Raw genomic sequence first — 71,379 nt, forward strand, 5'->3', positions numbered from 1 at the left:
TGTCAAACCAACCAAAAATGCTTTTGTTCCTTATATTCCAGTGCCTAATTCCCAAGAACATGAAGAGGGCCACACACCTGGTATCAGGGCTTCTTCCCACTCACTGGAGTGTCACAACCACCCTCCAGTGCAGCTTCCCAACAGCTCTAGGTCACTCCTGGCTCCCCAGCCCACTCTGACCTCATTGCTAACCCACATCATCCTTCCCACTTCACAGGTCCCCCCTCTGCTCCATCCAGCCTGGCCAGGTAAGGATGTCTTGCATTCTACTCATGTTACCCTGCAGGAGAGTGAGGATGGCCCAGGTGAGAAGTGGAGTATCCTTGGTCTTGCTAACAATTCTCTGGCCTCAGAGCAGGCTCCTGGGGCAAGGAAAGGGTTCAGCTGATGGCCAGGTGAGCCAGCATGAGGGAACAAGGACTGGACACTGCTGGGAGGAGGTTCTGGCTTGGGCACAGCTGAGAGGAGACCCCAGTGGTGTGAGGACAAGGGACTGGGCAGCAGCGTAGAGACCACAGCACACGGCTGCTACCCCAGCAAAGGGCTAACACAAGTTTGGATGTGTCTTAAGCCCAGAGCATGGCTGGAAGGCTCCAGGTAGGCTGGGAGAGCTGGGGGTGTTCAGCTGCACAAGAGAAGGCTCCAGGGAGAGCTCAGAGCCCCTGGCAGGGCCTCAAGGGGCTCCAGGAGAGCTGCACAGGGACTGGGGACAAGGCATGGAGGGACAGGACACAGGGAATGGCTTCCCAGTGCCAGAGGGCAGGGATGGATGGGATATTGGGAAGGAATTGCTGTCTGTGAGGGTGGGCAGGCCCTGGCCCAGGGTGCCCAGAGCAGCTGTGGCTGCCCCTGGATCCGTGGCAGTGTCCAAGGCCAGGCTGGATGGGGCTTGGAGCAATCTGGTCTTGTGGAAGGTGTCCCTTGTCCATGGCAGGGGATGGCACTTGGATGAGGTTTGAATGATGAGGTGCCTCCCAACCCAAACCATTCCATGGTTCTGTGATGCCACGTTAAACTAACAATGGATCATCCACCCAAGGGAAAGGCCAGGGATGGGGTCTGTGCTGACACTGTGAAACAGAAATCTTCCCCTCCCTCTGCACCCCAGTTTGTAAAGGAGCAGAAGCAGCTGCCACACCAAAGCTGATGAGCTCAGCCAAGTGTGCAGGGAAGGTATGGAAACAGCAAACAGCCCAGCTCAGGTGTGACAGGGCCTGATTCTTGGGCTGGCATCCACAGCATGCTCCCACAAATCCCTGGCATTTCCCATTACCCAGCACAACACTGATCTTGGACACTCCTGACAGATAGGGTGGCCAAACTACTGGGATGGGAAAAAATAAATTAAAAAAAATTCCCACCAGAAACAACCCTTGATCTAATGGTACAGAAGATGTATCTGAGGTCAAGGATAATTACATCTGCATGGGGCTGCCCCCTTTCAATCTGAGTAGTTTCATTTCTTTGTGATACCGCCCTCCTGAGTTACCCCTACATGTCTCCTTCCCTGACCTTACCCAAGAACAATGGCCATGGCCATCCCAGCAGGACAGTCAAGCATACAGGGCACAGCCAAAGAAACAAGGAATTTAATCCTACAGTCAAACTTGTAACTACTTGTAAAAAGGCATAAAAAAGCATAGTTTTGTGGATTTATCAGGGTAAACCACACTGCACCCTGGGTGATATTTGCATAGATACTTACATAGATAAGAAGGCTTAAAGCCAACACTTACATGAGAAGATCCTTCACAGGAGAGGTTTGTGACAACCTCCCAAGGCTCTGAGCAGGACAGTAGCACAGCTAAGGGTGCAGGAGATGGCTCTGCATACTTTAAGATGTAAAAGCTTTTAAGGTGTAAAACAGCAGTTGCAACTCAGACCCTTAAAAACTACTGTGAAGTAGAAGAGGATCTGTCTCAGAGTGTCACAGATGCTCTGACGTTCACTGGAGCCACTCGCAAAACCCACAGCAGCCTGAAACGTGCCCTCACCTTTCCCACATCTCCTCCTGCCAGGCCACAGCTGCCAGAGTGCACCTACGAGAACTTTGACCGCAGACACGGCGGCAGCCAGACCCTGCCCACAGGAGGGGCCGTGCCGAGGCGCAGCTGAGGAGGGGACGTGGACCCATCCCCACCCGCTCCCCCCACGGGTGTCCTTCCCCAGGGAACACAGAGCTGGCCTTGGCTGAGGCACAGAAGGTCAGACCAGCCTCGGGGAGGTTGGAACTGGATGATCTCGATGGTCCCTTCCATGATGCTCTGAGTCCCAGCCCTGCTGCTCCTCACAAGTGAGAGCAGCCTTTAAGGGGGAACAAGAAAAAAAAAAAGGGATGGAGCTGGAAGAGGTTAAAACTGACATCCTGTGCTTCGCTATCTGTGTGTTTTTAGCCCGTATCAGATATTTAGCAAGCAGGTGACGGTATAAAATTATCTCACAGCTTTTTGCTTTGGTATTTTTCAAACATCGCTCCGAAAAGCCGTTTTCACCACTCCACTTGTCCAACCACATCCAAGTGGGCTACTGACATGTTTCAAATACTAGCTGTGGCAAAACACTACTGGAGTTTCTGATGGGGTTTGTTTCCTTTTTTAAAATTATTATTATTATTCTTAAATGTCCAGAAGAGTTTATTTAAGAGTTTAAAGGAAACCTTAACTTTAAAGAGGCATCCAAGCAAAAAAGGAAGATGGTTTCTAAAAACTGGTAGAGCTGAAGGCAGGACATAAGCCATCTAAACTAGTCTGTGTTCTAACTTTACTGCAGCTCTGAGTGCCCAGAAACTCAGAGCTTTGTGATAAATGTGCTGTGAAAATGTTCCAATACACCGAATTTTTGGGGGAATTTTTTAAGGCTAAAGAAATTATTTCTAAACCATTTCCATCCCTGTGTTACACAGAGAAGTTTAAGGCCTGACTACTCATCTCTTAAATCTCTCTCTTCTGAGATGAAGTCACTAGTACAAAGTCACAAAGGCCAAGCACAGACAAATCTCTAACCCAACTGTAAACATCCTCCAAGGTGAGGTGAACAGGCCCAGCTTATGGTATAGGGCAATGTGGGTCAACCTGGAGTCCTGCAGAGGCAGACAGATGCCCAGGATAAGGCTGGAAAGAGCAACACGTTGGCTTATTTGAGGAGGAGGATAAAGAATTAAGAGCAAGTGGCTTGAACCTACTTTCACGTTTCTACTGCTGGATTTGATGCTCTGTGCAGCCATCCCAGTGCAGCAGCTCCAAAACTGTTCCCTGCACAATCCTGCCCCTGGTAACAACCACCAAACTGCTACTGAAATACCATCAAGCCTGCAAGCTCAACCCCAGGCTGGGAATCATAATTTTAAAGTTCACCCCTTCGTAATATCTGCACTGGGAAAGCAAAGCAGAATTTTAAATTACTTGGCCAGGATGATAAGGGGAGAAAAGAAAAAAATAGATGCAAGGATATACTTGAACCTGATCTTTTAAATCCCAGCTTAAAATCCCAGCAGTACAAAGCCAGATTTAATAAAAGTAAGAAGAGATGCAAAGAGAAAAGGGAAGTTAGAGCAGACAGTGTAGTCACAGATCTGTGAGCTCGGTTTCACAGGTGTCACAGAGGAAAGAGACCTCAGAGATATTAGCTGGACAAATTGAATTGGATTTCTGAGCCCTTATGATTTACAGACAGAGTAATGAGAACCCACTTATACCTGTGCATGAGATTGAGGCTTGCCTTTCTGAATTTTTCTTTCAAAAATTACTTCTTTTAACTCAACTAGTTTGGGTCCAGACAGAAGCATCAGACCTCGTGTCCCAAAACCAACTCATTCCCCCTGGTCCTCATGGGAGACTCAAACACCCATTCAAACCAGTATAAACTGGAGGGACAGTGCACACACCAGGAGGCTTCGGGTACTGAACTCATCTGGGAGGTGCAGGGAATGCAAAGTCTTTCCAGTAAAACTAGAAAGAATAAAAAGTCAATTTATTGGTCACCATTTGGAGAATAAGGCCTCAAGCTCTGGAGTTCACACTTGCACAGAGAACTACAATTCAGGTTCAGACTTCAGCCACTGCCACACTGATCATGAAGCCAGAAGACTGGTCTGTGGTGACAGATACAGCAATTATGTGTTACCTGATGTGGATCCTTCTACCAAGTTGAAAATACCACAGTGTCTGTTGCAAATTGCTTGATTTTCCTTTTTTATTTTGCATGGTCTTTGCAGACAGAGCATGTTATAAATACAACATTTGTAAAAACTCAACAGCTGAAACAATTCCTCATTTTGAAAGTGCATGTCAAACACATATTTCTGACTTCTTCACATTTATATGCAACTGATCAATAACATTGAGCCTAATAAACCCAGTGGTTTTAAGTCTTTGGGGGCAAAAGCAGCAGAATGTATTCCTCCAGACATGAATTTTCCAAAAGTCTGTTAAAAACCATGCTGCATTGGTATCTGGTTACTATATAGGGGGATGTACATATATATATTTATTTATAGGCTCGCAGATAGAGCAAAGAACTCTAAGACCACATTAAAATGACGGTGATCTAATGACCCAGCTGGCATAATTAGCAGAATCTGCCAAGAAGGAAAAGGTGATCTGTCCTCTAGCACCAAACCATGGTTTAAGAGCAACAGTTCAAAGCATCATTGACCAGACAGCAGGTAGCACATTTCTATCCCCTATTGACCAGAACTCATGTTTTAACGTGCAACCGTGTCATAAACACAAAGGCACAATTAATGGAGGAAGAGAAAAAGCGATCAGTTCCTTCACAGAGCTGTAGGGAGTGGGACTGCAGGACCTTGGGACAGCTCAAACAGATCAGTGATTAAAGGGACATCAAACAAGTACCGGGAAAATTCTCCTTCTGCTTTTCCTAAACAAAAGTGCATCCTATGATCAGACAAGGCAACAAAAGCAGTGATCATTCAGATGAAACAACAGATTTACAGGCTCATGGTTCATGCTTTGGCAACAGAATTGTAACAAGTGATCACCAAATTTAATACAACAAAAATGCCTCTTCACAGTGTCATCTAAAATCCTGTCATGTCATGCCCAGCTAGGCAGAAGAGAATAAGCTTAAGTGGTGGTTGTTAAATATTTCCTAAACAACCAGACTTTAGTAATTAAGGAATCCTATTTAACGTGATCATAACTGACTGTTCCCCTCTCAGACACTGGAGATCCAGAAAATATGTCTCTGGATTTAAATCCCCTTGAACTTGTCTAGAAGTTACTTGCATTTAATCAAGCAATATAGATGCAGACACACTAATATTTAGAAAACAGGAAAAAAAAAAGTTCTTTAGTTCCTATTTTTGTTGGTATTTACAGAAGTGGTCAAAGATTGTAGGCATGCCTCTAAACTACAGATTTCTGTGGGATAGCAAAAAAGTCAAGATTTAAAATACCATCTTTTCAAATACAGGGATTTCACAAAAATCACTGGACACACACTCAGGTAAGACTCAGAGGTATCCTGGTTAAGAAAGTCAAACCTCTTTTACACACAGTCCTCCATTCACTTTGAACTGGTCTGAGTGATGACACACTGGAAAATAAAAAAAGGCATCAAGCAAAAATTTCAGACACTACAGGATGAGCTGTGCTGACTAGTGATTTGTACACCTATCCCCAGGCACCCTTCTCTTCAAAGGGCACCATGCACAGAAGATACTCAAGTGCTTTCAGTCAGAAAAAAAAAAAAAAAAAAAAAACACACCAAAAAAAGCCCCAAGAAACCCAAACCATTAAGCAATTCCACAGGCCTAAAATTCAAAAGGAAAGCAAGAAAACCTTGAAGTGGAGAAAACTTGACAGTGTGCAGTTCCTATTCACAGGTCTGACTTAATTAAAGTGGAACTCTGAAGGTAAAAATCATTTGTGCAATAAGGACGCTGTTTGTAAACCAGAGCCGCCGCCGGCCCCGCGCGCCCAGCGCCGCTACCGAATGCTGTCCAAATAATGCACTTCTGGGTACAGCGTGTTCACGAGCAGGGACAGGAGGTTATTGCCATCCCGAAGGCAGTGCTCGGGGTGCTTGATGAACAGAGAGGCCTGGGAGAGCTGCTCTTGGAAATCCATGTATTGTTTGTTGGATGACATGGCTTCGAGAGCATTCAGTGCCTACAGGGAGAAGGGAAGATGCTGTTAGCTGTGTGTACCTTGGTCCGTAACACACCACCATCTGCACAATTCCCCTAAAGGATCCTCACCTCCACAGAGTACTCAGAACAAAACAACTGTAAACTACAATCCCATAACAGTGTTTCAAGTCAACTTGTATTTGTCAAGCTGTTCTCTCCCCAAGATCAATACAAAAACTGTCCTATTAAGGCTTCCTAGGATTCTGTAACCCAAATGTTGTAAAATATTTACTTCATGAACTCAAGACATGGTTTCACAGAAATTATGTAAAACTACAAGCTGCAACACACTTAGATCTTCACTTTAGGTTGTTCTGAATATATTGACTTTCATAAAAGTATTGTTTTGTTCCCATTAATAGTATTAAAGTTAGATATTAACTGTCAAGTTAAAAATTTTGTGTAGAGAAGTCTACGTTGGCAAGTCTAGCAAGGGAAAATGTAGAAAATATTTCTGAACAGGTTTTGTTCTTTTCTTAGAGAAACAAGTTGTACTGAGCTACTTTGCTTTGGTTTCCAACCAACTGCTCCTTCCTCTTCTCAAGAGCTTACTGAAAGAACACCACGGTCAGTGCACATGCTAAAGGAGGAATGTTTATTTGTCACAGGACTTTTAAGCCCTGACTGCACATAAACAAATGTCAGTGTGAATGTAGCCCTGCTTTATCACTGAAAAGCAGTGCAAACCACAGCAGCACTGTTTTTTCCTGTTTGTTTTAAATTCCTTCTACCTGCTATGTTCCAAACTTTCTGAAGTCGGATTTTACAGAGATATGTTCATCTGCCCCTTTTAATTGTGTAAGATTAGAAAATGGTGCCTTCATATTAATGCAAAACACTGTAAGTTTTACCCAGGATCACTTTAGGACAGAGTCAAACACACAGTCCTGCTGCCGAAGTTCAACAACAAGGTGAGAGGAGGATTTACCTTGAAGAAATGCTTGCAGTGACTCTTACAAAGTTCACCCCAAAAGCTAAACAAGCACGCAGAGAGGGCACACCTCACCTGCTGAGCCTTCTGAGACAGCCTGGGCTCCGACCCAGCCTTGAGGCGCACCTGGCTCTCTGCAGGGATCTGCACCAGGAGGAAGGTGGACAAACTGCGGGCAACCACCCGAAACCTGCACGGGGAGAGCACAGAGGGACACCAGATTTTCACATCTCAGCAGCAGATAAATTTTAAGATCTAGCCATGAGGTATCTATTGCATGAGGAACGAAGTAAAGGCTTGAGAGGATCTATTCCAGTGCCACTTCAGCATCACAGAATCCCAGAATGGCTGGGGTTGGAAGGGACCTTAAACCTCATCTCATTCCACCCCTCTGCCATGGGCAGCAACACCTTCCACAAGAACAGGCTGCTCCAAGCCCCGTCCAACCTGTCCTTGGACACTTCCAGGACTGGAAGGGGATCCCAGCTTCTCTGGGTATACACACAACAGGACACAACACATACTAGAAGATAACAAAATACCCTTCACATGAAAAGTTGCATCAGTTTCAAGCCTAGCTGAAATACTCCTCATCTCACATCTGAAATACTTCTCAGGTGACAGAATATAAAACATTATTACGGCCCAAATCAAGGGATGAGTTGACTGACACCAAAAATTCAGGGCAATGTGAACAGCACTGCATCCCAGAAGGTCTTTATAAACACAAAGTTACGTTTAGGTGCAGGGTTGAATTGGTGTTCCACAAACAATTACGGGATTTTTTCTCAGCATTCTTTCCACAGTGAACTTGATTTTGACACCTAACAAACTTAGTGTCTCTCTTTAGAAGGTAGACTGAATCACAAGCAAGCACATGCTCCTTTGAGCTTCTCTTAACATTTCCAATACCTCAAGGTTAGGACAGAAAATGCAATGTGTCTGCTTTTAAACAAAATCTTGTGAAGTCTGTGTAGAAAGCTGAAGCAGTTTTCTACAGACCAGCTGGAAGTATCTCCCTCTAACTAACAGTTCAAATACAAAGTTTGTATCTGCCTACAAACTTTGCTGGAGGTGGACAGTATCAGAACTGCATTTTCTTTCCTTTTTCACCACCTTTACAGAGGTTCATATTCGCTTCTTAACCTGATGAACACACTCTCTTGTGCTTTTTCTGTGATAGGTCCAAACAACTTTACAGGTCTGAAGGCAGCCTGGATTCTGATCACCTTCTGACACTGCACTGGGCATTCTGACCCAGGCTGCAGTTTCTTCAACACCATGCCTCAAACCAATTGACTCACCACAGTCTCAGCCCTCACCTGGGTGACAAAGGAGACCTCCTTCCTAACCCAATAGCACCAAGCAATCCAGAAGTGAGTCTCTCCTCAGCCAGCTGGCTCTGCCGGCCCTGGATGGACAGCAGGGTTCGGATGACAGATTCAATCAGAACAGGGTCATCTTGCTCTAGCTGCACCAAGGATAACTGCATGGCTTTATGCCACCAGAGAAACAGCTTTGCCTCTTCCTTTGCTGAGCTTTAGGGAAGATGTAAGGAGAAAAATTAGAGAAAATAAAAAGTCTGACGCATAGGTTAAGAAGTTTACTTCTCTCCCCATTAGATCCATGAAGAATTCAGATTGTTAATTAGTGACAGCTAATTTTATTACATGAGGACAGCATAAACTATACTACCCCACCAGTTATTATACTACTGTAACTGCTACTGTTAGGGATTTGATCCACCAGCTAGCTGGTTTTAAGGGCCTGTAAGAGGACAAAGAACAGTGCTTCCTTTTAAGCTTTACAACTGGAAATAAATGATACTGCGGTCGTAAGTGGATTTAAACTTGCCTAAGACTTGGCACAAAAGGAATTAAGCTGTATCTTTATTTGTTTGTTCTTTTTTTTACTTACCAATAAAACACTTTAGGAAGCACTGGATGTTGTTACCACAACAATTTAGACTTTTATATGATCCTTGAGATTAGGAAACATTGAAGATTTTTGTTGAGTAAAGCCCAAAATGAAGTTCCCCCTATGCTATTTTTAATCTTTCCCCAAACAGCTGGCAGTTCAAGTTAACAAGCTCAGATTTTCCACATAAAGCACCAGCATGAGTTTCCTGCATCAGACTATCCTCAAATTACTCCTCCCAGTCATTTCCTATCCCAGGCAATCTCAGATCTGATGTTTAGAGCAAGGTTTAATCTGCTTTATATGGTGGCTTTGCTGTCTCCTTCACACCTTGGCAATCAAATTACTACAGTACCTACCACAGTGAAAGTGTTTTTTGAATTTCAAGAAACAGTGGGAACATACCTTTTCCCAAATTGTTCTTTTACAGAAAATATGAACATTATCAATGCTAACACAGAAAAATGATAATCAGGATTGCTAAATCCTGGCAACTTCAGCAGCAACTCTTAACTACAGTTGTTACATACGTTAAGTATTTTTATTTTGACCCCAAGGCTATGCATCCCTTCCCCACAGAACCCAGTTATCTGAGAAGTTTTACAGCAATACAGGCCACCAACCCTAGGCATCCCACCAGATCCACTGGCTCCAGACTTGGTTCAGAGCTTCTGCACAAGCCCCATCCAGCAGCTTTCAGCACCAGGTCTCTCAGAATGCCAGACTGAATATTCAGCACCTAACACATCCCACCTTGTGGACACGCTGGGAAGTGGAACCCAGAGTGATTCAGGGTTTGCTTTTGGTCATTTTAACTGAGCACAAATCCAGGCTGTCATTGAAACCGAGCTCATCTAACTGAAAAATGACTGAAACTCACTAATTTGCTAGCAAATTAAATTTCTTCTTCTCTTAAACCACCACAACTATTTTCTGTTGGCACTGCATATGGGTAGACTCAGTATTAGTAGATAGAGAAGGACAGGCCATTTCATCCAGCAGCCTGTTGAAATTAACTTAATTAACCAGGGCCACCTAATTATACCAGCTACACAACTCTAAATAAACTTTAATATAAATAATAATAATCTAAAAGTTTGGGCACATTCAGAAGCTTCAAGTTTCATACCTGGGGTACACTTGCTCCAGCCATTTGCTGATGGTCAACAGGATTTTCATTTCATTGGTAAGGGTTTGGTCAGTGTTCAGGCATTGCAGCAGGTAGACATAGAGGGTCAAGTAGCTTCCTAAAGACAGGCATTCCTGCAGGAATTCTTCCATGGTTAGCTCAGGAACTTGGAGGGAGGCAAGTATAGGGCCCCAGCCTAACTCCTGGTGATGAGGGGAATCTTTGAAGAAAGCAGAAGAATAAAAAGCGTGTGAGAAAGCAGCACTTGTTAAAACCTAAGAACCAGGGCTACTAATTAAGAGAATCTGGGCTGGTTTAGGTGTTTTTCAGGGAATCAGCATGTCATGCAACTGATGGAGAGGAAAGAAAAATTCCACTATCATAGGGCACCTCCTTGAGGTCAAGGTGAGATTATTTTCTCAGCATTCAGCCAGGACTAAAATTTGAACATTTTAGCAATGGAATTAGAAGTATTTCCCTCAGGTGTACTGAAATCTTCCACAGAGTGAAAGAAACAGAAATGTAGTTCCACAAGGATTATGTAAACAGAAAAATAGAAGGAAAAAAAAAACACAAAAAAGAAAACCACGCACACCACACTTACAGAGTTTTACCAAACCAGAGTATTTTTTTCTTAAATTAGCCTACAGAACACCCTACAGAGAAGGGGAAAAATGTCTTTTGTTCTCCTGGGGTGATTTTTTTTTTATGAGGTCCTCCACTTTAGCTGGAAAAACAGCAACACTACACAGAGCAAATCGGTTTCCACAGAGACAGGTATGGATATTAAGGAAACACACAGTTAGAGCAGCTGTAAAACCCAAACCACAATCACAGAATCACAGAATAGTTTGGGTTGGAAGGGAACTAAAAGACCATCTTATACCACCCCCAGCCATGGGCAGGGACATCTTCCATTAGACCAGGTTGCTCCAAGCCCCGTCCAACCTGTCCTTGGACATTTCCAGGGATGGAGAAGCCACAGGTTCTCTGAGAAACTTGTGCCAGGGCCTCAACACCCTCACAGGGAAGAATTTCTCTCTCATATCCCATCTACCCTGCGTCAGCGTGAAGCCATTTCCCCTTGTCCCTACCCATGGCAGAGGGGCCAGAACAAGGCGATCTTTAACACCCTTTCCAACCTCAAGCACTTCATAATTCCAGACGATTTGTGCACAGTGGCATCCCAGACTGATCAGAGGCTGTGACACAGAGACAGGCTCCTACCCTTGCTGAAGTAGGAAGTGATGCAGGCCTCGGTGGTCTCGGCCATGTGGCGCACGGAGGCCAGGCTGTGGCACGCGGCCGTGAGGAGGGGCATGGCCAGCAGCCCCTGCACTCTGCTGTCGATCCACTTGCGCAGGCTGCCCCGCAGAGACTCGGCTGTGGTGATGCTGGAGTTGTTCAGCATCATCAGCGTTTCCGTGAACAGGCTGCTGAGGGCCAGGTGGCGCGTCTGCAGATCCATGTCTGCAAGTCAGAAAGCAGAGAAGCATTTCAGTGAAGAGACGCTGGAACCCAGGTTCAGCTTCACCACTGGACACTTTGTGTGGACGCTGGTCTTCCTCGTTACACATCTTTGTGGGCCATGGGCAGAAGAGACACAGCCCCTCACAACCATTTCTGCGGACTACAGCGAGACACAGTTTTCACCTGAACTCATAGTTTGACAGAGGAACCTCAAGATGGTACTGGTACTAAAAAGGAGATCTAGATAAATCCTGTGTCTGGACACACCATACCACTAGGGTACACCAATATACCTCTTCTACGTCAATACTGTCAAGTTTTACTAGTTTTACAATTTAGAACCATTTGTGAGAATCCACTCATAGAATCATAAAATGTTAGGGGTTGGAAAAGACCTTAAACATCATCTAGTCCCAACCTTCCTGCCATGGGCAGGGATACTTTCACTAGACCAGGTTGTTCAAGGACTTACCCAACGTGGCCTGGAGCACTACTAGGGTTGGGGCATCCACAACCCCCCTGGGCAGCCTGTGCCAGTGTCTCACCACCCTCAGAGTAAAGACTTTCTTCCTAACATCTAACCTAATTTTCCCCACTTTAAGTTTGTAGCCATTACTTCTAATCGCTCAGGACCAAGAGAATGGATTTGTGTCATTCCTCCCTTTAAAAAAGAGGTGAATGACAAGTAAAATAAAAATTAGAAAAAACCCTAAACCACCAGATGACAAAGAAATTTATCCCTCAAGCTCCTGTGTATCAGCCAGTTTTATTCACAACACAACCCCTGTTTTTAAAGTTGGTTCTGTCACTCTTGACAGCTCTGTGGAATAAGATTCATATTTTTGCTTTGTGCTAATATACCACTTATATATACATCACCAAAGCACCATGCCCTGCTGCCTGTAAGGGACACATGACAGTAATGCAAATAATTAAATCTTCACAGATCAATCTACTCAGCAGAACAAAGCATTGAACAGCTTTAAGGTGATTTGCCATTTCTTCAACACAAACCTGGGGGACTAAAGATGACTACATCATCTAGCAACTTGGCCATTTCTTGTTCCAAAACTGCAAGGGTTATCTTTCCACTTTGTTCTAAGGTGCTGAGGAACTGAACCACCTGGCGAATGTATGCTCGGCACTTCAGTGTTGCATCCTGTCAAACAAAATTTAAAAAAAAAAAGAAAAATCACACCTAGAACTCTTTCCTTATTCTGTAATACACACAAGCAGAATTTTGCAAAAGCCAGTAACAGCATGGAGATGGAGATGCTCCAAAACTAGTTCAACTCACAAGGTGGATGTGACTATCCGAAGATGCCCCAAAGCCTGCTGAGATTTTCAGGAGCTTCACGATCAGTTCAGCTCCAGCATCCTTAGCAAGGATAACAGAGGGAGGGTAGTGACTGTTGCAGTAGCTGATGATGCTTTGGTAAGATGAAATGCCCACAAGCTGCCAAGGAAGGGAGCTGGTCTGTCCAAGAAGATTTATGAGTGGAGATTCCTGAAGATTTAAAGACATCGGTTTAAGCTACACCTTCTTTGCAGTTTTCAATTCATATGCACAGTACTCAATACTGGAAGGAAGATTTGGCTTCAGAATTTGAAGGAGATGGAGCAGAAAAGCCACAGAAATAGATGACCATTGGGAGTCTGTCTGGAAACCAATTCCTTATTCAAGCAGTAAGCTAACACATGTATTTCATCTCTAGCATTTGCAAAACTGTATGCAGACTGTTGCAGTAGCTCTAATCAAGCATGAAAGTCAGTGCAAAAAAATGTTAAAATCTGACATGTAAAAACGTAAAGATGGCTAGAAAGATATGGAGACCCTTCAAGTTAAAGTCACTTCAGTACAGGTTTAAAAGAGGCATTAAAATATTATTTTTAAAAATAGGTTCATCTAAGTTCACAGTAGAAATTGTGTCCCTAATTTTTGATTCAGTGAATCATCCACCAACTTGGGAGACTCCACATGTGCTTTTTCTCATAAACACCACCCTAAACAGCACAGCAGGGATGGAGACACAGCTCACACAGGCAGCGCAAGTCAGCAGATGGAAAGCTGTCTGTTTACAAGCAGCTCTCATCTATTCTTAAATATCTGCAGTAAAAAAAGAGCCTCCTGGACACAGAGAAACACCAGCTGGCATGGAGCTGAGTCAGGAGAGGTGCAGGATGGGTATCAGGGAAAGGTTCTTCCCCCAGAGGGTGCTGGGCACTGCCCAGGCTCCCCAGGGAATGGGCACGGCCCCGAGGCTGCCAGAGCTCCAGGAGCATTTGGACAGCGCTGCCAGGGATGCCCAGGGTGGGATTGCTGGGGTGTCTGGGCAGGGCTGGGAGTTGGACTTCATGACTACTTCCAACTCAGGATATTCTATATCCTACTCTATGTTTCTACAGGTTTTAGAATGAACAAATACTAGAACTGTGCTGACAATCCAGAACTAACACAAATTACACTATTTCTACAGGAATGTGACACTGGTACAACAAGTACTTCTCAAGTTGCTCATGCCCTGGAACACAGGGCTGAGAAAGTTTGAGATTTAGATCAAGGCGTCACAAGAGTGCTCTGGGAGGCAAAAACCTCCTGACAGTGTGTCAGTTTAACACACTGCTGGAGGGAAGGAGGGAATTCCTGAGGCTGACTCACACCATGTGCAAACAGCTATCTTCTGAAGCTTGAGAAGCTTCTGATAAGCAAACACGTTCAGGTCAAAGCACATGAACTCTGGTAATTTTCCTAAACTGAAATACAATGATGGTCAAAGGCTGCTGGTGACATCTTGATGGGGCATCTTGTAATGCCTCGGAGGAAATGGAGAACAGAAGATGCTGCAAGTGGAAGAAAGCTGACAGATGTGAAATGGGACTTCTTGAAGACAATCAAGACCCTCTGCAGAGTCCTCCAGAAGCAATGAACTGGACTTAGTCACACTGCATGTCCCTTCTAGTAAAGGATTATTTTTCTTTTAAGAGATGGGTAGGAACCTTCACAAAAATTACCTCTTTGCCTATAAGCTGTTCCTCCTTTGCCAACAGCACCATCATATACAGCAAACAGACAATCATGTTGTGAGTCTGAGGGTGAGGGTTGGGATTCCAAGCATCAGAGAGGACACTGACCCAGTTTATTTCACATAAAACATAACCCAAGAACAAGAAACAACTCTTGGGGCTGCCTCTTTCGATCTAGAAAGGAGAAAGGGAAAAAGGTGCATAAAACAATGCAAGTACAATGTAAGATGTAAGTACTTTCATACTTTTTAGTTCCTTAGCCAACTGTAAATCTACAGCAGCATTTTAGGTCAGCAGAAGAGTAGACAAATGTCTTTTCTCCATCATTTCATTCCCCCTCTTGCAGCTTTACCTTGTCTCAGATGACTTGGAAGTGAGAACAACATGGCACTAGCAAAATATATTAAATCTAACTAAAAACATTATATACATAAGCAATAAATGAGACATTCAAGCACATCAACGAAAAGGGAGCTGTACAGCTCCCCACAACTTTGTCTAGGACTCAAAAGCACTCCTTTACAAAAATCCATCACAAACTGAGCAGCTGTGAATGCTACAAACAAACTTTAAAAGCCTACTTGCTAAAAGAACTGTCTCTTGCTCTCCAGCTCTTTTCGAGGGCAGCACTGACTACGAACTTAATTCAACAGTTCCCATGAACTCACTTTGAAGAACTCTTCCATAAGCATCTGGTCGGGATGCATTTCCTTCCATGGAAGCCTTCTGAACTCAGTGTGGAAAGCATAGAGAATAAACTCTGGCATTTTGGGGGCTGTGCAACATTCACAGTAATGCATTAGGTGTAACCAGAGAGCCCCATGGTGGCTTGGCAACAGCTTTTCTAGAATCAAAGAAAACTGCTGAATTAACAACAGAAAAAAATTCAGATAAAACTTGCTTTCAGAAGAAAGTCTATTTCTGAAGATGAAAACTTGTGAGTTACACTAAAATACACTCAAAGAAAAAAATGCACACTAAATTTCTGTGGTTTTTTTCTCCAAATCAGAAGTGAGGAGGCTTAGGATTTCATGCTCACCTTTAAAGCTCTCATGCAAAAGCTTGATGCAATCTGCAAACAAACCGACCACGGTGGAGGCTACAGGAGTGTCACTCTCCAGCCAAGGGTAGCAGGGCTGGCTACTGAAAACAGGCACAACACAAATTTCAGTGTTCAGTTACCTGATCATAAACATTTGCAATTTAAATATTCTAAAGCAGTGAAGTACAAGTATCAGCAGTTCTCCCACTTTCAGCTCTTTGGGACTCTCCTCTTCTTCCTTAGAAGAGCCACATAGTTTACTATCCCACTGAAGAGTAACCAGAAATTACTTGTTTGGTATTTCATAATGGAATTAAAACAACAGAGTTTCTCAGCGATATTATTCACCAACTGCAGACAACCTTCTAACTTCAGTGCTGACGGTGCATTCACAACTCCAAAAGCTTTTAATTTTGAAAGAAAGCACAATTTGAATGTATACTAGCATAACTAACTTTCCACATGAAGGCAGAGGTACACAAGGCAATAGATCATCACAGCACTGATTTAGCCTGAAGTTTCTTTACATACCACTGGCATTTGGGGTTATATTTGTTTGGCTTTTTTGTTTTCTTTTAAACAGGTATTATAGATATTATGGAAGCTAAAAAAAGGGAATCTGAAATTCAAGTTTCAGTGTTTTTAAAACTGAGTGAAATCCTTCACATAATCAAGCTCTGCTCACGTTATTATTACAAGATCTTTGTCATATCTAAAATAATTATTCTATCCAAACCTTGGAAAATTTGATGTAGGTCATTAATTAGTTCTGTAATTATTGAGGAAATGACAAAGTGAGACCTATTTAAATGGAAGGCAAGACAGTCACAAATTATTAAAAACCAGGTAATAATGAAAGTCGTTCTTACAGGACTAAAGTCCCTACTTTAGCAAAAATTAATTTAATTTTAAAATGCAATACATACCTTGCATCTTCTTTATCCAAGACCAGTATCCATGGTTTAAAGAGTCCAGCAATGACTGAATACAAGGACTGCAATGCTAAAAGGAAACAAAACAAAGTTGCTTTTTTCTTTCAAATCAACAACAGTGAACATATTATACTTTTCTAAATTTGCATATAATATCCTTTTCTCACTCTAACATTCACAGAATTGTAGAATAATTAAGACTGGAAAAGACCTCTAAGATCATTGAATCCAACCATTCAATCAGTCCTTTCTAGTCAAATAAGAATTTAAAATACAATATGCTTGATAATAACTGCTAACAATATGGCTGTATGAACAACCATCACAAGCATTTTGCATTGTTAAGATGTTTTATTAGTATAATTTTAATAATACACCAGAGATTGTGGGGGTAATGATGATCCACACTTTAAACCTCCACATACTAAAATGTTTTAATTAAAATTTAAATTAAAATTAATTAAAAATTAAAGTAAAAGACAACTTTCTCCAGATCTAAATCATGCATGATGAAATTCAGTAGTGTCTCCTTCCAAACCTCTGCTCAGTGCAAAAAACTATTTTTCTTGAAGAAAGTGCAATCGCCTCATAAAATAATTTTGAAGCAAGCTCAAATATAAAAGAGCTTCCTTCTCAGATTATAAAGCATAAAGTCCTAGATGGCCACGAAGTAGCATCAACATTTCCCATCTGTATTTTAATACAAATGCAAAGTAAAAAATTTTACTGTTTATTTAAATGGCCCTTAACAGGCGGAATTAGAGAAATTAGGTGTCTGTTCTTAAGTAATTTGCTTTTAAGACACATTACCTGCTAAAATTCTGCTACTCCCAATAGGTTCTTGGGCTAAATTGTCAACTTCAGTGTCAATAAGTCGTTTAATGAGATACTCCAGGAATTTGTTCACTTCAGCCACATAAGGAGTCCATTTTGAAAACAGGCCGAAAGTCCTGAAGTCCACCGAGGCCAGTCGGAGTTTGCAGAAGGATGTAGAAAGCCATTCTATTGTCTCTCTGACCTGTAAAAAGAAGGAAGCTATTAATCAGCTGCAGAAAGGCTGCACAGCAGTGCTATCTGTCACTGGAGGGAAGCTGTTTCACCTGAAAAATATCAATCAACCCAAGAGGCACCCACCTGTTCTGTAGAGAGGAGAGTTTTTGCAGCCTCCCTCACCACAGGAGCTTCAGCAGAATCACTTCTCTTGACACTGCCCTGCTCAATCGCCAGTGAATCACACCCCAAAGCTCTAAGGGATGCCTTCCAGCAGTCAGGGCTTAGAAGCTGCTCTGATGAGCCTTAGGAGAAAGAAGGGAATGCACGTGTGAAAACCACAAAGTTAATCCCCTTCTCTCAAAAAAGGTTGAAATTAGAGCTCTCTGCTACACGAAAAATTAGGTAACACGGGAGTTTGAAAGCCCCAAGTTTAAGAGTGAGAGATTATCTCTAATTTGCAAATGTAATCAAGTTAACATTTCCTTTTGGCATCTACATGTTTCCCTTCTTAGAGATCTTCCCAGGCACTTTGTACAACCCTGGCCGCAAACACACATCTAGAGACAGCTGGTACCTCAGCAGGTATGGTATGACAAAGAGAAGTACTTTTGCTCTCATTTGAGGGACACATCAGATTATGGGTGGCATCAAATGTCAACCAGGACATTTTCAGCAGATTTCAGTGTCAGTTCCAGGTCTTCATATTTCCAGTTCTCCACCTGATATTGAAGGGTGATCAAAAACCCTTTGGTTTTGGTTTCTGCATTACAGACTGGGGCATAACCATAATTAATAGGTGCTTCCATTAACAGGAGACCACTCCTCCATCCTTCTCCTGCTACATGGGCTGAAAAATCTGTTGTCATGGATGTGTGTGCCCTGAGCCACAGAAGAGCTACAATATGCCTAATAAAAACACATCACATAGCAAGGCACATGAAAGTGCCCACAGAAACCTAAGGAAGTCTAAGTTGTACTGCATTTGTTGCTGTTTAACTCTACTGCACAGAGTTCACTTTTTTAAGCCAGAAGAGTTCTGCACAAGGAGCTTAAAATGCATCACCTCAGATACTTACTTTGCACAAACAACCTTAAGAAATCACTGTAGTGGTCAGGGAACTGATACTGGAGAAGGTTAGTCCAATGCTTGCAGAAGATATTAAATGGCATCAAAATATCTTCTTCAGGTTCCAGGCCACATGCATTGAGGGCCAAGTGAATGGACTCCAGGAGCTGGGTGCGCTCCGAGAGAGGCGGCTTGGCCACGCTCAACCACTGCGTGAGGTCAAACTACAACAGAGCACAGGGAGCATTTGCAAGCACAAGATTTGACAGCCACAACACTTTTGGGAGAAGGGAGAAATCGCCAGGGAAATAAAATCATGACATTTTTATGTGTTTAAGAAAACCCTCATGAATGTGCATCTTGTTAGCCCTAGCTCCAAACCTCACTCTCCAAAGGCTATGATTTAGCATACCGCAGAAGTCCCTAGATTTATTAAACAGCCCTTGGCAGGGGGGCTCAGATTAATAAAGATGCATCTGAGTTTCCACACAAGCATTAAACTGGACCTGATGTCCATAGTCTATAAATTTTTAGGTGGAGGAGAAAAGCTTTCGTAGCCTCTCGAGCACCTGCTCAGACCTCGGTCAGCAGGGACAATGCTGGCCACTGTCACCATGGACAGCTCAGAGTCCTGCCCAGGACAGACTCTCTGCTGCTTCCAGCTGTCACCCTGTAACTAAAGAGGAGAATCAGAGCAGTATCAAAGGCCAAGTGTTACACTAATTTCTCCACTGGCAGTATCATGAGTAACACGATATGTGTAAATCACTTGCTATTACCTAATTCAGTTTTAAGACAGGCAGGAAGGACGTGGGTGCCAAACAGAGCTGGCAAATGCAGACACTGTTCCAAATTTTGTTATAAGATACCTGGCATTCACTGGCTACTGTGATGAATGTCGCTGCAGAGATAATCAGGCAGAAGAAGACATCAAGAGATGGTTTTAATTTCAGCACTAAGCCCTGGGAAGCACATACTGATACTATGTGTGCTAGAAAAGGCTATTTAAGCTACTCTCTTTTGACTCCAGCACCTCTTGAGCTTAAATTACTATTCAGTATGACCAACACAGCTCTACAGAACCGGTCAATGCTATTTTAAAATACCAGATTTGCACCTCTTTCCTCTTTAGCCCAAAGACAAGGTCTTCAGGGGAAGAACACCCACAGACCACACTTTACCTTTGTCAGCAGCATGAAGACAACATCACTGTTATCCTCACTCAGAAAGGCCACAACTTTTTCATATAAAGTCACAAATTCACTGGGAGAGGCAACAGGAGTGAAGTAAGGAGAAAGGAGAGTACAAAGCCTTCGATTCTGCAGGATTGTCTGGAGCAAACGCTTGCACTCTGATTTGGTCCCACTGATGAACACCTGAGAAAAGTGGGAATGGTGGAAAATATAACAGCCAAATATGAGCCAACTGGGAAATACATCTCTTAAGCTAGTTGTTTCGACAGTCACAGTTTTGGTCCTTTTATAAAAAGGGAAGCTTTTCTCAAAAACAACACACTGTATGAGATTAACATCAGCTAAATGCTGTTGGTCCACAAGATATAACACAAAATAAACACATCTCCCTAGCACATTTTAAAACAGCATTTATGATCACATATGTTGCCTGGAAATACCATTTTTTTCTGATGGAATAGTACAAGAAAATGAATCCTGATCTGACCAGCCCTGCTTGATAATAGGAAAAATTTAACTGAACTACAGCTCTGAAGAACTTCTCATCACTTCAGCTGTTAGAGGTGCTCAAGGACAGCTGCACATGGAAATAAGCTGCATCTAAGATAAAAATAAGGATCTTGACCCAAAGCAGAGGCTAATTATTTTTCTCAGTGCACAAACACAGCAAACATTATCACCACCAACAAGCACTTATCTTCTCTTCCAGCAAACTTCTGGTATAACTCACTACACAGAGAACACTGCAAGGCTGTAGAAGAAAACGTCTAAATACAGAAGTTAACAAGATGTACATCAACCAGAAAGCGACAAGTAAAAGCAAAGTCTATGCTGAAACACACTTCTATGAACTGAAAGTATCCAAACCCTAGTTACCTGCCAAACTCCAGCATTTAACTAGCACAATGACAATTTATTAACATTAGGCAGGCATCTCAGATCAAGTTTTTATTTTGCTTAAATGCAAGCCTTGCCTTTCCTGAAGACTGTGCATATTACACAATTAGTTGAAAAGAAAATGGGATAGAAGCTTAGAAATTAACTTTCAGGCTTCTGAACATGTTAGACCTCCCAATGTCAGCAAGCAATTTGAATAAGAATAGGCATCCAAAAATCAAATTTTAAAAACTTAGAAAAATAATTTCATATTCAAGAAGTAAACTCACTTGGCCCAGAATCTCAATGCAGGACGTGAAGAACTGTCTTGTGGGAGGATTGCGTTGAGTTTCATCACAAACATATTCCACCAGAGTAAAAAACAAGCCAATTCCAACTTTCTTGATTGCAGGCATAGGCTGCACCTTGTAGATATTTATGAGGGCCCTAAAAAAATTAGGTTAAAAAGGCAAATTATATTTACACATGGAGAATAACCTGTGACAATAAAGAAAGGTTTCTTGCCAATATATAGCCTTGAGATGGGTATTTGTGATATCCCCTGAGTATCCCTCCTTCTCAGATCCAGGCTGAACAGTCACAGATTTAGCTCATGTAATTTTGCTACCTGAAAAGGATACTTCCAAACCTTAGCAAGTCTCTACAACCACAGTCAGAAAGTGAACACTGAAAGACTTCCACAGCAGAGTTCCACTGGATTATTTCTCCCTCTAATCAAGTAATCATCATATTCTGATGGCATCTCCACTACCTTTGTATTGCAAGAAAAATTACCTCATTTTATTTCACAGTCTCAACAATTAAAACAGAATCAATCTTTTCTTGTGTATTGCCGAGTAAATGTTTTGTTGAGATTAAATCCCTGTCTCCACTGAGTCTGAATTAAAAGAGCTGAAGAAGATGCAGTTTCACAGATGTAAATCCCAAGAACTAGTTCACCCACAGAATTTTTCAAATCAACGATCAAGAATGAACAAGTAGAAGTAGTAAGTAAATCCTTTTACTTGTACAATCATTACACTCTGTAGCAAACCAGCTACACTAAGAGAATCCCAGCAGAAATTTGGAAAATTGAGAATGAAGTTGCAAAAGTGGACCTCTGGAAAGAACTGTAAAAGATCTTCAAGTGAGCAAGAAGGCCTTGGATGACCCCATTTTATTCACACTCCCTAAAAGAGTGGTATTATCTAGCCTGCTTCCACTGCAACATTTTGTTTCACAAATTGAAAAACTACTTCAAATTATAGCACTCTATTAAAGAATTATGCTCTGCACTATAACACAGAAAAACCCATAGAGAGTCATACTGGAATCATGTAATTTAGCCTATAGCTGAGACAGCTGTGGTACAAGTTTGCCACTTCCTGAAGTTTAGCACAGCATCCATGTCATGACTCAGTGTGCTTTTACAGGATTAGGAAGGCTGTTATAAGGCACAGAACAATAAAAAGAAGTATAAAACAATAAACAGAAGTACAACACAATAGTGTGTGCCCTGTTGAGCCTCAGTGACCCTCTGATAATAAGAAATACTCCTTTAGAGGTCTCAGGATTGTTGGCCCAAGCTGACAAGCATGAGGGAAAACACATGAACAGATTCCACATTTTAACTCTAACATACCAAATGGAAATACAAACACCCCTGCCCAGAGCAGTGTCTGAACAACCTACGTTATGAAATTCTCCACGTGAACAGCTGCTTCCACAACACCCAGAGAAGGTGGCTTCATGGCTTCTGCCTGCAGTTGTCTCACTTCTTTGCGCAAAGCATGAAGCTGCTGGCTCACTGCTTCATTTTTGTGCTTCCCTTCAAACTAAATGACAAAAGGACACATACTCATTTCAGAATTAACACGGTTTTGCTAAAACTCTTCCATGTTGCAGCTATTCGTAAAAACAAAGCACAGTCCAGTCAGAGAACTCTGAATTTGGATGGTTTTCCCCCTGAGAGCTTTGATCAGATTCAGTACATTGTGCCCAAGCACACATCTTTGGACATGTTCCTAATTAATTATCATATGCACTAATATAATTCATGTCTTTTATCTAAGGCTTTTAATCCACAGGGACTAAAACTTAGAGGGGATCAAAAAATTCATTTACTAAGCAACATCTTTAAACATTTTCATGCTTCTATTCCTATCAGCAGGCAAATTCCCATATCCATACACTGGGAAGCAGTTTAGAATGGATGCCATGAGCAAAAAAAATCATGCAACAACTTATTCTTCAGCTCTTGATCTGCTTCTCCTTCTGAGCATTACACATGAGGTGTTTCAGATCACTAAGATGTCTGTGGATTTATTTGGTCACACACTACCATTTTTACAGTAATTCAGCCATTTCACATTCATCCTCTATGTCCAACAGCCCCAAAACAGAGGTGATGCCGTGCCTCTAACCTGGATGGTGAGCTGAGCTGCTCCCTGGCAGCCTTTATTTGAAGTTCCCCTGCACTCCAGGTGGAGGGTGACCTGCTCCTCCCTGTTGACATACAGCTTAGGCACCGTGTCCAGTATCTCACTGTTCAGAGCAACATGCTGAGACTCCCAGAGAGCTGCAGTTCTGAAAGGCATTTATTAATAAAATTACCACAATCTTTCCCGGAAACGGCAACGCTAAGATTTTATAAGCAACAGAGGAGACTTCAATTTGATGTGCTGTACAAAGACTCATGACACCTTCCTGGAAAACATAAAAGGTTACTAAATGAAATTGAGCTAAAACTTCAAAGTAATAGCACTTCAAAGTAATAAAAAAAACAGGTTCATAAGAACAAAAATACTCAAGTATGTGTGAGTTCTTTTGAATTACTTTAGATGACAACCTGGAAGGACACTAAACAGAACAATCTCTGTAGGAAACATAATTTTCCACCAGACAAAAAAAAAAAAGCTGGAGTGTGATGATTCAGTCAGAAGGGGGAAAAAAAGAAAGAAAAAAGAGAACCCACCTAAAATTAATGCTGGAACTGTTTAGACACAGCCTCTCGTGGGCTTAGTAGTTTTTGTTCTGGTTCATAATATTGTTATTAAATGACTACAGTGAGTAAGAATGACTACAGATTGACCAGTTGTGATTGAAAACAATTCAGCTGGATATCTGAGTAGGAATATTAAAAACAGAAAGTCTCTTTCATTCACAAAACTAGCAGAACCAGAAATCAGATTTCTCTCCTGGGTGCTTCATATTGCAACTACTACATCAGTGCCAAAGGGTTAAATAACTCGTTGTCAACAAATCTAGCCTAAAAGGAGGCTTTATTTCAGGAAATATCCCAAATGAGAAAAGAAGTTAGATCCTGTCTGAGGTAATCTCGGTCATTAGATAAGACTTGTGCACTCTTATCTCAGTTGAAGAAGTAGAATAATAACATGATAGACCAGAAGAAAGATAGAACAAATGGGACAAGAAGCAGAAATCAAGTACTGACAGTCTTGTGCCAACACCACAAATGAGGCTGCTGTGAAGGGCATCTTCAGGAAGAAATTGTTCCCTCTGAGGGTGCTGAGGCCCTGGCACAGGTTGCCCAGAGCAGCTGTGGCTGCCCCTGGATCCCTGGAAGTGTTGGACATTGGGGCTTGGAGCACCCTGGGATAGTGGAAGGTGTCCCTGCTCACAGCACGGGGTGGAATGGGGCGAGCTTTAAGGTGCCTCCCAACCCAAACCATTCAGAGACTCCCATGATCATTTTAAGGCACTGCTGGACACACTGCTGAGGCACAAGGAACACAGACATGACTCACCTGGCGTGTTGCTGCAAGATGTTCAGGTCCGTGCGCATGAGCTGGATTGCATCTTTCTGACTCACGAGACTGGCAGAGGAAATCACTGGAACAGGAGCCTTCATCGTCTGCAGTGGCAGAGGGGGCTTGGGAGTATCAAACTTCTTCAAATTATTCATGATCCTCACTTTGGCTACCAAAAAAAAAAAAAGGAGAAACAAGTTTGGTCAATAAAAAAACTTCAGGAGAAGCTGAACAAAAACATTTATTTGCATGAAGCATTTTTAACTGTTGACAAATATTTCTCAGGATTCCCCCTTTTAAAAAGAAAAAAAAAATCACTTGACTAATCTTCCTATTTTTGTCAAAGTTTATTTCACACAGCTAATTTTCATGACCAGCTCTTCCATCACACAAAGATTAGGATCAAAAGACCCAATGGTTTCCTTGTTTTCCCCAAACACTCCTATCTTCCGGTTTTCCTGTCACCCCATTTATTTTACTCATCTGACAGAGGCTCCCAAACAAAATTCTAAGCAAAATTCATGTTCCTTTCCCTACAACTCATCCTCATCTTTAGTCTTGTCAGTGCCAATTCCTCCTCAAAGAACAGCCTCTCTCCGGGTCTGCCCTCTCCTCCTGCTGATTTGCATTCAGTTTCTTTGTCCAAACAGTGCCACTTCACCTGTGGAACTATTCCAGTTCCCTTCTATTCCCTCACTCCTTCCCCTTCTTTGGATCAGCCCCAAATCCAATCTCACCACATCCTTAATATACCAGTCACGACTATCACCCCTTCTGTGCTAGAACAGCACTTTTACCACACCAAAATTCCAGGGAAACACACTGGGAAAAACAACACTAAACAGAAAACAAACAAACAAAACAAAATTTAAAAAAAAACCAAAACAGAGAAAATATGTTTTCAGGTACAGCTGGTTTTACCTTTGCTTGTACCTGTCGCTGTCTGAACTTTGGGAAAATGTCTGGAGCATGCTCTGTGCGGAGGAATTTTTGGGGAGCTTGCCCATGAAGCCCTAGCTCTGCTCTGTGACATGGCAAACTTGAAGCCAAAAAGCATCAATGTTAGCCTCTCACATGAGAATCTTAGTGAGAAAACTGTAACAACTTCAAGGAAAATACTGTACCCATAGAAAACAAACCATATTAATAACTTTATTGACAGGCATCATCAAGCTCCTAAAGGAACCAAGGCTTTGACATCCCAGTAAGTCTTTAAGGCACAGTTTCCATAACAGTATTTTCATCTCTTACCTGACAAAGGATTGGTGAAATCTGTTTGCCCTGCAGAAGCACAGGTTGTATGGGACTCAAGCTGAACCTGCAGCCAAAGGTTCAGAGCTTCCTGAAACTCATGGTGTATGAGTTCCACATTGACATACTCCATCCACAGATCCTGAAGCACAAAATAATTAAATTATCATCCCCATTTTGGTCATGTATCATGTGCTGTCCACCCATCCTAGGACCTGGGGAACTAAAGCAAATAAATAAAAATATACCCTGAAGTTTTAAGTCACACGAAATTTATTATTAAGGGCAAAAAAAATCTAAAATTAAAAGAAAAACTGAACACTTTTTATTACATATATAGATATCGACTGAAAAGCACTTGTGACACTTAGAGATGAAATCTAACACATGGTATAATTTCTGACAAATAAGAGGCAAAGGGAAAGAGAGATTACTAAAAATCTGTTCCTAAAAAGGGAATACAAGAGACCAAGATAGTTTAAAAGATCATGGCATGATTAACTGCAGCCAGGCTAAAGCAGGCTGTATTTCCAGCAGTCACATACACTGTAGGAGAGAAAACAAAGCAAGCATAAGGAAATGCCCTTCCAAAATCTCCCCTCTTGCACGGTTTTGCTTATACTAAGTCTTTAGTCTTCAAGAACAGAATAATACACACTCACTAACTTATATTTGAACCTTTGACATTTTACAGACTACCAACACAAGCAGGTTTTGGCTTCCAGTCATTTGTTATTTAAAGTTAAAAATTAAATTACCCTCTAATACTAATTACAGAGCAGTACAGAAAAAGTACTGTGCTGCAAGAAATGACAGATATGCAAGAAATTTACATCTGAGTCCTCTTTCAAACATAAAGGAAGGCAGTTTGGGATGGCACAGGGTTTTAGGAAAAAGGTTAGAGCCATGAAGGTATCATACATGCTGTATGTGTATTAAAGACCAGTGACACAAGTCACCCACTGACTTCAAGGACTCATTTTAGCAAGCAGATTTCAGATTGTCAGTGTTATTAGCAACTCACCTGTTGATTCTGCATGACTTTAGCAAGTCTGTGTGTATCATACTGCTTTGGTAAAGAGGGAATGTATGTATCTCCTTTCTGGAAACTCTCTTCTTCCAACCACAAAATTAAAACATTACAAAGCCTGAGGGAAAAAAAAAAGGGGAAAAAAAGGAAAAAAAATAAAATTCATGTGAGTTTGATTGTTCTAAGGTCTAGAATTAAGGCAACAAATAATGCTACAAGGTGACATGGTTAAAAACAGGTACTTCAGGTGCTTTTTCACTCGTTTACTGTCAAGTTAAACACCAGCGGTGGAAAGAAGCTTCTTAGAGAAGTATGAACAGCAACAACAAAGGTAATAGGACAAATTCTGAAAAAGAAAACATTTATGCAACCTAGCATAAGACCCAGGACTGACTGTCTGTCAAGAAGTATCACCACAACCCCGCTCAAAAGACCAAAGGGATAAACAGATTACATGTGAGCAAGATTGGCTTCTCACCCCACAACCTCTCTGCAGTGCCCACTCCAAAAAGTCATGCCTGAGTTAAGCCACATCTTTTAATTTCTTTTCAGAGTCTCAGTCATGGCTAGTTCATTCTCATTTCCTCCTCTGTTAAAATTGTAACATAAATACACCTTTTTCTTCAGCTGACATCATTCCACCCACGGGTACCATTTTCACTATCACACCATCCAAGCCTTCCTGACAAGGAAGGAGTAGAATGCCATTAAATCTTCACACTGTGGTATTAAATATCGCTAGCAAACTCCTGCTTCCTTCATCAGTGTCACTGGTGAAAAAATGGAAGTACACCAGTTCCAAGAATCAGCCCCTATAAACCCTACCAATAATTTCGCTCCTGTCTAGGAAACTAGACAGGTCATTAAACTTCCTGAGCATAAGATTTATTTGGGTGTAGAGCAGTCTGGTTCTCTGTTGGAGTGGGAAACATTTTTTAAATGAAAGACTGAAAATATTAATCAAGTTCACCCAGTGAGCATCTCTGGATTATTTTTCACAGAAAACCAGGTGGGATTTATGATCCCCTTTGTTTGTTTGTACAGTACCTACTGATTGCTGAGGGGAGCACTGAGCAGGAGCTCAGATTCCACACATCCAGGGTCCCTGAACAAGGGACTCTCTTCAAATCATCTTTTCAACTAGCTCCTGGGAATATTCACATACTGCCTCAAGTTTAGTGTGCATGAGGTATAGACAGCTCTTAGGAGCTACCATCCCTCAAAAAAGTGGGCATTCAGCAGCTGAGTGGCAGCGAGCAACTGTGTCCCTCACTTTAGCCTACTCAAGACAAAAAGGGAGTCTTGTGGCAAGGTTTTGATAAGCAGATTTACCATTTTTCAGGTGGCACAGAAGACACTTGAGAGAACTCACCTTTAGGCTGTTAACTAAGTATACTGCACTGAACCATGTCCTGAAGTCCCCAGTAAATTTCCTGATGAAGTAATCTTACTCAGACCAATTCAGGTCCTGGTCTGTGACAAACATGCATACACACCAAGTAGCCTTTTACATTTATAGCTAGTGATGTACATGCGAGTAGCAGATATGCCTAAATAATAAATATTTTGCCAGCATGGGGCTACCGTTCATTAAAAAGCAAAGCTTTTTCCCTAAGGGGAGTGACAAATCTATCAATAATGTTTTATTTTTAGAAGACCAGCCCCCTCTCAAACAAGTTGTGCAAACAGAAGAATGGATTTGAGCACACCCATGCACTTGGGGACATGGGTTAGTGTCAGCCTTGACAATGCTGGGTTAAATGCTGGACTTGATCTTGGAAGGCTTTTTCAACCTGAATGGTTCTGTGATTTCATGCTTTTAATAAGTGCCTGCAGTACATCTAAGGTCACATCCCTTCATTCCTCACACAGCTACAACTACACTGTAGCAGTTACTCAGGCAGTTGCATTGATTAAGATGGAACTGGGCAGGCTTTTTTTACCTGACAAGTTCCTTATGCAGCTCAGGTGAAGTCAGGTAATCAGGTGAGCAGCTGGCCTTCTCTGGTGACCTCTCACTGCCCTCAGGACTCTCCACTCTCAGTGCTTTACTGGCAGCGTGGTGGAAGTCTGCTACCTCTGTCAGCCGCTGCTTCATCTCAGTCAGCAAGTTAACATGAGCTGCACTCTGGAAAAAGCGTCTTCCAATACAGCCACCTACAGGTAATCTAAAAATGAACAAAAAAGCACAACTAAGTCTTGTTGCAAATGCCAAATCAGCATCTCTGCAGATAAATTGGCTCACCATAGAAGCTGCTGGTACCCACTGCTTTCAGGTTCAGTCAGTGTAACGCACTTACTTTCACTTTCTGTGCACTTAATTAATGAGTGCTTGCTAGCTGCTGGAGCAGGTCAGACTCACCCATACTGTGGTCCTGGTCGGTGAAGGTACAGGAGGAAGAACTTCTGCCAGATCAGAGGCATGAGAGGGTGATCTGCAGGGGTAGCAAGGGCCTGGTGAGCCCAGCGGTAAATCATGAGCCTCTGAAGGGAAGGGACGATGGGCAGCTTCAGCTGGGTCTGGGCTTTCTGCAGAAACAACATTTCCAGACAAGTGTGGTGCTGTAACAGGCTGCCACAGGCTAACTGAGCAGATTAACACAGCGTGAACACTTGGTAATTACAGAGGAGAAAACTTTGGAAGCCGTCACATATCTGCTATGGGCCTTGAAGGATGAGCTGCCCATCTCACAGTTACGTTGGAGAGCAGACCTACACCTCTGATGTTTACAAAAACCCAGCATGATGGCTCTGACACCAGGCCAACATATGGGCTACTGGTGTTAATTACAGTTAATTACTGTTCTTCCTCACAGAAGTAGATGTCCCTGGTTTAGATCTCCAGCGTGCTACTTTTAGCTTTTTCCAGATTACATGTAATATACCTCTAGTGAAAATTCTAAATGCAAAGTATAACTAATGTGAAGAAAGAACACAGAAGCAAAAGCAGAACAAAGACAAAGCAATGAGTAGCAGCACCCCATTTCAGCAACACCACAAATCCAGTAAATCATTAAACAGTCCTACTCCAAGCTCCCCTGGACTGTGCCTGAAGCAGGGGAATGGGAGGCTCTTCTGAGTTCCCAAGTCTCAGAGCAGACCCTGGCACTCCCTCATCCCCTACACCAGACTTCTGGCATCCTTTTCCACACACTGCCCACACCCAATTTGTTTTCCAGCTGAATCAAGCCATGTAAGCTAAAGAACAAATGTTTTCCAAACCAGCTCCAAGGATGCAAGACATGTACTGGACACAGCCCAAACAAACCTATTTTCACAGAGCTACCTCCTTCATTAAAACACACTGAAACAGCTGAGACGAAGGATGGGCCAAAAGTCACACTTTGAGAATGGACAGTTTTGGTTTTCACTTGCTTCACTCCAGAATTTATAACTGAATTTGAGCAAAGAAGCTGGAAAATGCTGCAATGTGGCCTGAAGTAGAGCTGATTAAGTGCCTTCTTAAAGGAGAGACCTGAACAGTTTTGAAAGCCTTGGAAAATAATTCAGAAAACAGAGAAAAGTAAAGGCCAGTCTCCTGTAAGTTCATGTCATCTGAGAAATCATCTGTTTGAAATACAGACATGTTTTCCCATCTGAAAAATAAGCACTCCCCATATCAGGGGTATAGACTAAATCCACTGAAGCTTGTGAGGCATTTAGATGACCCAGAAACTCATGTAAAAGCACAAATTAGTTTTCTGTAAATATTGATATAGTAAAATCAGATATTTCCATGGTAGCTTTTAAACATAGAAGAACTCAATCATACTCAAAATGTAAAAGAAAATTTCCCTGAGGTACATTTTCTCCTGCACAGCCAAGTAAACCATTATTTATGCTTTTATCCTGGTAAGAAAGTAGTACATAAGAAAAAAACCTAAATGACACAAGGGAACCCTTTTCCCCAGCAGTTCTCTCCAATAAAATAATAAAAAGGGATGAACAGTTCTCTCACCTTCAAAGCTTGATCAGGAGTTAAAGCATTGATAACCAGCTCCCCCTCCACAACTCTGCGAAGCTGTGAATCTTCTTCAAATATTGACTCCACATTTAACACCGTCCATGCAAACCAGACCTGGACAACCCAGAAATAGGAGAAATATTGGTAACAAAATGGCAGGGGGCAGCATCAGGAAGCTTGATGCTCTCTTAAGAGGAATAGGTGTTTGACAGATTCTCACTGCAGAGTTGCAAAAAACAGTATCACATCTCAACAACAAAACTTCTTTACCCTTAAATTCAAACTTCCCCTTCGTACAATCTTGGGAAAGAAGGGGAAAACCAGAGAAAACTGACAGAACTACCCAGAGAGTCTCTGTAAAACAAGATCTCCTCTCTTCCACCTGCACTACACATCTCTGTCTGGGGTACTGCAAGGGTTTTTTCCCTTTTTGCTTGAATAAGGAACTCACTTAAGCAGAGAGAAAGCAGCTGGAATTCAAAACACTTATCAGATAAAGACTGATCTAATAGAAAAGTCTGGCTTTACAGATTTTGTCTTCTTAAACAGATCAAGAATAATACTAGATTAGAAGAAAATTTAACTATCCAATCCTATTATATGAATTCTTGGATGCAGATTAGACAAAACTCTCCCCATGTAAAATATCCATGTTCCTTTTAGTGCAACAAACCCACAATATTCTCTTAGGCTAAATTAGGATTTCCTCGCAAGAAAAGTCTGGGATAGGAAGAAAAAGTGACCAAGAAAGAGATCTTAAAAAAAAAAAAGATCCCTAGACCAGTATGCTGCTTTTCCCATCACACAACACCATCATGGCACTCACCTGAGAGGAGTTGGCATTGCCCTCCACAAAGGATGGTGTGACATTGCCTGCCACGATCCAGCTGACGAGAGAAGACAGCAGACCCTTGTCACAGTGATAGCCCAAAGCATTCTGCATAAAACAGAAAACATCTGGGGGTTTTTTTGTGAGCACGTGATTTAGAAGCTACAGGTGCATCACTCAATCTTCATCCAGGTTCCTTTCCACCTCCTGTTGCTACTTTCCAACCTCAGCTCAGCCAGGCACCACTGCTTGGACTGTCTTTTTCAGTGAAAACATCCCGTTACAGTGACAGTGTCTGGTTTTTCAGAAGAAGCTCCGTTTTTGTTCTAAACAACCAAATATTTGAAATGCAAAAAAGACAAACTACAACAGAACTCATATGAATCAAAATTGTATAGCAAATTGGTTTTACTAATAATTATTATCATTATTATTAAAATATCAGACATTTCATTAATTTTGACCCACTCAGTAACAAATCAGATAACCCCATCATCACTCATCATCACGACTGGTTGTCCAGAGAAGTTGTGGCTGCTTCATCCCTGGAAGTGCTGAAGATTAGGTTGGACAGAGCTTGGAGCAACCTGGTCTAGGTTTCCCTGGAAGGTGTCCCTGCTCATAGCAGGAGTGGAACTGGATGGGCTGTAAAGGTCCCTCCCAACCCAAACCATTCTAGGATTTCACAGCCGTTCTTGTTGCACTTCAGGAAAATACATTCACCTCAAAATCCGACTGTGCAACACACGAACTGACCATTTACTCAACAGCCACACCAAAACACCACAGCTATTTACCTTGTGCTGCTGGTAAAGCAGCTTTTGCACACAGTCCTCTTGGCTGTACTGAAAAGCAGCTTTGCACAAGTCATCCAGCAGGCAGAGCGTGGCGCGGTCCCTGTGCCACAGCTGCTGGCTGGTAAGGACCTGCACCCAGAACTCCAGGACTGCAGCTGGCCCCACTCCGTTTGGCTGGTCACTTAGAAAGATGTGAGTCTGACAAATTAAAAGGTAAAATTAGTCAACAGATTGCAGCTTTGAGTAAAGCTTAAGAATTTATTGGAGAACTGTATGACTTGCTTGAGGCTGTGGGCCAATCCTTAAATTAAATAATTTACAACAACAGTCTCTGTACCCAAGTAAGGACAGCTTTGTCATCTTCAGTCTCCAATTTTCTGCAGATTCTGAAGCCTGAAGAGCAAAGGACTTGTGCAATCAGCAAAAACAGACACAGAAGCCTTAAGCAGGACCCCTGCAGGCATAAATAGCACCTATTTCTAAAGTCCAGCCTGCTGTTTCTGCAAAAGGACTTCCCAGAGTAGGTGTGTGTTGGAACCCTGGATTCTGAGAATTTCAGCCTGTCAGTGCTGAGAGGCAGTGATCCTCAGAAGTACACTGTACTCCATCCAAAACCCTGGGAAAAGCTTCCCAAATTGTGTGATAACACTGAGGTTATTGCTGTGTAATTAAAAGTTTTATCACTGGGTGAAATATGTAGAAATGTAGAAAATTAGGTTTAGGGGATATAGGTGATAATAGGTTACAATATGGAGGATTTTGGGTGTGGATTTGTCTTCTTTCTCCTTCTTCTTCATAAAACTGAGTGCTCTGTCATTGGGTCAAAAGTTCCGCACTGCAGAACATGAAAAGTTAGTAACTGGGTTGTAAGTAAAAACATATTACTTAGCATTTCATAATTGGTTAATTTAGACTTTAAAAAACCTTGGAAATGAGACCTCACGGCCATTTTCCACCCTGCCAACCAAGAGGCACACACTGTGCAGCTGTATTACTGCTAAGATGTAATAAACAACTAAAACCAAAGAAGAATTCTTGATCTTCTACATCTTAATTCAAACTCTGAGCAAAAGAACTCGAGATACAAAAACAGAAGAAAAATAACAGGTCTGTTTCCATTGCCCCCCTCTAATCTTAGAGAGCTTTGGGTTTTGACCTCTCTGAGCTTAAAAAAATGCTACTGCTCCCTAACTCAGGAACATATTTCCATTCCGGAGCCCACATTAATGGCCAAAAAGCAAAGCTTTCAAACATTAATATATCTGCTGCATTCCTCAAATAACACAAACAAGAAAGTAGTGCTGCATATTACATTCCCTTTTTTAAACAGTTTTGACCTGGTATTGGGATATGAATTTTCCAAGAAGTCTGAAAGGCAAATATTGTTGTTAGTGTCACATGCACGGCCAGATTTAGCCAAGTTTCAGCAGGAGAATTTCAGGAAACCAAGCCCAACTACTAATATTTGATACCAGGTACTCTGTGACTGAACTGCCAGGTTTAGTATCCTTTCTAACCTTTAACACTAGCTCAGTCAAATAAGCCTGGCTTTTAAACACTCTCCCCTCCTTTTCTTTTTTAAATCATCTTCTTACCTGTATCATACTACTGAGCAGCTTAACGTTTTCTCCATACTTCACTCCTGTCAAGTGCTGTGTCACTTTATGGGTAACCTGCTGGGTCACTCCTTGAGGGACTCCACTATCCAGATGAAGGAACAGTTCAACATAAGATAAAAACCTAGGGATGTCAACAAACCAAATTAAAATATCTCCTACTGAATAATAAATAGAAAACCTGCTTCCAGAGAATTTTAAACGAGCTCAATAGCACCAGTGAGACACATATAGAAAGGCTTTGATTCACAACCACAGTGCAGATTTAATTGCTCCAGTTTAGCAATACAATGGGCACAGTATGAACATTTCACAGCAGACTGTAATTCAAGGCAGCTCATCAGGACTAAACACAGTTCTTGATCTACATCAGCACCCAAATCTTACTCAGGATTTGTCTGGGAGACTGTCAGGTGGGCTAAACCAAAAGATTATGATTAACTTCCACTGCAACTATTAATAAATTAAGTAAATAAACATATAAAATTTTAAAATGAACATATTATGAACATATCATTGCTTACTGTTCATTCTTCAGGAGGTAATACTGGCAAGAATAAAACATGGGTAAAATTTTATCCAGCACATGGACTACTGTTCTCAGATGTCTATTCTGGACAAGTACACCCAAAAGAGGGATCCCTTCAGCACAGAACTTCTCAATGCTGTCAGAAAACAAACAAACAAAAAAAATTAATAAAAAAACACTGACTATCAGCAGAAAGGAGGACAAGGTGTTGATTTCATTTCTATGAACTGAGATGTAAATACATTCATAACTTTACACTTTATTTTGAAAACCTAAGTAGCTAAATCCAGAGGTTTTTTCTTCAGCTGTAGGAGTCATTCAGTCACTGAGTGATTTTCTTAGTATTTCCTTCTCAAATATTTGCTAAGTATCTCCTTCCTTCACAAATTCTCTTCCAGGGATCAGTGTCCTGTCTTCCAAAACTCACTGCAGATGCAAGTCTTCATCAAGTTTCTATCACTTTAAAGCTCACTGTTCTTGCCTAACCTGGACAACTTGACTCCCTCTCCAGGGAAAGGGAGAGCCAAAGGCCAAACACAGAAGGTGCACTGGAACAGACTAAAGAGATTCTTTGGTTTTTTATTCCATGCTCAAAGTTATAGAAAAATTTCCACTCTCAACCCAAAATACCTTCATATCAGTCTCAAACTACTCCAGTGCTTGCAAGTATCTATGACACAATCTTACCCTCAAGCCATGGCTTTCTTGGGTAAGGAGAAGAAAGCCCAGATAATTTTTCATTTAAAGAGTAACATAATATTATATGTAGAAAACAAGTTAGTGAAAATTTTGAATAGTGTAACGCATAACTAAAGAGATCACAGAGTCAAGGAAAAAAGTTCTGGTGAGAACTGATCAAATTTTGTGTGGCTTTGTACCTTAATCAACAAGTACATTTGAATAAATCCAAAAGCCTTACTTACAAATTTGCTAAAAGCACTGGAAAAGACTGTGTTGGAACACAGTCATGGCCAAGAGGTTCACTGCTCCTACAATGCTCTTTATTTACCATTCCCAGAGTGAGTGGGTTTTTTCTCCTCCCTATTTTCTGAATGCTGTGCTGCCCTAATAAAAGAAATTACCTCCAGAACAACCCTTTCAGTAAGTGTGGTTCAAAGCTACTCCTGTCCAGAGAAATTACATTAACCCCTAGTTTCAGTCCTATTTCTTATGACCCTAAAGTGCAGAAGGCAAAAAAAACTGTTAGTAAAATAAATAGCACGTTGTTTGAAGTAATTCAGGAAGAATTTCTTCACAGAAAGGACTATTAAGCAGTGGAACAGCTGTTGAGGGAGGCAGTGGATTCCCCATCCCTGAAGGTGTCTAAGGAATGACTGGACATGGCACTCAGTGCTCTGGACTGGGTGACAAGGTGGGGATTGGTCACAGGTTGGACTCAGTGACCTTGGAGGTCTTTTCCAACCTAAGTGATTCTGGGATTCTGTGCAACTACAGTCACAGAAGCACAGAGCATGGGAGTTGGAAGAGACCTTGAGATTATCCAGCCCAAACCCCTCCAAGGCAGGGTCACCCAGAGCAAGAGACAAAGGAACGAGTTCAGGTGGGTTTGGAATGTCTACAGAGAGAGAGAATCCATGACCTCCATGGGTAGCTGTTTCAGGTCTCTGCCATCCTCAATGCAAAGAAGTTCTTCCTCATGCTGAGCTGAAACTTCCTGTGTTTTAGTTGTGGCCATTGCTCCTCATGCAGTTGCTGGACACCACTGAAAAGAGTCCAGCACCATTCTCTGGACACCCCTTTGAGATGGCTATCTCCATTAAAGAGATCCCCCTCTCATTCTTCTCTTCTCCAGACTAACCAGGCCCAGCTCCTCCTCATCAGAGATGCTGTCCCTGACAAGCTGCTCAATCCCTTGCATCACAAGTCCTTTGCTCTTTAAACATGCACAGAGTTGTTAACAACCTGCAGCTCAGCATTAGAGAGGCTGCTCAGTCCCTGGGGCCATCCACCCAAGGCAAACACCCAGAAAGCCCTCACCTGTGCCCCAGGGTGGTCATTGCCAGTGCCAGGTAGCAGCCGATGGGGATGTTTGCCTTCACCGCCTTGAGCAGGGGGTGCAGCGTGACCGACTCGGCCGTGTCCAGCGCAGTGTCGTACACGGGGACAGCCAGCCCACTCTGCTGCACCCCACGGTCATTCCTGTGCAGCTTCAGCCTCAAAATCAAACTCCATGCCCACTGATTGAAGGAAGTCTCTGGTGTTTCCCCGTAGCGAACGATGCTGGCCAGGTAGGAGACCTGGAACAAAGCAGCAGGAGCAGGAATGAGAGGAAGCACAGCTGTGACACAGCACCTGTGGCACTGGTCTGGGACTTGGCCCATGGAAAGGGAACTGGATGACCTTTGGGGTCCCTTCCAACCCAAATCTTTTAGGATTAGACTAACAGCAATCATTTTCTAGACATACCATGTAGTTTATCTAAACACTCTTCCTGTGGCGTCGATTTCTACCTCCCTCTCCTACCCCCCATCCCTTCAGATAAAGGCTATCGACTTACACTGTCTGCTTAAATTTTTCCAAGCTAGATGTTGACCTTGAATTAAATTTTAATTTTAATACAGGAAAAAAAATAAAAAGCCAGACACAACCTTCCATAATGCTTAAAACATTTAAGACTGCTAGTGAAAGGAAACATTAAAAACCTATGCAAAACAACAAAAAGCCTAAAACCTGGCAGCCTCTCCCTAGAAAAAAGCCTGCATGTGGACAGGCAGAGATATATGTATACGTGTCCGCTGTCACAAAGACCCTGTCTAGGTCAGAAGGAATGATAAATCTCTGGGAAAAAAAATACTGTACATGCTCTGACAGAGCAGTGTAAATTGCAGAGCTGGAGGGCAATGCAGATATTTCATCCTCTCTGAGAAGCGGTACAAGAACCTAAGCACTATTTTCTCTCAAATTCTAGTTATAGGCTCATGCAAGTAAGGACTGATTCACCAGCACAAGTGGCAACTAGGGCTGACACAGGCTTAAAAAAGAGGACTCATCTGGCTGGCACAGGGAAACAAATCACGGTTAAGTAGTGCAGAGAAGCAAGTCAGAACAGAGCAGACAACAAAGAACATTCAGAGTGTGGGAAGAAAAGGCTGGGGGAAAAAGCCACAGAGAAGGAGAAAACACCGTACAAGAAATACTGAGAAGACAAAGCCCAGCACAGTGCTAAAACCTCTGAGTAAATAAATAGAGGCATCTTGGACTGAATATCCGAAACAGGGATTTTTTAATCTTGACTTTTCTATCCTTCCATTTGCCTTCTGTAACTTGGAGCTATCACTTCGCGAGTCCAGTGTGCTGTAAAACCAATTTTATAAATGTTTGTGGTGTGCTCAGGTCACACAGTGCTGCCCACTGCTGATAAACTCCTAAAGGGATTAACACTTGAATCTTCAAATAAGGTTAAGAGCTGGACTGAGTTTTCTTATGCTCACCAGCAAAGGAGAAACAGCTTTTCATTAATCAAGTACTGTCCACCTCTGTATGAGTAAAGGAGGAGCAGTGTGTGACTATACACAAACCTGCAAGTGGGTCAAAATTAAAATGTCTATTTCAAGAGAAACAGAGAGAGACTGTTTATAAGAGCATGGAGTGGCAGGACAAGGGGGAATGGCTTCAAACTGACAGAGTAGATTAGAGCAGATATTGGGAAGGAATTCCTCCCTGTGAGGGTGGGGAGGCCCTGGCACAGGGTGCCCAGAGAAGCTGTGGCTGTCCCATCCCTGGCAGTGTCCAAGGCCAGGTTGGACAGGGCTTGGAGCAGGCTGGGATAGTGGAAGGTGTCCCTGCCCATGGGAGGGGGTGGAACTGGATGAGCTTTAAGGTCCCTTCTACCCAAACCATTCTGTGATTCTCATACAGATGTGCAACAGAAGTCTAACAGTGTTTTCAAATAGCTCTGTGGGTGCAAACAACACTGAGTGTTGGTATGTTATGAAATTCTATTTGCACAAAGAACAGTTTTAAAAAGAAGAAGAAAAAAAAGAGAAAACAAGGTCTTGCCCTGCAGCTTTTCCCATTTATAGCCATCCATACGAAACATAGATTTAGAAGAAACATAAAGATTTTAGTTATAGGCTAGCTGTGTTGGTATTAGTTGGAATAGGAAAGAACTTGGGCCCAGTGAGAGTTAATTAAAATAGTTAGGAGAGCTGGACCTGAAATGGGTTTTAAGATGTTAGTAACTGATTACCAAATAACTGATGATCTGTCATTTGTATGTTTGCTTAGCTGTGCTTAGAGCGAGGAATAGAAACATTGATAAGTTGGTGCAGGGAACAAGGACAATTACCAATTTCCTCCCTTGGTGGGAACCAGTCCAAAAGTCATGCAAGAAGAAACTTAGAGGTCACTAAAGTAATTAGGATTGTTAAAGTTCAGAAAGGCAAAAAGGTCAAAGTGAGGAAGATGAGTTACTTCATCTTCCTTAGGACCACTGACCCAATTCAAGACCACCAACTCAATTCAGAACACACACTATGCATGCTTAATGACATGTAAGCTCATTTCCATATGAAGCAGAGAATGGGAGGTGTTAACACTATGAATATGCATTTGCATTTTGGATATTCATAATATTTGGGAATAAAAGGTATCATGTTTGCTTGTATCGGGGCCTGGGTCTTAGGGAGCTATCCCATGCAGAGCCTGGCGCCAAATAAAACATGCACTTTCTAACTCTAAACTGTTAGAGAGTTTTTGTCTGTCTCAGTTGGATATCGATATTAGATCGATATTCATATTTTGGTAAATCACATAAGCTATTCCTCATAATTCAGAAGAAGGGATACCTGTTTTATGCTTTCAGAAAGCAGCCCAGCATATGGTTTCTGGGAGAGATATTTCTGATATGCTTCCAGGACCATCAATGCAACTTCAGAATGGACAGCCGGATCCAGGTGAAGAGTATTCTGCTAAAAACAGCAATAGAACACATAGCTTTGAGTCATTTACAAGGTCTCTACAACTGTACATTCAGCTGCACTACAGAGAAATAAATCCTAATATCTTCCTGGATCTTCAAATTAATTATTGCATTATCTAGGCAAAAATCTTGCCAAGTGAAAAAAATTCAGCTCAATGATAAGAGTACCAGGCTCACACAGGGCAATACAAAGCCCAACAACTAGATTATTTTCTTAAAAGGCATCATAATATTCACTTTCCATGTGCATTTTATGAACATATAATAATTAATCAAAAAATCCACAGATGCCATTTTAAATTACATAATACAGACACATGAACTCTTCCTTTTAAAAACAAAACCAAATCACATCACCATCTTTTTTGTAGGAAAACATAGCAATTCCTCCATCAATTGCCATTAAAGAGCCATTTTTCCCCATATCAAAGGGAACAGACATGGCATTGCTATTCCACAGCAAAGAACTGTGTTAATTTTCCCTAGCATTCATTTTTCTTTACACGTTCACAAGAAACAGGGAGAAAAAATAAATATTCATGTAAAACCATCATCATGGCAAAGAGAAGAGTTCAGGATGATCAAATGCACAGAATGCAATGCTAAAACTGTATCACTGAACACAGGCAATAGGATTATTCCCCCAACCTATTTCTGTTTTTCTCTGAAACAGCATTCACCCTCAACTGAATCCTGAACTCATGGACCTCCTGGAGCAACCCAGTATCATGGAATAATTTCTAATAATTTAAATTATGCTCAGGGTTTTGAAATGTCTCATTTCAATCATTACTTTTCTTGCACTGTAAAAAACATACCTAGATACCAGCACACAAACTACAGTCACACCACTCTCCTACACATTTTTTGGAGGATTCCTCTGTTTCTGAAGCCAAAAGCATTTTATTCATGTGACTCATAAAAATTGTCTGGTCAGCTGTTTCCTCTTGTTGAGAGAGAAAAAATTCCTGCTTAAATATCTCTTTTAAACTCAGGTGCAGCACAAGCAAATCCTCAGGCAGAGTGCTGTAAAATTATTATGAAATTCACATTTTGCACCATTAGGTGTACAGCCATAATATAAAAGCACATCATTAATTAACTGTTTTCTAATTCTGCTCTGCTCCCAGGTCGAGTTAAACTTTTGCTCTGAAAAACTGAGGAGGTTCAAGGCTCCTGTTTTCAATACATACATGCTCACCAAATCCCCAGTTCAGCCCTTCCAAAATAATGCAGGCCAGTTTATTCTCCACTGTTGTCAGGCTGCAATTTAACAACCAGTCACGGATCAGGGCTATCTCAGATGAAGAAGGCTTCCACAGGTACAGTGGCAGTTCTTTAAACAGATATAAAGAAACCTTTGAGGAGAGAGAGCAAAAAGTGCAAATCAGGACTCAGTACACAACAACAACCAGCACTGTGCCCTGCTATCTGAAAGGGTGGTATGACCAGAACACCCCACAGACAGACCTTTTAACACATCCACTCATACCAAGCCATGTCTTATCACACAGCCTGGTATGGCCTCTAGGTTTAACTAGGTGTCTGATTTAAATGATGGACATCAGCACTTACCATCCCCACCTTCTCAATGGTCTCTCTAATCCGATCCAGCAGTACAGAAATAATCTGTGTGTGGATGCTGGCAATGGCTCCCAAGAGTTCTCGACCAACCTTGGAAAATGTCTCTCTTGTGGAAAGACTAACGTAGGATACCTGAGAAGATGGGAAGACGAGTAGGGAGAAATTACTGCTTCTGGCTGACCTCCACTGACACAGAAATAAAATGCCTTTTGGAAACTACAGGACTAAATTGCTCTTGGTCATCATAGACAAAGTTGATAAATGCCAATATGAAAAGAGAAACCGACTGGCCTAGAAGATCAGGAAAGTTCTATGTCACCGTGCCAAAAAAAAAATGTCCAAAACTAAACACAGTAACAACATGGGCACTAAAAAAAAATCCTACCAAAAACAACAGAAAAAACACCAGGTAAGGAATTTCATAGCTATAAGTTAGGCCTACATGAGAAAAATAGAACAAAAGAAATATATTTTTGTTCATTTGCTTCACTCTTGCTTTGCCTACAGAAAAGCTGTTCTTTTTGCCAGAAAAAAACAAGTACTTCAGGCAATTTTAATTCAGTACTTTCTTAAAGTAGCATTTTCTTAATTCCATAGTGGAATGAACTACAGAAGCTATGAAAGTTTCACACCTTCCACTGTTACAAATAAAAAGAGAATTTTCCTTCTTTTCCTGAATGGACCCAGTAACATTACTAACCTCATATATCTCCAAAACAATGATTTTGATAAAATCCTCATCAACATCAGCCCGTTTGGTTTGTGCCATCTGAGCAAATGTGGTGAGCAGACAGATTTCTTCCGAGCAGTTCATTGATTGGAGATACTTTTCAAACTGTTCAAGGTGCTCCGGATCTAGAAAAAAAGTCAAGTTAAAGAAACATGATAAAAGTGCAATACGACACACATCAGCAGCATCTATATAGTTATTCACTCAAATCCCAGAAAAGTGATCTGTGGAGATCATTCCATGCCAGCTACAAATAAAAATTCTGCAAGGACCTAGCCCCAGGTCTTGATTATGCCCAAGAGCTACAAGGAAAGGCGAGTTTTAGTTTCCCAAATACAATACAAGAAAAAATACTGGATGCACTTGTTTGGAATCTATCTCTGAAAACAGAGAACTGAACCTGCACAGGGGGAAAGCTAAGAGATGCTTTCACTCAAATTCAAGGCAGGTATCCTCTTTAAACCCAAAAGAGATACTGCCAAAAGCAAAAAAAATATTCCATTCGTCAGGGTATGGGACAACAGGAAGGTAAGAATACAAAAGAACCTGTAAAGGGCTTCAAAATGTTTTTTGTTTTTTATTTCTTCCAAATAAGTTTAAACAGAGACTGTGCAGCAAAACAAACACTGAAAGCAGGATTTGAGCTGTAAAAAGTTTTGGAGAGTGATCTGCCTTCTCTGAACCACAACATGCCAGCAAACACTGCTTACAGTGATTTTATCGTGGCAGTTGAATATACAGAAAAAGCACCCATTGTGGCACTCAGCTACCTAACCTGAACAGGCATGTGCTCACCGTGCTTGTGATCAAACACTTGCACTTAGGTTACATTCTATTTTAAGGGCTTTCAAGAATTTTGCAACTGTACTCCAGCCTGAGAAGGTCAGGCTTGTATAGGCAAACAGTTCATGGAACAGCATGCTAGAGGATTGTGCAACTTAGGAAAACAGTTTCTTCCAAACAGTAAGACAACCTACTCTCCTGCTAGTACAGCAGACAAACAGGGGGTGCCTCATCCATTCCCCTCCCTTTCCTAATGCTACTTTTTTATCCTTATGGCAGAAGTTACAGACAACTGTGTTTCCTCTTGTACTTCAGGGTTTTTTCAAGGTGATGCAGAAGGACACCAAAAATGACCACACCATTACTGTATCTAATAGCATAGCAGAGTGACCCACAGTGAGGAGAAGGGGTCACCTGTGGACTCCACACCAAGCCATAGCCTGGGACTGAAGGATGGGGACAAGAAATAAGGAAAGCAGAGAGACTCCACCTAAATCCTGTCGTCTCACCATGGAGAAACAACATCTTCACCATTTACTTGCTACTTGGCCCTATTCCCTTCCAGAGACACACTAAAAATCAGTGGCTCCTCAAATCTTGGTACTGGCAGCAAGGGAACTGTGACCAGAAGCAGAATCATAGAATCCTTGGATTAAAAAGTATCTTAAATATTAACTAGTTCCAAATCCCTGCCACAGCAGGGATGCCACTCACTAGAACCACAACTATGTTCCCACCCCTATGGATTTGATGCCAAAAGCTTCCATCTATTACCAAGGCTTCATTCCATCTGCAGATTCACCATCCTTTTCTCAAGCTTAATTTGGGAAGGAAAATCATTAAAAAAGGTCCTCTCCCAACAGAAAATTAATGTCATGGTCTTCCAGGGTATGAATTACAGTAAATTAAGCATTAATTCATTAAGTGTCGGTTAAAAGAAGATATTCCAGAAGATTAGATGGATTTCACTGAAAGAACTGCTGATATTCCCTGTCTAGACACTGGTGAAAAACAGTATTATGCTGACATAACCCACTGAGGAGAATGAAGAGGATAAAGAAATTCTGCATCAGCATACCAGGGATTTTGAAACATAAAAGTTAGCTAGAAGCAAAACAACGCCTGAAAAAAAAATTATATATTTTAAAAAAAATACATATATATATGTGTTTGTTACTGCAACACGTGATAGATACAGTAAAAAATTTCTAGCAAAACCAAAAATAAAGATGTTCTACAGAAACAGTGTAACAGTTACTGCTTTGGCTGGCAAGTGCTTATCAGGTCAGCACTTCATCAAATGTAAACAACTAATCTTGGTATCTCTCTCCCACTCTGTGCAAATTGCCTTAAATATTAGCTGAGCTTGCACAGTCAAGACATTCAGTAACGTCTCAGGACCACCATTTTCTCCTGCTTCTCCATCAAAAGACTTGGCAGACGGAGTAACAGCTACCTCAGATACCAGACAGCTGAGAAATCAAACTGACAAAAACGAGATTTTCTCTCCCTGAAGACCGCAAAGGAGCCATGAAGTAGGGAGTTACTGCTTGTTTACCTGTCCTCCTGTCAATCAAGTTCTGAAATATTACCCATGAATGCAGCAGCAAAGGGAAACTAGCATTCCAGCTGGCCTCTAAATAGCTCTGCTACAGCTGAAGACACCACAGTCACTGTGAAGATCAACATGGGACACAAGTCCAGAGGAAATAAAAATAAAAGGTGCCACTTAGGACAAGAAACGTATCAAAAGAAGGCTTGAGATAAGGGAAACATCATTGTGGATGATAATGTGAGTTACTGAAACCAAAACTAGCAAGTTTAGTGGAAAAAAAGAGGACTCTAAAAATACGTTATTTATAGAACAATCAACAATTCAACAGTCAACCAGTCACAAAAAAAAACAAACAAACAAACCCAACCAAAAAACTGCCACACCAACCCTAAGTGATACAGAAGTCTGCACTTTAGGATTTAAACCTCACTCTCCAAATACTATTGAAGGTCAAGATGGGAGGTGATATGAGAATACACGAGGTACCTCCTACATGTCACTCTTGCAGCTCTGAGGCAGCCAGAGAGAAAACCAGGACAGTAAATCTATCAATTGCTGTTAAAATGACGACTTGGACAAACAGGTACAGGAAAACCATGAACTGCCCAAGACATTTCTAAGGCCACTGGACCAGTCATGCTCTCAAGGGTGTATTTAACAATGCAACCTGCAAAGAGTTAAACCCATAGCTGACGCAGCAGCAGCTGAATGGATTAGAATTGGTTCTGTGTGGGGGAATTTTACCTTTGAGCCTTTGCCTGTAGTCAGCAGGCTGCAGAGTAGAGCAGAGCTGCTCCAGGTGCTCGTTGTCAGCACAGTGCATGACAAAGAAGAGCCTCCAAAGCATGCTGCTGGACAAGGTTCCGTAAGGCATCTCGGACATGAACAGCCAGACTCCCAACCTGTTGGATTTGAAGAGGCAGATAGGAACAGGTCCCCCCTGATAAATCCCAACATTTGAAAAGGGGACATCTCCTGCCCACACCTCTGCTGTGCAACAGAATGAGGAATGTGAGGATGGGTATCAGCACCTCAGATTCTGAGCCAACCTCATTCTGAACTGACCAAGACTTCACAGCTTCTGTCAGATGCTACAATCCATGGCATAATTCCTCCTCACCTTGATGCTACCAATGCACTGAAAAATCCTACTTATTTCAGTCTTGTTTAAACCTTTAAGTATTTAAAGCTACTCCAAAGCCCAGTTTCAAGTATTCAACTCCTCCAAGATGAAGCCAGTAAAGGGACAACCCACCTTTTTGCCTTCAGAACATGTAGAACAGCTCTAAAAAACAGCTCATCAAACTCCAGTTGCAATTTTTCTACGGAGTAGGGGTGTTCTAGTGATCCATATTGTTTATTGCCACTAACATACTGGGCCCAGTGGTCACTGACATGACACAGTGTCATCCTACAGAGCAGAACAAACAAGCCAAAGGATCATTAAGTATGTCACCACCCCATGAAAACACAGACAAGGACAACCAGATCAGGGTCTAGCCACAAGAGACATGCCCAACATTCTGCCCTCTGGGTTCCAGAGGTTTCTATATAAATTGCATCAGTCAGATTTCTGTGTTCTCCTTCCCTGGTTTTGCAAGAAAACAAGGCTTAACATTCTGTTACAGCAAATTAGTTTGTGTGTGACCTTTGGAGCCTTGAGGTAATTATACAGGATGAAACGGCAGTACAAGCAGAAAGCTCATACAGGAAAAATTACACTGAGAAAGTTACTCCCTACATAACACAAAGAAAAAGATTTTGTTTCTGATTTGACTGTATTCCCCCTTAAGAATACACTCACAGAAGCCATACAGAGGGAATGCTAGAGATTTAAAAATAAAGAGCAACTTTTAGATTTCAATTACATTTACTTACTGCAAAACCAGGATAATTTGCAGGAAGCAAATTAAAAACCCCAAAGCAATTCTGAGCAACAATGGAAATAAAGCAGTAACATTGGTTACAGACAGAGGAAATTCAAAGAATTTCTGTTTGTTGGGTTTCAGTGACTACCCAAGACATACCTAATCACATCACTGATGGAAGTCACACTGGTGTTCCACAGCTCACCTGGCTCCTTTGTACCCACAGGATTCAGAGTTTGCAATTCCCCATTTCAGATTCCCAGACTGGCTAACCCTGAACTGACCAGCTGTCAGAGCAAAACCTACCTGACAATTGTTTGGGTGGGGTTTGGGTTTGTTCTGATTGTTTGATGGTTGGTTCTGGAGCTTTTTAGCAACTCTCAACAGCAAATACATGTATAAAACAGATTAAATCACACTAGAGAGAAAAATTCTCTTACTTGATGAGTTGGCCAATTCTCTTCACAAATTGTCGGTACCGTGCTCTGTTAAATGTTTCTAACCCCACTGACAGAAGTTCCACTAAGGAGTTTGCAAAGGCAAAAATCTTCATCATCTCCTGGGGAGATGTTTTTTCAGGAAAATAAGCACCTAAGATGGAGACACAAAAATAACAGTAAAAAAAAGAGAAGTGTGAATTATGGATTTTTAAATAATTTGACAAGCACTCAAAGCAACAACTCACCATATAGTGAACTGAAATGTATGCTTTGTTTATGACATGAACAATAAATACCTGCTAAGTATGCAACTACAAATAAACTATGGAGGTAATAAGACCTCTGGCAAGCAATTGTCTTCATGTACTTCCCCAGAGATTTCGAAAAAAAATCAGAGAAAAATCACAATAACATTACAACTAAGAGGCAAGGGGGAAAAATGGTTCTGAAAGCACTTCTGGGAATTAACTGACAACCAAATCCAAACTAAGGGAAAAGACTCCAATGTTTTGCATGCATATTGCTACAAGGTTTTTATTTTTCCCATACACATGGCATATACTTCCATCTCATCTCTTTAGCCTGTGACCTGTTGCACAGGTTCATTATTACTTCTCCCAGAGAGCTCCATGATGCAGTAGCACTCTTGGCAGTGGTAGTCATTAATATAATTAGCATAAGCATAAGGAAGAATAACTCTTTAGCAACCAATTTACCTCCAGACTTAAACCCAAGGACCTGCTGAAAGAGTTCATGAAATGGGAACTGTGACAACAGAGCAATCAAGTCATCTTCCAAGAGTAGAATCCAGCTTGTTTCGGGATCCTCATCCTATTGACAAATATAAGGTGTTGTCAGTAGCTTTACAATAAAACCAATAGTAAAGCGCTTCACTATTGTATTAATTACAGTTTTGTAAGGAGTAACTGAAATATTTGAATTTCCCCTGCTAATACTCACTACGGGAAGCTCCACTCTCTACAGTTATACCACAGAGATAAAAGGAGAGTAAAACAGAAGTAAATTTCAAATCACGCTTTTTATCTTAACAAGTCAGAGTTTCTTCACCCATTTCACAAAGATCAATAAGCTTGAGCAAAAGCATAAAGGACAAAAAAAAGAGAAACAAAAGAAGTGTCTGCTGTACCTCTTCTCCTCCTTCATCTACCAGAGTCCAGTTCCCAGATTCCTTCCCAGATGAAGAGGAACTTTTCCTTTCACTTGGTTTCATATGGCACACGAAGTCCACACGATTTCTGGTTTATAGTAAAAATCAAGTGCAAAAGATTAGAAAATTAAAATTTTTGAATTAATTAATATTTCAGTTAAGGGAGGATATTAAAAAACCCAAATGCAAGAGGAAGAAATTAGCAAGTACAGCAGAAAGGCGGCTGGCAGAAAAGGCCTGGGGGTGCTGGTGCCAGCAGCTGGACATGAGCCCAGGGGTGTCCAGTGGGCAAGAGGTCAGTGGCCCCTGGGCTGTCCCAGCCAGGGTGTGGCCACAGCCCCAGGGCAGGGCCCGTCCCCTGTGCTGGCACTGCTGAGGCACCTCCAGTGCTGGGGACAGCTCTGGGCCCCTCAGGACAAGAGAGACATGGAGGGGCTGGAGCGTGTCCAGGGCAGGGAACAGAGCTGGGAAGGGGCTGGAGCCCCAGGAGCGGCTGAGGGAGCTGGAAAGGGGCTGAGGCTGGAGCAAAGGAGGCTCAGGGGGGACCTTGTGGCTCTGCACAAGCCCCTGACAGGAGGGGGAGCAATTGGAGCAACTGGGCTCTGCTCCCACATTACAAGTGATAGGACCAAAAACAGCCTCAAGTTGCACTAGAGGAGATTTAGATTGGGTATCAGGGAAATTTTTTTCCTGGAAACATGGTCAGGCACTGCAACAGATTGTCCGTGGCAGTCATGGAGTCAGCATCTCTGGAAGTGTTCAGAAGGCTCGTGGATGTGGCACCAGAGGACATGGCTCAGCAGTGAATGCAGTGGTTCTGCATTAAGGGTGGACTCAACAACCTTAAAGATCTTTCCCAACCTAAACAATCCTGTGATTTTAAATGACTCTAGGATAACCTGGTTCCTGACATTCAGGACTGGAACAAGATAAGATAACACATAAGCCTCAGCTCTTTCAGCAGTAAGAGCAGACCCTGTGGAGGCTCTGAGTTCTGGTATCAACATTTAGAACGTCAGCCCAGACACATTAAGTTAGCCCTTGCTCCAAACACAAGTATCAAAAGGGACCAGCAACTCACATTCCCTCAGGATACACTGGTTTCCCCAGACAGAAAGGAAATGTGAAAATAAAACCCTTTAAAGTAACAGCTTTCAATAATCAAGACTGTCACTTAAGTAAGAGACAGACTATCAAGATCACAGTGACAACCCTAAATACCAGCAGTTTGATTCCTTGACCTCAGAATTTGGGCAGGGGGAGAGGCAAGTTGTGTATTTTATCTGGAGAACATAAGAGATTTCACTAATGACTAATGTCATTAACTAGCTTCCCCATGCACCACATTCCTTCTACATTTTAAAAATTAAAAAAAAAAATAAAAAGGATGGAAAATAGATCAAGAGGTCCAACCAGTGTGTACACCAGCTTAACACCTTTACTCAGGAGATTATATTGCAGAGACAATATAAAAAACAGGCCATGGTGCAAAGCAAGAGATACTTCAGAACCCATAGTAATAAAACCTGTGGGTCTGTCAGCCTTCACAAGCTATTTCACAGCTGAAAGAAAGCTGCATCATACTGTGTACAGCACAAGGAGGTACTGCCAAGGCTGAATTTTAAGATGAATGAGTAAAACGAGTTTGAATTAAACTGTGAATCTATTTGTGCCCACTTTTATGACTTTACCTGCAATGAACTTTTGGAGTTTTACAAGGAGATTGTGTTGCGTTTTCTACTCTTAAATAATCAGAACATATTTAAAAATAATGTTCATACTTACTTGACAGGAGACATAAGCAAGGCAAGAGACTGCATGAAATGAAAGACACCTGATGGGTTATCCAAGACTTTGATCTGAAATTAAATGCAAAAATCTAAGTAAATCAAAATAAGCAAAGGGCAAATTAATCTTAGCAGAGAAATCCACAACTCACTAGGTTTTTGTTAACACTAAAAAGAATCCGTAACAGACAGTACCACACCCTGGTGAAAGTATTGCCATGGCAAAATATTGTGACTTGTCCAAAAGAATTACTTATAAGAAGTAAAGGAGGGGGGGAAAATAAAAACAACACATCAAAAGCTTTAAAAAAAAAAAAAAAAAAAAAAGACAACCTCTCTCTTTGTTCCACATGTAGGTCTTGGCTAATTCAGACACTGAGCACAGGTGAAGTCAAAATCCTACCACATTAGGTTGATTGGACTCAGTGACATTAAGGGTCTTTCCCACCCTAAATTATTCTATTCCATATTTTTATTGCATTGTTTGCCTTTCCTCTCAGTATATTGAAGCCCTTTTCCTCTGGCTATATTTCCAACATTTTCTCCTCTTAGAGGAGCAAAAGTGTTCTTTGAAAGAACATCCTGGCGCCTTTGGATATCTGCACTCCCTCTGACCTAGACAAAGTGAACCCCTTCCTTTGCCTCTGAACTTCCCATGAAAACTAGTGCCATTTCAATGTACAGGATATAAAAAAATCTGCTCCTCCTGATCCCTCACACATCACAGACCTGATTCCAATCTCACTTCTCATATACAGCTGCTGCTTCAAGTCTAAATACACTTTCCACTTTTTGGAGAACACTCCCAAAACCTGGTGCATGAGGCCTTGAGTCCCTTTCATATGGAATCTCTCCATTAAGAGTGCAGTGTGTTCTGCTGTTACCTGCACATGGCTGGCCTAACATGGATAAAAGCTGCCACCATGATTCCACACACCTGGAAAGGCAGTGTGGGTCATGAGAGATTGAGCAGGCACAAGACACTCTCCTCTTCTACTCACGCCAACCTGCTGATGATAAAGAATTAAACATTCACACCTGAATGAATGGACAGGCCCAGTCGCTGATGCCAGCTGGACACCGAAGGATGTGGTTGAAGAGGAAGAGATGGTCACCTGGACAGCCAATTCTCTGCAGCACAGACACCTAAAGGGACGTATACAGAAATCAAGTAAATCCTTTCAAAGCTCATTTTCTCACAGTTTTGCTAACTAGAGTAATACAGCTCCTTTCTTATCTCACACTTTCTAACAAACCTAAATTTTCAGAGCATGTTACAGGAGAACAATATTTAAAATCTGCTTGCTTGCCTTATGAGCCACAAACCGTTTTCTTCAGTGTAATTATTTTTTCTACACCTGCATTAAAATTTAATTTATTTAGAAATTGGCAAGAACAAAAGTTTCTCAAACATGACAAGTCTGAACAGTTCTACTTTCAAAATAAGTGAAAGCATACTGAGTATTATTAAGTTCACTTTGAGCAGTGTTGGCTGCTCAGGTGCCAGTCCTCACTAAGGCTGCTTGACTTTATCAGATAAGGGAATCAATTCTAAACGTCTGCTAAGATATTTGGTTCCTCAAGTAGAACAAACCCCACCAAAAAAATCATTGCCCATGTGACAGTAAGAGAAAGAGTAACACTTCCAGAAATTATTCCCCAATTCATCCCATGTGCTGGATCAGACATATCCATGTATACTCCCTCACCAGTCTCTGCAGCCACATGAGAAGGTCACTGTGAAACTGAGGATCTTCAATAACCCTGCGAGTGAAGCTGAAAAGGACACTGATACATTCCTTCAAGTGGCTCAAGTCTGAAGAGAGATTTTCTGACTGCTTTGAAACTGTAAATTAAAAACAGAATTAAAGAAGCTTTGACAAGAAGTAGCAACATTAACAGTGGGTTTGGGATTGCATAAAAAATTGGTCTCTGTATCTGTAGATACCAATATATTTCAACACAGCTGCTTACTAAATCTGTAAGAGAAGAATACTTAAGAGTACTTTATTTAATCTTATAATTAAGCTCTGGACACTAATTATAAGAAGAATATATTATGGTTACTCTCACAAGAGGCCTTCCCTCAACATCAGCTTTGTAAGAACCACCATTTACTATGCATATAAACTATCAGGGAGTGCAAAGGGAAGAACACTAGGAAAGAAAAATATCTGGGGCAGGAGAAGGGGAAATACTTTAGCTAAAAGATTATATTGGTACAAACTCAAACCAAACACTTAGGATGAAAACCAAAAAGATTAATTCTAAGCATTAATAGTTTAAGATGTCAAATGGCCTTCCAAGAGGAAGTAAAGCAGGAAAAATATCCAGCTCATTTTAGAATTAGGAAAAAGAACTGTATTAGATATTGCCTTAGACAACAAAAGATTGGGAGTTTGGGTGTCCCATCCACACAGTGTTTCTGTACAGTAATCAGTGTTAGTCTACATCTCAGACAGCAGAAGTCACTCCTGCATTCAGCTTTTACTGCCCAGATGATAAAGTTAAGGGAATGGGAGATTTTCCTGTCAGAAAAAAGTTTCACTGATCCCTACATAAGATCAACAGTTTTTTGTATCAGAAGACAAACACTCCAGTACACAAATTCCACCACAAGACTCCAAAACTGCAGCTGCACAAGGTGCTGGGCACCCTGACCAGGACTGGGAGCAGTCCAGACCAGCAAACACACCTTGTTCTTGCTGCTGCAGGGCCACAGATCTCAGCAGGGACGAGCTGCTGAGCAACCTGTAAACATAGGACTCCACTTGCAAGCGGGACAGCACCGAAGTGTAGGAGTGCAGTGCCAGGGTCTGGTGCACGTGCTCTGCTTTGGCCTCAAACAGCTTCTTCAGCTCCCCCAGCACGCTGTCGTTCAGCTCCACTGTCTGGTAGCGGTGGTGACCCGTCACTTTGCACTGATCTGCACACACACCCTGAAAAGAGAGCAAATATTTTATGTCAGCAGTTCTGACATTTTGCCGGGTCACTGTAACAGAAATCAATCATGATATAACCCTCTCCTAAACGGATTTCAAAGCCTTCATAAGAGGGGACATTTCATAAATGGAAAATACAAACATTTGGCAATATCCTCTGTGCTACTGATTACTGAAGATTCATATCCTTGGCTTCTGAAGAAAAAATATTTTATAAACCCTCAGTAACTCAGGTTTAGAAACAGCCAGAAGTGACATGCCTGCAGCACTGAGAGATGTGAACAAAACCAGGTGTCTCACTCCCAGTGAGTACACCTGCTTCTTACAGATTTTCATAAACATTTGGATCTGCTGTTTTAAAGCTAAAACATGTACTGGAACAAAACAAGTATTTTCATAACTCCCACAACTGATAATTTGCAGCAATTCCCCACTGCATGTTTAAAATGTTCAGAAATTACCTACACTCTAACCTTTTCCCAAACTGAAATTAAAAGCTGAAGTCAGTTTTCCTCTGCCCTGTCTCTAATTCTTCAGCAAAAGAAAACTACAATAAGTAACATTCTTGCTATTCTTTTCATAAATAACATTCCTGTTAATCTTTTATGCAACCAAGAAACACTCCTCAGAACCAGCACTTTGAAAGCTTAGCTTGAAAGCATCCCTGTGTTTCCTAAATCAGAAGAGTAAGAATTTTAAATTGGTATAAAGACAGCAATTATTCTGGACATAAATATGTGTTGAACTGGGATGAAATAAAGCAAGTAGAAATCTTAGACAACTCTGTGATGACCTTAGAGGATGCAAGAGTAAAGCCAAAATTGCTTTCAGTACAAAAAATGATCCCTGCAAACCTGAGAATCCAGCGAGGCTCAGTGTTATTCCCCAAGAAAAAGGGAAGAATTGAGATCAGTTCAATTCCTCAACTCTGATGAACTGCACTCACAGAAATAGTAAAATCTACCCTGTGCATAGGTGTTCAGCATCTTCAGACAATTTTGATGATGTGTGGGCTATAAACAGCATCAGAACAATTTCATTCACTCCCACTGTAATGCTGAGCTCCGAAGGGAAGTGTCACAGGAGGAGCCTGGGGGAAACTCTTCTGATGTTTGCCCCAAAGAGCTCCATAAACCCCTCTGTTTTGCAGACAAAAATGTTACAGAGTACCATGACCACTCTGGAAGTAAGAAAAACCACAGCTACACTTATGGAACAAGTTACTGCAAGTGGATGGGCCTACACAGGGGCTGCTCCTGAGCTTGACTCAAGCTCCCCTGCAGCTGCCACTCTAACAGCAGGAATGACATCAATGGAAACTGTCCCTACAGCTGGCAGCAGGCCAGATGGGACATCACTGCTACAGTCACTCCACCACGTGTCCCCCACGCCTGCACGGAGTGCTGTGGTACAAACTTCACCTGACACCACGGGCAGAACTGGGTGTACACAGCTCATTCTTTCTGACCCCAAAAGAGACCACCAGTACATCTCCCTGTGCCCTGCACATGTCAGAGGTTAAAAATAAAACAACAAACTTACGTCTCCAGAGGACGATATTCTGAAGTATTGGGGGTTAGTGGAGAGACAGAAAGCATAGGCAATAATCTCTGGACATGGAACTGTTAGAGCAAGTCCAGAGGAAGCAAAGAAGTTGGTAAGAGGACTGGAGCACCTTTCCTATGAAGACAAGCTGAGAAAGTTGGGACTGCTCAGCCTGGAGAAAAGAAGGAGCATGGAAACCTCACAGCACCCTCCAGTATCTGGAGGGGGCCTACAGGGAAGCTGGACAGGGACTCTTCATCAGGAGCTGTAGTGACAGGACAAGGACTAAAAGGATTAAACTGAAAGAACAGGAAATTTAGGTTAGATACTAGGAAAAAAAAACTTTACAGTGAGTGTGATGAGACATTGGCACAGGTTGCCCAGGAAGGTTGCCCCAATCCTGGCAGTGCTCAAAGCCAGGTTGGATAAGGCCTTGAACAACCTGGTCTAGTGGGAGGTGTCCCTGTCCATAGCACACAGGGTTGGGATCAGATTTTTAAAGTCCCCTCCAACCTGTAACATTCCGTGATTCTTTTACAACAAAACAGCTTAAGTACAATAAACCTGGCAGCAAGTAAATCAATTTCCTATTAGTTTGGGTTCAAAAGTAGGTTCAGCAACAGCACCTGCACAGTTTTCTGTTGTTCCTTGAAAGTCCATAATCTCCCCTTCACATTTTGGCAGTCTGTTGTCATGGCCTGCAGCTCTGCCTCAGCCAGCAGCAGCTGCTTCCTGCAGCGCATGTAGTTCAGAAGCAGCTCATAGAACTCGTGCCTGTCCTGGTGAGCCACACTCTCGAATTCCTCAGCATAGGAGTCAACGTTCTCCAGCCACGAACACGGCTCAAAGATTTTCAGCTGCTCCCTGGTGAATGGCACCAGCTCTGGCTCAGAGGGGAGCTCAGGGTACAGCCTCTCGTGGTGCATCAGGGGTTTCACTGCCATGATGGTGGGTCTCTCGTAGGACAGTTCCGAGGACAGGTCTGGATAAACCGACCTGAATCCCGGCCGCGGAACACGTGACTTGGATTTCTCAGAGCGCTGTGAGGTGCTGAGAGGAAGCTTCTCTGAAGAGCAGACGAGAGGATTTCTAACATCTTGTAGGTTTTCAGCTCCTCTGTCCCGCACAAAGCCCAGCACTGTCTGAGGGCCAGCAGCACTGGACTGAAAGGTACTACTCAATAAATCAGAATTTCCTGATCCACTAGCAGCTGCCTCCACAGGGCTGTGAGGTTTGTCCAACTTGTTCTTCTCACTCTTCTCAACATCCCCCTCACATTCCTCCTGGGAAGAACCAGCTTTGACCTCTTCTGCATGTTTGGGAGGCTCCAGAGTGACTGCCAGACCCCCTTCATTTGCTGAACATAAATGACTTTGGGGGATGTCAGACACATCATTTATAGTTTTCCTATTGTCTACTTCATCTCCAAGTTGAATTTCTGTAAATTCTCCAGGATGTTCCATTTGCACTCTCCCGGCTTGAGAAGACCCTTCTGCCACAGGAGGCAGGAAGACATCATCAGGCTCTTGTACCTGGGGCTCCTCAGTACTTTTTTTCTTTTTTTCCTAAAAAACAAAAAAATTAACAGTGTCACTGCCAAGTGAATCTCTCCATCTTGCACCCCAAATCCCACCAACACCAAAAGTAGCACTGGTCAGCATTATGACTCCAAAAGCCCTTTTTAATATACTAATTTTTGTAATATTAAAGATAAAAACAAATATACGAAGCAAGTCTTTGTTCTTTAGCTGCCCTCTGAAGACTGCCTATCAATGTGTATTTTCTCGGTCAGCTCTTGCACAAGGCTTCAACATTTCTAAGTAAAAATCTATAAATATCACAGGACAAACTGCTTCATTAACACAGAAAATAATCAACATAACAGGACCCTGATACCTAAGAAGAGTCACTCAATTTCACTGTATTGCTAAAAAAAAAAAAAAAAAAAAAAAAAAAAGTTACTCTGTGATCCAGAGCCATGAAAAATATTTTCAAAAAAGTAATTTCAGAACAAAGTAAGTCTGGAATGTAACCCCTAGCTACATTCTAAAACCATCATGATATTTGAACAATTACTGAAATACCTATTTTCAGCAGGCAATACACACTAGAGATGTAGAAAAATTTAACAGTGCCATTAAAATTGTAAATCAATTGAAAATTAAAATTAGTTTGAGGGTAAATAATTCCCATAAACCTAATCTAAAGTGTACATTAGCTTCCTTCCCAAAAGCATAGCACAGAAAACGAACAAAGATTTTGATAATCTGTAAATCATGTGCCAACTTGTAAAACAAAAACTTGGCAAAGTGATTAGCCAATCTGTAAACTGTGTAGAACTAGCAGTTTATTAGGAGCAAAACTGAGGAGTTAGGTCACAGCGCTCCAGTTTTGGATGACCCAGATAACATAACAATGAACACAGGTGAAATGAGTACAAGCTTTTAATATGGGGAAATAATAATGGGGAAAAGACAACAGTTTCGGAAACTTGCTCACAGTATCACATGTATTTTTACTAAACATTTGAATGTCTTTGCCTTAAGAGAAAGCATAAATGAACACAGCTCAAGTCAAGGCACTAGTTCACCTTGATCTCAAGACTAATTTTACTCTGAACGTATGGTCACAGCTCCTTTACAAAAAAGGAATTACTCTGGCTTTGTTTCATACTGTTTTCTGGTATATTAAAACCTGTAAACACTTCTGATCACAAAACAGCTCTGACTCACTAACTAAAGCTGCAGGTGAGAGGTTAAAAATACATCAGCGCAATTTTTTAAAGCTGGGACTTGTCGTAATTAACATCTCCTGACAATTACCTCAAAGTCAGTAACTTCCACAGGATACTGTATCAGTAAATCGTATTTATACAGGGTATTGATCCACACACTTTACAAACACATGCTGGTCCTCCCCCCTCTACAATCTCAACGTTTCCTCTTGCAGTCCTCATACAGAATAAACTCCCTTTAGCTCTCATATCAGCCTGCACCCCTCCCGGACACAGCTGTTTTTAAAATTTATGAAGTGCCTTTCAGTTCTCACTTTCCTAGCCAAAAAAATGGCATAATCATTAAATGGGATTTCATCTGAGAAAGAACGAGAGAAATCAGGTTCTGAACTAACATGGAAGCAAAATCTGCTTAACACACATATCAAAGAATCCCAGAACGGTTTGGGTTGGAAGGGACCTTAAAGATCATCTCATTCCAACTCTTTCCATGACCAGGGACACCTTCCACCAGACCAGGTTGCTCCAAGCCCCATCCAACCTGGCCTGGAACATTCCCAGGGATAGGAAGATGGCACCTGCTCATTAGCCTTGCCCCATGCCTGACCACCCTCCTCTCCTTGCACATCATCAGTGACCCTCGAATTCTAAGGACACTTACTACTTTTCAGGAAATATCTCTGAAGTAACCTGAGTGCCACCCACAGAAACAAACAGACAGAGAGCCTCCTCATCACCTTTTCCAGGTGCACTGGCATTGCCACCTCACTGTTTGAATCAGTCTGGTGCTGCACAAGTTTAACTTTGGGACTACTATTGTCAGAAAGCCCTGGGCTCCATTCCACCACTTGGCAGCTCCACAGCTGAGCCAGCCTTTCTCTCAGCTCACAAGAATTCCAGCTTTTCAAAGGATTACAGCTTTTTCTGTGGCATGGGAATGGAAAAGTCCTTAATGTGACTGACCCACAAACTGTATCCTCAGGCACGCCCGGGTATTAACAGAGATGAGCACAGTAATAGCAATAGAAATACCAGAAATGGGTCATGTGTAGTACTGGAGAATTCAGGGTTCTCACATGTGACACCTCCAGTGAATTGTTTCACAGTGAATTTCACCTGGCAGAGATGGCTAAAGACTGGAGTCACCACACACGTCCTTAAAGAAATACCAGTGTGTCATCCATGACTCACCACCTTCCTGCAGGGAACCAATTCTCTTAGGCAGCAGTTTGAAGGTTTGACTGCCTTGCACACGCCAGGGCACTGAATCAAAACCAAAACAATGACACAGTATCGCTCCTGGGATTGCTTTTCCCCCAAATCTTTACTTGCCTTCTATTCAAGAAGCACACCCACACCTGACACTTAGATTTAACCCTTATTTTACAGAACACTGGTCAATTAATTCAGTGTCTTCAAAGAGCTTTGACAGTCATTACTTCAATGCCCTTGCTCTATATGGTTGTCCGTAGGAATAACAAGAAAGAGGGAAACATTTCCACTTTGTAAGGTAGTTCAGATCACTCCCACAAACATTCTGTGTGAAGAAAATAAAGCTTTCAGAAAGCTGTCAGTACTAATATCACAAGCAAGGAACACAATCAAAACAGGACAAAAACCTAGGAAGAGTGATACTTAAAAACTGCAGCACCAACTTAAGAAGAAGCAGCACTGTCATGAGTTACACGCGGCCTCGTGTTCTCAGCATTTCAAAGCCAAACCTAGAGGAGATGTAGTATCACAGAAGCACTGAATGACTTGGGTCGAAGGGAACTTAAAGACCATCTAATTCCAACCCCCTGCCATGGACAAGGACACCTCCCACTATCCCACGTTGCTCCAAGCCCTGTCCAGCCTGGCCTTGGACACTGCCAGGGATCCAGGGGCAGCCACAGCTGCTCTGGGCACCCTGGGCCAGGGCCTGCCCACCCTCACAGACAGCAATTCCTTCCCAATATCCCATCCAGCCCTGCCCTCTGGCACTGGGAAGCCATTCCCTGTGTCCTGTCCCTCCATGCCTTGTCCCCAGTCCCTGTGCAGCTCTCCTGGAGCCCCTTGAGGCCCTGCCAGGGGCTCTGAGCTCTCCCTGGAGCCTTCTCTTGTGCAGCTGAACACCCCCAACTCTGTCAGTAGGACTGTCACCTCACAGTACACTATAACACTGTAAATGCACACAAGTTCCACTGCTGCACGTTCCCCCAGCTCTCCCACAGGACACGGGACCCCTCAGGAGGCCGTAGGACAACATTAAAAAAAACCTTGTTTACACCCTGCTACAGCACAAGGCCTATCACACCCGTCACCCGCCCGGCAAACACGACAAATCCATGGATACGGACTGCAGAACAGCAGGAAGCAGCAGGAATCCTTCTATGAAACAAAAAAAAAACTCCCACGGCAGCATCACCCACACACGCTCCCCCACTCTCCACCCTCCACCATGAGAGACCGCACAAACACGGATGTAAACACGGCCCGGCGCGGCCACCCCCATACGCGGGACACCTCCTCGCCGCCCCCTCACCCCCGCCCGCGGGTGACGCCCCTCGCCCCCGTCGGTGCCGCGTTACCTTGGCGCGGGCGCGGGCACGGCGCGGGGGTCGCACGGCCTCGGCCATGGCCCCGCTGCCCCGCGCTGAGGCGGCACCGGGCCGCGCACGGACGGGCGGCGGGACACGCCCCTCGCGGCACTGGCCAATCACAGACAGCGATGGGCGGCGGGACACGCCCCTCGCGGCACCGACCAATCACAGAGAGCGATGGGCGGTGGGACACGCCCCTCGCGGCACTGGCCAATCACAGAGAGCGATGGGCGGCGGGACACGCCCCTCGCGGCACTGGCCAATCACAGACAGCGATGGGCGGTGGGACACGCCCCTCGCAGCACTGGCCAGTCACAGAGAGCGATGGGTGATGGGGCACGCCCCTCGCGGCACTGGCCAATCACAGAGAGCGATGGGTGATGGGGCACGCCCCTCGCGGCACTGGCAAATCACAGAGAGCGATGGGTGATGGGGCACGCCCCTCGCGGCAACAGCCAATCACAGGGCGCGGTGCGGTGGGGGCGGGGCCGCGGCCGTGAGGGCGGGGCGGGGTGAGCGGCTGAGGGAGCGGCTGAGGGAGGGGCGGGGGGCGAGAGGGGCGCAGGCGGATCGTCCGCGGGGACGCTCACACTGTCCATAGGGACCCACAGAGCACCCATGGGGACTGACAGACAGTCTGTGGGGACACACAGACACTCCGTGGGGACTGACAGACCGTCCGTGGGGTCACACAGAACAGCCATAGGGACCAGCATTTCACGACAGGGACTGACAGAGCGTCCGTAGCGATCCACAGACCATCCATGGGGACCCACAAGAACGTCCATGCGGACACACAGAGCGTCCGTGGGCACACAGACCGTCCGTGGGGACCCCACAGACCATCCATAGGTGAGTGGGATCTGCTGTAGGGACCCAGAAACCATCCATAGGGATCCACAGACTGTCCATAGGGACTGACAGACACTCCATGGATGAGCAGGGTCCACTACAGGGACCCAGAGATCATCCACAGAGACACACAGATCATCCAAAGGGACTGATATATCGTCCACAGGGGCAAACAGACCCTCCACAGGGACACACAGACTGTCCATAGGGACCCAGAGATAGTTTATAGTGAACCAGAGACTGCTATAGGGATTCAAAGACCATCCATAGGGTCAGCCCAAGCTTCTGCCAGAGGGAACGTGGGATGAGAAGCCAAGCCCCACTAGCAAGGATGGGGAGTGTGAGGTCGCTTCTGTCCTGCCCCAGGGCCTGAGACACCTCCAGCACAGCAGGAATGCTGGCTCAGCCCCAGGCCTGGAACTGCTGTCCCTCAGATCCTCCCAGTCACCCCCAGGGAGCAAAAGCTGGAGCAGGGCCTGAACCCCACTGGGACAGGAGTGACTTCTCCCAGTCCCCAGGAGGATGAGTGCACCCAGCACTCAGTGGCACCTTGCAGAACACATCACAGTCCAGTTAATGGCCTTGAACAGGCACTGTTCTCTCCGTGGGACCTTTTACTTAGGGCTTGAGAAGTCCTCATGTTATTAGCGTAACCTGGAATTTGTACTATCTACGGGAAAGGTAAACTGTATGTGGGTCTAGGGGGAAACCTTCCCCAGCACCCCTATTTTGGGTTTACTTCTGTGCTGTTAGTAAATGTGCAAGCCAAGTTTCAGCCTCACTGGGGACCTCTACATCCAGAAAAGCCTAACAGCAACTATTGTGCTCAGTTAGTGGAAAAATCCCAGAAAATAAACCATGCAAGTTATTGCAGAGCTGAGACTCTTCCAGGGCAAACAGCCCTGCGTGGTCTGCAGCTCATGGCTAATCATAAGCACTTCTCATGCCATTCTCTTTTGGGGTGTTTTCTCACACTACTGTGTTGGTATTGAGCAAGGTATTGAAATAAAGGTAAAGGATGTAATCTTGTAGGTTTCCTTCTAGAAGGGACTAGGATGCTTTGAATGGGTCCCAAACCTATCCCCAACAGAAAGTGAACATGACAACTTTTAAAAAGAATGCATATCCACAACACAAGACTCAAAACTTATTTTTTAATATATATATTTATAGAATTAAGACTACAGCAGGCTCCTTCAGAAGAGTATTTGTATCCTTGGTCTTTCAGAAATAAAATAGGATAGTCAATTGCTTGGCATGTGCACTTCACACAACTCACTGTGAGGCAGCAGGGCAGATTTTAGAGCTCGCTGTCATCTTCCCCACACAGATAAATACAGTAAAAGCCCCTGGGACTGATGGGCTAAGGCACATATTGAAGCCATGCAGATGCAACTTGAAAAACATCATAAAAACAGCAAATCCTGTTGCTCCAGGTTAGTGACCTGGCACCAGGTTTAGACAAGTAAACTGTGTGTTTATCCCCATGTCCTGTGTCCCTGTGTGCAGTGTCATAAGGCAGTGAGGAGCAGTGAAGCAGCACTGCACACAGGGACATCAGAGAGACCAGCAGCCCTGAAGCACGTAAGCTTCTGAATCAAAGCCATAATCATATCTCTCTATATATATATATATATGGTACCAACAAGGGCAGAAACTTTCAGGAGATCTGCTCAGAAAACAAGTTTCACGGCTCCAGCAGTAGGTAAGTTTGTTTCCAGTGGTGCATAGCCAGAACAAGTCCAAAGTTTAGAGACTCACAGAAGTTAATTAAATCATGGAATCAGAGAATCCCAGGATGGTTTGGGTTGGGAGGGATCTTAAAGGCCACTTAGTTCCAACTCCCTGCTGCTACGGGCAGGGACACGTTCCACTAGACCACGTTGCTCCAAGCCCTGGTCTCCAAAGCTTACCAGGGACAACCTGATGAACCTAAAAGCTCACAAGAGCCTCATGGCAGAGGTGGTTGGAAGAGTTGAACGAATTCCTTCAGATCCTTCCTGGGACCTCCCAGCAGGTTGGATGTGGTACAGCCCCTCCCTGGGTAGATGCAAATCAGCTTCGAGTGTCAGTGCTTAAGCCTGAAGCACACCTACAGCTAAGCCAGACATGCGGTGCAACTGCTGGTGCCCCTCTAAGTAAGATTTCTGAGAGATACGAGTAAAATTTGATCTAAATGACAAGTTTAATCCCCACTAATGAAAGACTTAAGAAACAGGCAAAAGACTTTAGGAACACACAAAACCTGAGATCTGAGAGGGATGTACATACCCTGAACACAAGCCAGTGTGCCCAAAGCATCATGCAGCACTCCTCTCGGCACATACAACCTCTTAGTTATCTACAGAGTGGGAGGCTCCAGCCTTTCTAGATGGCTGCACTTTAGAAGAACTTCAAATAAAAAACTTCTTCTGACACAGATCACCCCTGGTGATCTGGTCCTTTTCTTCCTCTGAGTGTGAAGATCCATCCAAGGAGTTTGCTGATCAAAGGCACAGATTTTAGTAAGCACTTTCTGAATGTAAAAATAAATACTGGAGTCCTCAAATATTCTCTTTAAAAGCAGAAGCACTTCAGCTCTGTGTGTCTGGAAATAACTGGAAACACCACCTCTGCCATGCTGGTCAGACCAACAGTGTCTTCTGCCTTCTGGAAAACCTAGAGAACAGGATCAACAGTGTCTAAACAACAGCTCCAGCTCAGATAAGTGATGGGAGGGCTGACAGGAGCATCACTTCCAGTCAGTCACCTCAAAATGTCATCCCTTAACCAATGACCTTTCTTTCTCCACTGTCCCTCTTCTGTGTAGTTTCATCTCATTTTAAATCCTTTCTTACAGAATCACAAAATGGCTGGGGTTGGAATGGACCTTCAGGACCATCTAATTCTAAGCCCCCTGCCACAGTCAGGGACACCTTCCACTATCCCAGGTTGCTCCAAGCCCCATCCAACCTGGCCTAGAACACTTTCAGGGATGGGGCAGTCACAGCTTCTCTGGGCACCCTGTGCCAGGGCCTCACCACCCTCACAGGGAAGAATTTCTCCCTGCTAGCTAATCTAAATCTACCCTCTTTTAGTATGAAACCATTCCCCCTTGTCATTTTACTATCTGCCCAGGTAAAAAATTCCTCACCCTCTTTCTTTTATGCCCCGTTTCTTCATCAAAAGTGGGTACTTACTGTGACTGTTAGAAATGTACCAAGCTGTAGCCATCAACTGTGGCATAATCAGGCTCCCCTGAAACACAGAGCACAAAAAAAACCCCTCAGGTTTCCCATGAGAAGTGCTCATTACATGACTTTAAATGGAACAGAAGCACCACACACTGGCCATCCATGTTAAAGGGATGGAATGCAAGAGTGAATGAGACTCAAGTCAGGGTGAGAGAGCTGGAGGTGTTCACTTGGAGAAGAGAAGGGTCCAGGGAGACCTCAGAGCTCCTTCCAGTGCCTAAAGGGGGTTCAAGAGAGCTGGAAAGGGACTTTGGGCAAGGGCTGAAGAGAGAGTTCCTCTGTGGGGCCAGAAAGCCCACAAAGCAGTAACTCACCTGGTGCGCTGGTCGGGGTGGGCAGGGGTCCCCTCCTGCAAGAAGGAAACACAGAGCTGAGGATCTGCGTGGCTAAGGGACTCCCTTTGCCCTGGTTCTGCACCCCCAGCTGCCCTCGCAGGGCTGGTGGGAGGGAAAGAGGTTTGGCCAGCCTGGGCTTTATGGAGACCTGACAAAGCAAGTCATGGTGGGCTCATCACCCACACCCCGGTTGGCAAACATGGGAACTGAACCTGATACAGAGGGGGAGAGGAAAAAATAACCAGAAAGCACTCACTCTGGGAAAAATTCATGAGTGAGCCTCAGGGTGCATCTTTGTACATGCCTTTGCCCAGAGTGAGACATCAGGAAGCCGTAATTGAACATGACTCCTCTCCCAGTGTGGCAGCCAAAGTGGCAACTCATCCTTAGCACGAGCCTCGGCCCCAGTCATCATCTTGCCCCCAGCAAAAAAACCCTTCACCGTGTCCTCCCTGCCCAGCTTCTGTCCCACAAGACTGAATCTGGCTCTGCAGTTCCTCCCTCCACCCACAAATGCTTTTAACTCCCCTCAGACAGACAGATCACACCAAGAGCTATGCAAGCAAATATTTTTCTCTAATACCCTCAAGGCAAGCTTCCAATAGACTGAAAGGAACAAAATATGCCTGTTTTGGGGGAGCGAGCATCATTTGCAGTAACAATTGCAGTTGTACATGTTACACTCCTTACCTTGATATAGGTACAGGAGCTGGACTTCTCACAGGAGTCACATTTCTCTGGGCATTATAGTAGTTTTCATAAACAACAGGAGCTAGGAAAAGTTGACAGCAGTAAAGTACAGGCCTCTTATAGACATAAAATACTTTTTATACCAACATTCAGCTGCTAAGTCTTTCCCCTCTCTGAGAAAACACCTGATCAGGAAACTAAAAAAACAGGACTATTATCTCCAGGGGCTGTCAAAAGTGACAGAGACTAGTGCTGCATGGCAATGAATGAAATGCAAAATGAGTGTTTTCTGCACACAAAAAGATGCTGACCAGAGCAGCCAGCTCCATGAGGAGTACAGAGCAGTAGCACTACTTTGTCAGATTCTACTAAGCTCTTACCTGGAGCCAAACTTCCAGTTTTGCGTAAATTTACAAAAAAATCAACATCCTTCTCAATGCTGCACATTTCTAAACTCTTGCGGATTTCCTCATATTTCTGCAAAAGGGAAATAAAATGCATTTGTATACATCAGGTCAAAAAATAAGGTTTTTTCCCAATTGCTTCCCACACACAGTGAAAGGCCAGTACTCACGCAGCACACAAGCTTCAGTGTCACAGGAATCACAGAATCCCAAAACGGTTTGGGTTGGAAAGGAACCTTAAAGCCCATCCCATCCCACCCCCTGCCATGGGCAGGGACACCATCCACTGTCCCAGGTTGCTCCAAGCCACGTCCAATTTGGCCTTGGACATTTCTAGGGATGGGGCAACCACAGCTTCTCTGGGCACTGAGTGCCACAGCCTCACCAACCTCAAAAAATGTGGGAATCCCAGAGGAAACCCCATTTGCAACAGTTTTGGCCAATCCTTCTGCTTGCCCGCTCATGCTGGTATCTGCGGTCAGTCAAGGGCCGCAGCCCAACTTGGACAGAACACAGCTTAAGTGCCCAGGAAAACAAATTTGACTTTGCCTCCCATGCAGAAAAATTAAGATTTTCAGTTGAGGTACCTCATCATTCTGGACACAGCCCAGGGAGAGCTGGTTGACGTGGAGCCAGAGGGCATTACGGAAATAGTTGATCCGCTCACACTCCTGAGTCTCAAAGAACTGAAACGACACAGACAAAACTGTCCAAAACATCCTTAAAACGAGGGCAAATCTCTTTTGTCCTGATTGCTTCTCACCCCCACGTGTCACAACAAAGATAACTGCCCAGAGCAGTTGGTGTCAGTCTTCTGCAGGAAACAAGGAAGCCATGAGTTCTCTGGCTCATCCCGAGGAGCAATGATCCCTCTATGCAACCAGGTAATTCAAAGGTGAGTGCTAAGCTTAGAAAATCTGCAGGACTGATGTGGAGGGGACCACCCAGCACACTGCTACCTCAGGGGAGAGCAACTCAGCTTCCTAAAGGCAGTACAGGTTCCCAAGGTACCCTGTGCTCCTGTGGTCCCAGCCCACTTCCCTTACACAGGTACCCTTGTGTCACAGAATCATTTAGGTTGGGAAAGCCCTCTAAGATCATCGAATCCCACTGTTACCCCTGCACTGCCAAGGCCACCACTAACACATTTCCCCACGTGCCACATGTGCTTTTTTTTTTTTAACATTTCCATGTTCCAGTTATGGAGCAATATAAAAAGCACTGGGGATGTATGAAAACACAGAATCACAGAATCACAGCATCACCAGGTTGGAAGAGACCTTCAAGACCACTGAGTCCAACCCATGCCCTAACACCAGCTCAACTAAACCATGGCACTGAGGGCCACCTCCAATCTTTTCTTAAACACATCCAGGGACGGTGACTCCACCACCTCCCAGGCAGACGATTCCAGAACTTTATCACTCTTTCAGTAAAAAACTTTTTCCTAACATCCAACCTAAATTTCCCCTGGTGCAGCTTAAGGCTGTGTCCTCTTGTTCTGTCAGTTGCTGCTTGGAAAAAGAGACCAAGCCCCACCTGACTACAACCACCTTTCAGGGAGTTGTAGAAAGTGATAAGGTCACCTCTGAGTCTCCCTTTCTCTGGGCTAAAGAACCCCAGCTCCCTCAGTCGTTCCTCACAGGGTTTGTGTTCCAAGCCCCTCACCAGCCCTGTTGCCCTCCTTTGGACATGTTTGAGCATCTCCACGTCCTTCCTGAACTGAGGGGCCAAGAACTGGACACAGGACTCGAGGTGTGGCCTCACCAGTGCCGAGCACAGGGGAAGAATGACCTCCCTGGTCCCGCTGGCCACACTATTTCTGATACAGGCCAGGTGCCATTGGCCTTCTTGGCCACCAGGGCACACTGCTGGCTCAGGTTCAAACAGAGGTGTATTGATTGACTGGTTGGTCTTCTTGCTCTTTCCGGCCCAACCCTTTTCCAAGCAGGTTTAAACCCTTCTGAAATCTGCTGTCTGGTACACCTCAGTTTCACATGCTTTTATATATTTCCATGAACATACACACTTGCTACCGCTTATGACCTTTTCAACACATGGAGAGGAAAATCTCCATGTGATCCATCTGCAAAAGTGAAACTGCTGTTTTCCACTCCCCACCACAGAATCGTTAGGGTTGGAAAAACTGTCTAAGAGCATCGAGTCCCACCACTAAGCCAGCACTGCCAACCCACCACTAAACTGTGTCTCCATCCTAGAGGCTGCCACAGAAGACACCAAAAGTACACCAGCACAGGGACACCCACACACCAGACACAACAGACAGCAAATTCCAGTTCAAAAGGGAAAAGTAGAATCGCAGCCTGATGAGAGGTAACTTGGAAAGGGATCAGCACAGCTGGGAATGGGAAAGCTGGTTGCAAGCCTGAAGCAGATCTGGGATAAAATCTCAGTCTTCGCAATCCCTCCATCCCCAAGTCACAGATCACAGGCCAGCAGCAGAGCAGCTGCTCAGCCCTCTCGCTACCAGTCTGGAATTCCCCAGCATGTGCTAGAAATCCCTGCTGGACCACTTCTCTGTGAGGCAGTCTGCTTCAGGCTGATACACCCACTCAGAGGGTTTCCCACACTACTGCACAGTCTGTGAGACACAAGCTGAACAACTCCTGGCACAGCTTGCATGTGGAGATGGCTTCACCTGCATCCCCCACCACCACCAGCCTCTGCTGAGAAGTCATCTAAAGTCTTCCAGAGCTTCAGACAGACTCTTCCAATTGTTGTTGAGGCTCTAGGATGTACTGGCCTGGAGACACTGAGTATCCAGAGGTGACCACAGCTGTTCAAGATGACAGCCACACCAAACATGCACGCAGGTAATGGGCAAAAATGTCACTACCTTGACTCTGCCAATTTTAAAAGGTGGTGGAAAATAAAAATAATAAAAAAATAGTGGAAACCTTAAAGCAGTGGGGCCTTGAATCCAGAAGCCAAGCTTGAGACAGACACCCAGGGTTAGCTGCAATACATCCTGCTGCTTCACTGCCAGGGGAATACTCAGAAGACAAATCTGCACTGTCCCTGAGGTCTGCAGTCAGTATTGCAAACCCAGAGGACCACGCTTGTGGAGGTGTTTAGGGGCATTTACCTCACAAGCTTTGATGTGCTCGTTCTGCCACTCTTCCCGGATCTTCTCCAGTGTGGTCACACTCTGCTGGTAACTCCTGTCTGTGAGACAAATCACATTTCAGCTGAAGGTGTCTCTGCCCAGGGCAGTGGGGTTGGAACAATATGACCTTTAAGGTCCCTTCCAACCCAAGTCATTTTATGATTCTGTAATTCCATGATTAACATTCAATAAAAAAATCTCTTCACCAGAAGGTAAAAGGCTGGGAGATGAGAGGTAAAGCAGAAGGACATGGCTTTGGTGGCTTCTCCAGGGAGATTGCCCACTGCCAGTACCTTGGGCAGGTGTTTTTGAGGAGCCGTGTCCGACCGAAGGCCTGGAGCTCCCCCACAAGCCACTCCACAGCTTCACAACCCACTGCCCCTGGAAACACTTCCCTTGCCCTCCCAGCATGGCATTTCCACACTCACCAGTGTCCTCCAGCGCTGATTTCGTCTGAGCCAGCTTCAAGAACAGCTGCCAATAACGGGAGAGAGAAGGAAGGTGAAGCAGAGCCTGGGTGCATCACCAATGGCATTGCAGCCCCACTGGGGAACATCACCAGCCACCTCACCTCACCCCAAAACCCAGAGCTAGGAGAAGAGCTGTGGGGCAGGAGAGCTGCAAGGAAAGACATCCCTTTCCCCCTACCCCCCGGCCACCCACTTCCTGTACCTTCTCCTGCTGCTTCTGTGTGACCAGGTTGGCGTTGCGGTGCACAGCCTGCTCTGCCTCATCCTTGTCCCGGCACCGCTGCTCGTACAGACGCTTGGCCTAGGATAGACACCGGGAACAGCGAGATGCAGACACACCTCAGGGGGAGGCCTTGGGGAAAAGCTCAGCCTGAGAGGGAACAGGCTGCCTGCAGAGCAGGGAGTGGCACAAAAGGTGCCCTGCAGCTTGGGAAAAGCCTTGCAAGGCAGGCTGCTCTTGGATTGCAGTGAAAAGCTAGTGGCAATCAAGTCCATGAACATGTCCAGAGAAGGGCTGGGTAACAGGCAGGAGCACAAGTTTGATGAGAAGCAGCTGAGGGAGCTGGTGGGGCTCGGCCTGGAGAAAAGGAGGCTCAGGGGGGACCTTCTGTCTTTCCACAACTCCCTGACAGGAGGGGGCAGCTAGGGGGGTGTCAGGCTCTGCTCCCAGGGTGCAAGGGACAGGGTAAGAGGAAATGGCCTCCAGTTTCATCAGAGGAGGTTTAGAGTAGATATTCAGAAAAACTTCTTCAAAGAAAGGGTTTTCATGCCCTGGAACAGGCTGCCCAGGGCAGTGGTGTAGTCACCATTCATGGAAGTGTTCAAAACAGGTGTGGGATGCGGCACCTGGGGAGATGAGTTAGTGGTGGGCTTTGCAGTGCTGGGCAAACGGTTGGACTCAAGCATCTTAGAGGCCTTTTCCAACCCAGATAATTCTCTGATTCCAAATCATCTGTATCCAACCCTGCAATGCTATCACTGGCCTTGTCCTTGGCATGTTCCTGAGCACAGCCTGCACACCACTCGCACAGACACAGCATTGAGTCACAGCAGAAGAGGAAACCCTTCTCATTTAAGCCTGTCCCAGCACTCTGTGTGTGTGTGTGTGTGTGTTTGTGTGAGCAGCATTAACCCACATGGCAAGAAACAGCCCCAGATTCGCTTTACCTCCATGGTCTTCTTGTACTGCAGATTCCTGTTTTTGTGAATCGCCTCCATTATCAGCTCAATCTGTGAAGACAACAGACCTGGGGTCAGCACATCACTGACCATCAAAGCTCCAGGACACACCGTGTGGTTTAGAAGAGGAACAGCCACAGTCCACACTGAGATGTGTTTAAGGACCTCCATTAACACAAAGCATCTTCACAAAACTCATCTTTTATGCTTCTGCCTAAGCCTTGAATTGTGTATGCAAAGGAGCTCTACAAACTAAATCCTAGCAATATATAGTACTGTATCACCTCCATAGACTCTGGCAAAACTGGGAAGCCCACTCCCCTCTGCTAGGTGCAAGCCAGTCCCCGGCTCTAGCAGTTTTCCCTGGTTTTCCAGACAAAGGAATCTCAAGCCAGAGGAAGTTAAAAGGCTTGGCTGTTTTAGTAGCCCCCATGGAGATCATACAGCACTATAAACAAATGCTTTAAAAACATTCCAGTGCTGCGGCTGACCCCAAAAAGCACACGAAGAAGACGTGGAAGTGAGAAGAAGGAAGTTGGAGGTTACTACACAGTCGAACACAGTTACTACACAGAGGAAGGAACTCAGCACTTCCCAGCAGCGGGGGTGTGGTGGGGGCTGGGGCAAGGCATGAGACAACACCGGGATCAGCCCCTTGCTGGGTCAGGATCAGCACCCTGCAGGAAGGCACATCTTCCCACAGTGCCTGACCTTTTTCCGATGCAGCTTTTGCTTTTCCCTGAAGTCCTCCATCTTCTTTGCTTCCTCCCGAAGAGTTTGTGCCAGCTGGATGTGACCTTGTCCCACATTGTCTATCTCTGCAAAAAGAAAATAAATTCAGTATCTATATGTATATTCCTAAAGAGACTGTTTCTCATGTCAGCTTACAACACATCACACATCAGTCTCAGAAACATGAAAAAGCAGCAACTTGTTTGAAGCAGCCTCCAAGCAGTGCTTGCCAATGTAAGGATCAATCCTGCTGGGACCTGCCCCTCAGTTTGAGAAAATTCTCCCCCTTATGCAGATAAATCTAGGCATGTTTCAACACATTGCACTGCCCCAGGACAGCAGGCACCAACTTGGAGCACAGAAAAATGAAGGCTAAAACAATCTCAAGCTGCTCTTGCTGAAAGTGAGAGGCCACACCGTGAAACACCACCCCAGCAAGCTCACCATGAGAGTGGAGCCAAATTGCAGCTCATGATTCAACCCCCAAAGCTGCTCCAAACACACAGCTGTCAACAGTCAGCAGTGGTGAGGGCTGAGCCTTGTTAGGGAGGTCCACAGGGGCAGCAAAGAAACCTGTATCGGGCAGGGGGTGGACTGGGCACAGGATAGCAGATGCTCACCCTCGAGGCGCTGTCTGATGGTACCCTGGCAGGATGTGACACATGACAATGCATGGCAGCCAAAGCACCATCTTTTTACATGCTCCAGTTAGAATCACACAATCATTTAGGTTGGAAAAGCCCTCTTAAGATCCTCAAGTTCAACCATTCCCCCAGCACTGCCAAGGCCACCACTAACCCATGTCCCCAAGTGACACATCCACACAGCTTTTAAACCCCTCCAGGACTGGGGACTCCAACACTGCCCTGGGCAGCTGGGACAGGGCTGGACAACCCTTTTTATGAAAAAATTTCCCTAATATCCAACCTGAGCCTCCCCTGGCCCAGCCTGAGGCCATTCCCTCTCCTCCTGTCCCTGTTCCCTGCGAGCAGAGCCCGACCCCCCCGGCTGCCCCCTCCTGTCAGGGGCTTGTGCAGAGCCACAAGGTCCCCCCTGAGCCTCCTTTGCTCCAGCCTGAGCCCCTTTCCAGCTCCCTCAGCCGCTCCTGGGGCTCCAGCCCCTTCCCAGCTCCGTTCCCTGCCCTGGACACGCTCCAGCCCCTCCATGTCTCTCTTGTCCTGAGGGAC

The 71,379-nt window shown here is 43.6% G+C and overlaps 3 protein-coding genes across 5 annotated transcripts in view; 1 reads left to right on the forward strand and 2 right to left on the reverse strand.

The window, feature by feature from the left end:
• SIGLEC15 (sialic acid binding Ig like lectin 15) overlaps positions 1 to 2,115 on the forward strand; it is a gene marked incomplete at both ends in the record, with an annotated part of 7,960 nt that extends 5,845 nt beyond the window's left edge. The window contains one exon of the mRNA XM_082301721.1: positions 1,871 to 2,115. Coding sequence (XP_082157847.1) covers positions 1,871 to 2,115 — 245 coding nt within the window. The remainder of the gene's footprint in view (positions 1 to 1,870) is intronic.
• Positions 2,116 to 4,173: 2,058 nt separating this feature from the next.
• Positions 4,174 to 59,243, reverse strand: EPG5 (ectopic P-granules 5 autophagy tethering factor). Of its 3 annotated transcripts, none has more exons than XM_082301601.1 (44): positions 59,159 to 59,243; positions 54,481 to 55,419; positions 52,063 to 52,306; positions 51,077 to 51,213; positions 50,406 to 50,513; positions 49,366 to 49,439; positions 47,560 to 47,668; positions 47,129 to 47,243; positions 46,413 to 46,563; positions 45,360 to 45,515; positions 44,849 to 45,006; positions 41,737 to 41,891; positions 41,028 to 41,168; positions 40,646 to 40,810; positions 39,319 to 39,438; positions 36,509 to 36,768; positions 34,506 to 34,646; positions 33,961 to 34,105; positions 32,366 to 32,563; positions 31,566 to 31,676; positions 30,734 to 30,853; positions 29,138 to 29,304; positions 28,719 to 28,943; positions 26,770 to 26,893; positions 25,746 to 25,887; positions 24,492 to 24,663; positions 23,148 to 23,310; positions 22,417 to 22,559; positions 21,015 to 21,171; positions 19,837 to 20,031; positions 18,666 to 18,879; positions 17,731 to 17,891; positions 17,407 to 17,614; positions 16,591 to 16,666; positions 15,662 to 15,765; positions 15,291 to 15,466; positions 14,611 to 14,796; positions 12,896 to 13,105; positions 12,613 to 12,757; positions 11,356 to 11,598; positions 10,129 to 10,348; positions 8,405 to 8,620; positions 7,158 to 7,272; positions 4,174 to 6,131 (listed from the first exon to the last, which is right to left on the reverse strand). In XM_082301601.1, exons 1-44 carry the CDS (start codon positions 59,204 to 59,206, stop codon positions 5,949 to 5,951), a joined length of 7,740 nt encoding a protein of 2,579 aa, XP_082157727.1. In that variant the 5' UTR covers positions 59,207 to 59,243; the 3' UTR covers positions 4,174 to 5,948. The 3 variants fall into 3 exon arrangements, with proteins under 3 accessions (XP_082157727.1, XP_082157728.1, XP_082157726.1); XM_082301602.1 differs by having other exon boundaries at positions 15,662 to 15,762; positions 39,319 to 39,441; XM_082301600.1 differs by having other exon boundaries at positions 39,319 to 39,441.
• Positions 59,244 to 63,209: 3,966 nt separating this feature from the next.
• The window catches only part of PSTPIP2 (proline-serine-threonine phosphatase interacting protein 2), a gene marked incomplete at both ends in the record, with an annotated part of 20,224 nt that continues 12,054 nt past the window's right edge, over positions 63,210 to 71,379 (reverse strand). The window contains 10 exons of the mRNA XM_082302043.1: positions 63,210 to 63,259; positions 63,570 to 63,604; positions 64,281 to 64,362; positions 64,661 to 64,757; positions 65,272 to 65,370; positions 67,791 to 67,870; positions 68,240 to 68,285; positions 68,484 to 68,582; positions 69,449 to 69,511; positions 70,172 to 70,278. Coding sequence (XP_082158169.1) covers positions 63,210 to 63,259; positions 63,570 to 63,604; positions 64,281 to 64,362; positions 64,661 to 64,757; positions 65,272 to 65,370; positions 67,791 to 67,870; positions 68,240 to 68,285; positions 68,484 to 68,582; positions 69,449 to 69,511; positions 70,172 to 70,278 — 758 coding nt within the window. The remainder of the gene's footprint in view (positions 63,260 to 63,569; positions 63,605 to 64,280; positions 64,363 to 64,660; positions 64,758 to 65,271; positions 65,371 to 67,790; positions 67,871 to 68,239; positions 68,286 to 68,483; positions 68,583 to 69,448; positions 69,512 to 70,171; positions 70,279 to 71,379) is intronic.

Source organism: Coloeus monedula, assembly GCF_965178545.1.
Source record: "Coloeus monedula genome assembly, chromosome: Z".
NCBI lineage: Eukaryota > Metazoa > Chordata > Aves > Passeriformes > Corvidae > Coloeus > Coloeus monedula.

Excerpts from the sequence above, each read along its gene's own strand:
- EPG5 (XM_082301600.1), bottom strand. The coding sequence starts at position 59,206 with ATGGCCGAGGCCGTGCGACCCCCGCGCCGTGCCCGCGCCCGCGCCAAG. Across the intron at positions 41,169-41,736 it reads TTGTTTTGGAGATATATGAG|GTATCCTACGTTAGTCTTTC; the intron begins GTTAGTAATGTT and ends CCATCTTCTCAG. Across the intron at positions 28,944-29,137 it reads CGACCAGGACCACAGTATGG|ATTACCTGTAGGTGGCTGTA; the intron begins GTGAGTCTGACC and ends GTTCATTTTTAG.